A 72,089-nucleotide genomic window follows, 5' to 3' on the forward strand; every position below is an offset into this window, starting at 1 on the left:
TCTCATTGTTGTTATCTTTCTTTAAAGATAAAGACAACCTCAACATGAGCGACAATCTGCAATCAGTTGATTTTGACCTCATCATTGAACTTGTAATTGAAACATCAGTGGATGTTGATCCATTGGATGATTTAAATCCTGAGGATGAAGAAGAGCGTGATGAGGATGCAGATTTGTCTGAATTATATGATATCGGATGGGAAGCTGACTTGCTTCAGCCTTTGGAATTATAAACATTTATTTTTAAAATTTATAATCAATAAAAAGTAAAAAGGTAAACCGTTTAATTTAAAAATAAAAACACCTTCAAAAACAGGTTATGTGTAGTGTTTTCAATAAAATATTAAAATATGCTCATAAAATTAGATCAGATTCACATATAAAATAGCATAGGTAACATAAATATAAATGTCATTTCTTTTCTGGTATTTCTGTATTGTAAAAATGGCAATGACTAAAAAATCTTCAAAATAAAATGTCAAGTAGTGTGTTATATTTTTGATCACTATTAATGATTTACTGTTTGATAATAATGTTTAATAACATTTTTTAGTATCTTTTTCCTCAGATTCAACTGCAGATCATTTCAAGATGCCTTCAAAAATAAGAGAGATGAAGGCTGCAAAACGTCAAAGACAGCAGGAGAAAAAAAAAATGCAGCAGTCCTCTAACAAAAAGATTTCTCAAGCCATGAAGAAAGCACCGGGTAAGAGCTCTAAATATTTCATAAGAAATATTTGTAATAAAAAAAATATTAGTACAGAAAATGTTTCAATCCATAAAATGACAAGTAAATCAAATGGAAAGAAAAGGACAAATGAAAATGTTACTGCTAGAGCAAGAGATAAATCTGTGCATGATAGTAGAAGGAAACAACAGTTTACGGAGATTCGTAAACGAATGTTCCGTAACAGGATAATTGGCAATTTGTTAAAAAATATTAAGAAAGGTCAACAGAAATTAGTTTTTTATAGGAGAAAAAAAAAAGTTGAGAAAGTTATTGATCAGGCTTTTGAAATTAAACGTAAGTTATTTATTTTGATAATCAATAGAATTAGGAAGCTAAACAAGGCAATTTTTGATTTCAAAAGAAATAGTAGATGGAAGAGAATAGTTAATCGTAGTAATTTTTGTGAAGTTTTTTCTGGAGAATGGATACATAGTTCAAGCTGTGAGGCATTTTTTAATGAAGAGAGTTATTTCCAGGATAATGATTTGGTGCATGCAGTTGACATCAGTGGTCGTGCTTATGAAGTGAAAGATGGTTGTCCAGTTGAAAAAGAAAAACTTGTGACAACAGAGGCAGAAGAGTTGTTAGGTAATGAGGTTTTAGGAAGACGTGCTAAGGGTCCTGTGTACACCTGGAAGTGTAGTAGTATTTGCAGTGTGCGACAGGATTCCATCAATTTGCTTTGTGATTTTGTACGGACATTTAACAAGAAAAGTTTGAAGCAGAAAATAAGGTTGTTGCAAGAATTAGATCCTTGCAGAGTGAGAGAAGTGACAGGTTTGCATGGTCATTCACTGGCTTGTCTTTCCAGGAGAGTATGCCAGAGTGTTTTTCATCATTTCAGGATGCTAGCAGTGCATCATAACAAAGTGAGGAAGTTAGTTAGACTGTTGTATTATGCTAAGAGTCCAGCAATTATGCTGAAACAATTATGCGCTGCTCTTTTGCATGGTTCTGAAATAGATGTGAAGAATATATGTGAAGAAATTGAGTTTTGTTACTTTGGAAGTAAAGAGGAGAATGTTGAAATTGAGCAAGAAGTAGAGGGTCATTTGGAAGATAGTGTACAGGTTTCCAGTACAGATAATTTCCAGAGGGAAATTGCGACGTTTGACATGAAATCAAGTGAGAGGCCTAATTTCACTTGTGTGTGTTGTAGACGCACTTATTATAAGAATCAGACTAAGTTAGTGGATTTATATGCAAAAAGTGAAAGGGAAAATAATAGTGAATGGAAGGATTTTGCAACATACTTGATGGTAGAAAATTGTTTTGATTTGGGATTGGATCAACGTGTGTGTACTTATTGTTGTAACAAATTAAAACAAAACCAGATGCCTGCTAGAGCAGTTCATAATAATCTGGAATTGGTTGAGATTCCTTCTGAATTGAAGGATTTAAATACTTATGAATCTATTTTGATTCAAAGTATCCATCCCTTTCAGGCTATTGTAAGAATGGAGCCAAAGACAGGGAAATTGCCTCCATCAGATTTACAGAGAGGATTAAAGGGAAGAGTTGTTTATTTGCCTCTAGATTTGAAGAAAAACATTAACACAATTGGAGTAGAAAAAGTGGAAGAGGAACCTCTGGTTATCTTAGTTAATGGGGTTCCGACAAAGAATAAGAAAATATGGCAAGATTTAGTAGATGTTAGGAAAGTTAAAAAGGCAACATTGTATTTGAAAAAAAATAATAAATACTATAAGAATGTATATGTTGCAGAAGAGGAAGTAAGTGAGGAAGAGGATAGCGATTTGTGTGCTGGTCAAATTGAGAAAGTAGAACCCTCTACTAGTGAGGAAATATATGAACATTATAGTGTTCATCCTTTGCATTCAAAGGAAGTCATGGGGAATGCTATTGAGTTGTTTCAAATGAAACAAGCCAAAGGGAGTCCCATTAGTGTTTGGGAGGAAAGTTTGGAAGCTCGGTGTTTCCCACAGCTTTTTCCAACAGGTCAGGGAGGAAGATATGATGAGCGACCTCATCAAATTCCTGCTTCTGAATACCGGACTTTGCGATTGTATGCAGGAGATGCTAGGTTTCGACAATGCATTCCTTATTTGTTTCATCTCCTGTTTGAAAGTGATCTGTCTGGACTGTCATATGCAGTGAACCACATCTTGAAAAGTGGTATACACATGCAAAACATCTCAGCAAGTGATTTTATGGATAAAGTGAATGTCCAAGATAGTATTTTGGAATCTCACCTGATTAATCTCATGGCGTGTCAGCGTGGTACTAATGAGTACTGGTACCGTCGTCATGGTGATTTAAAATGTATGCTGAGGAACTTAGGTACTCCCACATGGTTCCTCACTCTGAGTTGTGCCGAGTATGGCTGGGAAGACTTACTTCAATTTCTACGAGAGGCAAATGCTAACGTAGAAAACATCGAATTCAAGACACCCGGAGAACTGTGCTCTTTGGATCCAGTCAATGTATGTAGGTACTTCAATCATAGATTTGAAGCTATGATGTCTTTCATCATGAATAAGAAGAATCCACCTCTTGGAGAGGTGTTGGATTTCTTCTGGAGAAAGGAGTACCAAGCAAGAGGAGCTCCTCATATACATATGTTGCTGTGGATCAAGGATGCACCTAAATTTGGAACGGATCCAGAAGACTCAGTGATGAGTTTCATCCAACAGTATTCTACGTGTGCTGTTCCAAACGCAAAGGAGAAGAAAAGCCTAAGAGAAAAAGTTCTGCGTTTCCAAAGCCATCGATGTGGAAAGTACTGCCGTCGTAAATTCCGAAACAAAGACAAGTTCTACACCAAATGTCGTTTCGGCTTCCCACGACCGGTGATTTCTAAAGGAAGAGTAAACAGTTTGATGTCTTCGCTGCGACATAATGTGATGAAGAAATCACCTAAAAACACTTACAATTTGAAGAGGAACGAAGAGTCCAAGTATATCAACGACTACAACCCGGTGATTTTGTCCATGTGGAATGCTAACATGGATATACAGTTTGTGGCTGATAACTGTATGGCTGTGGCTCGGTATGTGACGTCGTATATCACCAAAAAAGAGAAGACAGAATTGAAGGATATGTGGGAGGACATTTCCCATGAAAAGAGCCTCAGCAAGAAGTTGTACAGTTTCAGTCTGAAGATGTTGTCGCATCGAGAAATCGGAGCGTACGAATGTTCTGACCGGTTGTCTTCAGCAAGTCTCTATGCCAAGTCCAGGAGTATCGTTTGGGCGAGTCTTGGTCTTGCTGCAACGCGTAATCGAGTTCTCAAACCTGTGCGGGAAATTGAGTATTTGGCGGAAAAGGAGCCAAACAGTACCGACATTTTGAAGACAAACATGTTGGATACATATTATCCAAATCGAAGCAGTCACCTAGAGAATGTTTGTCTGTATGAGGTTCTGCAAAATTACATGTTCAAGAGGAACATCAAAGAAGATACTGAGAAAGGAGTGTATGCTGTAATAGGAAGTGAGGGATGTCTGGTCAAGCAAAGAAAATGCCACTTGATAAACCATCGAAAATTGAGTGGCGAATCTCCTGAAAAAAAGGAGTTTTTCTATTTAGCACTTTTGCAACTTTTCAAGCCTTGGCGTGCAGAAGAGGAACTGCTTGGAGATTTCCTCTGTTACGAAGACTCTTTCAATGCCGCCAAGGAGACCATAGAATGTCCTGCTTTTCCCAAATATGTAGAAATGTTGAATGCGGAAATTGAGCAGGAAGCAACGATTGCAGCCGAGATTGCCAGAGACAGTTCTCAGGACAGTCAGAGTTCTGCTTCATTGAGTCAGGATCCACTAGGAGGACCTCTTATTGAAAATGAAGCTGCCACTGCTATGAATGAGGTGGAAAGAGCCATGGCACATGCTCAAGAGGATGCGGTTAACTTAGAAGAGTTGGAAAGGCAACTCAACGTTGAGCAGAGGAAAATATATGACGAAGTTACCATGCAAATTGATCATGGATTAAGTCATGATAAGAAAGAGTGCTCATGTACGTCGTTGAAGCCTGTCCGACTGTACGTTAGTGGAGAAGCGGGAACTGGAAAAAGTTTCCTCATTAAAGCAATTTCATGCTATTTGCAGGAAAGGACAGAGTCATCACTGTCTTGTGTTGTCACTGCTCCAACTGGACTGGCAGCACATAATATTAAAGGGATTACTTTACATCGTTTACTGATGCTGCCAGTGGAGCATGACAACAAATTAGAATATCACAAGCTATCTGGAGATGCTTGTTTTGAAGTTTCAAGAATCTTGAGGAAAATGAAACTTCTTATCATTGACGAAGTAAGCATGGTTTCCAATGTCATGCTTGCCTTTGTGCATTTGAGGATGCAAGAAGTTCTCAAAACAGAGTATGATGTGTTATTCGGTGGCAAACACATCATTGTTTTTGGAGATCTTCTGCAGCTGACACCAGTGAAAGGGCAACCTGTGTTCAAAATGCTCACGCATGAAGATACCAGGAAGTGCCTAGGCAGCATTGGCAACGTCAATATATGGTTAAACTTCAATTATGCTGAACTGCATGAAAATATGCGTCAGGCAAAGGATGAAGTTTACAAGACTATTCTACAAGATGTTAGAATTGGAAAAGTGACCGAGCATGGGAAAGAAGCTTTACATGCACGATTACTGACAAATTTATATCCAGAACAAGATGTTGTGCCTGAGAATATTTTTCAGAAAATTACTGATAAGAAATCTGGAATATGTTTGATGCCAACTCTTGCAGAATGTGCAAAATTTAACAACAAAATGTTGCATTTAGAAAAGCAAGAGATTGTGAAAGTGGAAGCTATTGATAGAGTAGAGCATATGGGATCAACAATTATTTTGTCTGAGAATCTGAAAACAAAATTGGATTCATTAGAGAAGAGTATATCTAAAACTGCAGGTTTTGAAAAGACTCTGAATGTGTGCTTGAACTGCCGTATAATTTTAAGAAGGAATTTACATGTTGAAAGAGGTCTGGTAAATGGATCAATGGGTAATGTTGTTGATTTTGTGAAATACAGAAATAGAGATGGAATTGAATTTTTAAAAATTAAATTTGATGGCATTGAGGAAGTACAGCTAATTGCTCGTTGTTCTGCTAGATTTTTGCTTGTAAAAGACTTATATGTTCGCCGTAAGCAGTTCCCTGTTTGCTTGGCATATGCGGTGACAATTCATAAATCGCAAGGTTTAAGTGTAGACACTGCATTGGTGAATATTGGCAGTTCTGTGTTCAAGGAGGGTATGGCATATGTGGCATTGTCACGAGTTAGAACTTTATCGGGATTGTACTTGATTGACTGTGATGTCAGAAACATTTGTGCAGATCTAGATTGTGTTAAGGAATACAATAGGTTAAGAAGAGAGTATGCGCCACATTTGCCTCAGTTTCCTTTGTTTGAGAAACGTCTGGTAGGCCGGAAACGAAGAAATGAGAACAATACTGGAGAGGTTGTAGCAAAAAGACAAAAAGTGAATGAACCTAAAATTACAAGCAGAAACAAAGAGGATTCTGTTGAAGATGTTGTTGGTTTTCAGTTTGAAAACAGTTCTGGTGTCAACTGCTATGCTAATGTAGTAATTAATGTTTTGTTTTCTCTAAAAAATGTAAAAGAAGAGATTGTGGTCAATTCTGATCAAAGATTTTGCAGTTTGTTAAATTCTGTGTTAGAGAAATGTACCACTGATAGAAGAAACATAGAAAGTGTGTCTGAAATTAGAAATCTGTTAGATAGATGTTCAGGCCAAACACAATTCTCTCAAAATATTCAGCAAGATTGTCAGGAGTTTTTAATGTATATGCTTCATGTATTACATGCTGAAGGTGTAGATGTAGATCAGCTGTTTGGGCTTTCTTATCAATGGCAGCATGACTGCGAGAACTGTATGGTATCAAGTACTACTAGTGTAGACTCAGAAAGATTTGTATATTTAACTTTGCCAGACAGTAAATCAGTCTCCTTTAATAAGCTAGTAAAAGGAGCTAATCACAACATGGAGTGTAGCCAATGTAAATCTGAAATGATGTCCACATTATTTATACGAACATATGGCCAGTACATCATTTTAATGTTCCAACGATGTAGGCCTGATGGAACAAAATTGACAACTTTAATAAAAAATTTTGTAGCTTCGCAGTTGTCAATATCAGGAAGGACTTTTGTAACTACAGCAATTATATATCATGACGGCCCTTCAATATCATCAGGACATTACACAGCTTATTTAAAGTCTAGAAATGGCTGGTCATTCTGTAATGATTCTGTTGTAATTTTCAAAAAAAAATTGCCGTATGACCTTAAAAACTCTTACCTGGTGTTTTTAAAACCAAAATTTTAGGAAAATATTCTCGGGATATGATCTGTGGAATTTCAAGAAGTTCTAATGGCTCCTACACAATTTGGCCTTGAGGATAAGTGTAGTTCAGAGACATAACTTCTAATCATAGGATTGGACATCATGGACATGTATGTGCAGTTTAAATGAGTTCAGAAAAACTGTTTCTTTTCATAAGCTAATTAAAGCAGCCAATCAAAACATGGAGTAGAGGGAATGTAAGTCTGCAATGCTGTATACTGTTTTACATTACTTTGTGATTAAAAGTGATGTAGAGAATTAAATAATTGTAGTACTCATAGAGGTAGTGTAAGTCTGCTTCATATTAAGCAGTATCAGTGTCATACGAAATGTAGAACATGACTGAGCAAGAAGGGGAAGATATTACTATTCCAGGATTGTGAAAATGATCTTCAACATTTTAATTCTGAAAGTTGCGGGAATACCAAATGATGGGATTGGCTAACAAGAAATCCAAGAGTTATACATGGCTCTGACAAAATTTGGCCTTGTGGAATCTTGTGGTAGAGAGCAAGAAGTCATTTATTGTATGTAACATGTTTTTAAAAACGATGGAGATTTTCTTTCAGAAACTGGTGGGCTGAAAGTAATAACAGCACAAAAGAGTATAAGCTATTCATAGGACATCCTTGGACGTCATGGAAAGTAAGTTAACTTTAAGGAGTTCTGATTTTTGATTTCTGATCTTGTATGGGTTTTTTAAACACAATCATTTTGATTGTGTTTTTTTTTCCCCGCTGTTACATGATGAATACCTTCAAGTCACTGTTTTTAGTGAATTTTGATACATTCTGAGAACAGCAAAAATAAACCATTTAACATGTATAATTAATTCTGTAATGTTTCCATTTATGATGTATATGTAGAACTGTGTAGAAGGCATGGAGAAGGTGAGGCTTCTGTAAGTGTCAAAGTTGTTGCATGCAGTGCTGCACTTCTGCGTATTCTTTGATATGCTAGACTACATCTGCACAATGAGATACCTAAGCAAAGGAAACAGAAGTGATGTGATTGTGAAATGAGCAAAATAAATTGCATGTATTTCAATTACATCACCTGTGTTTCCTATCATTACGAATCACATTGTGCAGATCAAGTTTAGGTCTGTCCAGGGAAACATAGGAGGTTTGGACTTTGTTGAACATTGCAGTGGACATGACTCACTTCATTGGTAGACCTTCACATGTATTATGTCTTCTATTCTCTTCAACAACTCGAAATTTCATCTGCAACCCTGAGTAGGCCTCACCTGAAACAAAACTCTGGATAGTAGACATCTTATTGGCATCCTGAAGCAATTATTTTAAATTTTAGTGTCTTGCGACACTTTTCTGAGACAACAGCAATGCAAAAGATGCACCATGTTTTAAGATAGGTCTCACTTCATCTCCATCAAGATAGTGTTACTTTAAAATGTATATCTTTAGGACTGTGTAGCTTCTGTAAGTGTCAAAGTTATTGAAAAACTGTTTGTCCTTCAATCTTTGCCCTTGTCTTTTGTAATTTTTCAATACATGTTTTTATATTTTTCAAATGTTTGTTCTCTCTTTCACAGATTGAAAGTATAAAAATAAAAAGTGAGGAATTTAACGACAATTATAAGGTAAGTATTTTGTACTCTTTTCGTTACATTTCTATCACATTGAACTACTATTAGTTCCACTGCTTCATTTCTTTAATCCTCAGTTTCCTGCCTTTGCTACTTCCCTCATTCCTTTCTCTATTACCTACTTACTCAACTCCTTCCACTTTTTTTCTCAGTCCCTCTCTTCTCATAGTTCCTCACTCTTGTTCACTCACTCCGTCTCTATTACTCTTAGTGTCTTAGACTGATCACTGTATCACTATTTGTTCATAATGCTTTCTCTGTGTAGTTGAAGCACACTAAGGGTCATATTATGAATGCAGCCAATAAAATTATTGCTCTTTTTATTGGCAGAAAACTGGTGCAAAAGCGGCTTTAGCGGCAGTTTTCTGCCGCAAAAGCAGCTTTAGCGACACATTTCTGCCTATAAAAGCTGCAAAACTTTTATTGCCTATGTTGATAATATGCCCCTATGTTATTTACATTAGGGCTATATTGTCCAGTATAACAATCAAAATTGCTCTCCAAAGACACCAGGCAAAGCAGACGCTCCCTCAAACAGATCACCAAGCGCAATTTACCCTACTTACAATCTAGCCTGTTCTCTGTCGAGACTTTAGCAATCTTTAGAGCACAAGATAAGATTTTTTTACATGGAAGAGCCATACGTATTGCAATTCTACTTAAGAAACAAGCATTGGCATAGACAATAGGTCTTGCCTTTGGGACCTTATACGTGTTTAGCCATGCAACAGTTGATGTTGCTGCACCAAGGATATTATGCTGCATAACTAAAGACTTAGAAGGTCCAAAAGTCGATACCTATTGGCTATGCCAATGCTTGTTTTTCTTTCAATTCGTTATCTATTTTGTTTTTCACAATTATACCATCTTCTGTCTGTTCTTTGGTAAATAGATCTATTAAATAGTATCTCTTCTTTACTCCCTATAGCTGTCTTTCTTGAAACATCACTCTCTGTTTACTTTCCTTATACTTACTCTTTTTTTTTAAAAAGTTTTTTTTTTGGTTAGCTCCCGGTACGCGTACCGGGAAGCTAAACCGGAAGCGAACCAAAAGAAATAGAGCTTGCCAGAGTGCTAAACATTCTAGCAATTTTTTTGGAAAGGGAAGGTAGTTCTGAAAAGAACTTTTTTTTTTATATTTTTGTTGTTTTATATTTTTTTTGTATTTTTTGAACATTTTTTGGTTTTTTTTGTATTTTTTGAACGATTTTATATTTTTTTTGGGTTTTTTTGGGGGGGGGGAACAACAAAAAACAGGCGTTGAAAAGGGCTCAACAGGAGCAAAAAAAAATTACTGGGGGCGGTTAGGGCAATTATGATTGTCATAAGCCAGGTTGATGGCATTAATACTCATGTTACCACATGATATCAACGCACCACAGTGCATACAAGTATGTTTCATGTGCCCAAAATTCTCTTGGATGTTTGGCACAGTTTCCCGTGCCTCTGCTGGTGTCAATGATATTGACGATGTTGACCTGGCCACAGGAGTTGCTGTTGGGTTTTGTTCCATATCCCGTATTTCCGCCCGGCTGTAATTAAGTGGATGCTTCCTGGTCATGTGCCGATGCATGGTATAGTTCCCATAGCTATACTTTTTATCAGTCCCTCTTGATAATTTCTCTTTGCAGATGAGGCAGGTCACATACCTCGCATTCACTTTCTTTTGCCCTGGAGGGATTGAATAAAACTGCCAGATGAAACTGGCTTTCCTATGGGAAACCCGGGGCACCTCTTCCAAGAACTGTGGTTCTTCTCTCTCCTCTTCCTCTAGGTCTTCCTCTTCCTCCTCTGTGTTGGTGATCACCTGGGGAGGTGGTCCTCTCTTCCCATGAGGAGGTGGAGGTGGTGGTGGGGGTGCACCAGCTGAAGCAAGTACTGAAGTCATTTCTCAAGTATTAATAAAGGTCTTCCTCTCACAATGATGAAAGTCAGAGTGAGGAAAGAAGGAGGGGTTTTCATCATTTGGAAAAAACAATACTTCTCAACCAATGAAAAGTGTTATTTTTAGGTCACCTGACCTAGCCTTCCATAATTATGAAACTAAAAGTGAAATGAACCAATGAAAAGCTTTATTAACAAGTCACATGACTCTAACTTTCATGTTACGCGCTGCGGAACGCTCCCCGGTTAGCTTCCGGTTCGCTGCGCTTCGCGCCTCGGTCCGCGCCCGGGGACACTTCCGGGTGCGCTAACGCAGTACGTCACAAGACGCATTTCGCGGCAACGCGATACGTCGCGCTTTCGCGCCGCGGATCGCTTCCGGGGAGTTGCGTTTCGCGCCTCGGTCCGCGCCCCGGGGCACTTCCGGGTGCGCTAACGCCGTACGTCATAAGACGCATTACGCGGCAACGCGATACCGTAACTATGTTGATTTGTTACCGGTTCGCGGACCGGATCGCGGAATCGAATTGAGCTAACGGGAAGCTTCCCGGTTCGCGGACCGGGAGCGAAACAAAAAAAATATTAAAAAAAAATTATTAATAAACATATAAAATATATTTTTGGATTTAAAGAAGAATACATTTTACAGCTATAGATATTAGCTTTTAAAAAACCAATGAAATTCACTGAAAAAACCATAGGTTATAGACCATATATAGTTAGGAATTAGCATTTACAAAACCTTGAAAATTCACTGAAAAAACCATAGGTTATAGACCATATATAGTTAGGAATTAGCATTTAGAAAACCTTATTTTACTCACACAAAACCATTGAAATTCCATATATAGTTAGTTGCACTAACTATATATCGCGCACCCGCAATCCACTGCTGATGATGTCACATATTACATCATTCATGACATGGTCAGTGACATCACTGATGACATCACTGATGACATCTCAAATGACATCACTGATGACATCACTGATGACATCTCATTTGACATCAATGACCACATCACTGATGATATCATTCATGTGACAATACAATGCATCTCCTCACATTTTAATATAACCTCTGTTTCACCCAGTGTTAAAAAGAGAGTATAATTTTTGAAACCATTGACACACCAATACTAGTTACTACATACGCACTCACTGATTGCTACGTCTACACACACCTTCACTCATTCACCCATACAATCATTCATACATACAATCACTCATCTTTACAACACTATCATATGCACTCATACACCTATACAGACACTCACAGTCTGCCACTCATCCATGGAGTTACTCACACACCTAGTCAGTCCTGTAAAGAATCAATGACACTTCCATTTTCTTGTCTATACAGTTAAACATAGAGCACCTTACATTTTCAAACATATACTAACACATACTTACCTTCTTATACAATCATTGATACAAGTACAGATTGATCTGCACAGAGTCACACACCTCCCAGCTAGCCACACACACACTCAGTCTCCCATATAAATACTTGGGCAATCAATCAATAACCCATATAGTTACTCATATAGCTACTGATCAACACATGCAGCAGTTTACAGAACAACAGACATAATGATGCACAAATTAAGACAGTTTAGTCACTAACCCATGCAGTCAGTGAGACACATTTAATCACTCACTCATACAGTCAGTCATGCACCTACTAAATCCTTCGTCCAGACACTTACACATCCACTCATTCTTCAATATGTAAGACATATTTAAACTTTATAGAAACAAAAAATCACTGGATGTTGTTATCAGTGATGTCATCAGTGATGTCATTTGAGATGTCATCAGTGATGTCATCAGTGATGTCACTGACCATGTCATGAATGATGTAATATGTGACATCATCAGCAGTGGATTGCGGGTGCGCGATATATAGTTAGTGCAACTAACTATATATGGAATTTCAATGGTTTTGTGTGAGTAAAATAAGGTTTTCTAAATGCTAATTCCTAACTATATATGGTCTATAACCTATGGTTTTTTCAGTGAATATATATATACATATATATATATATAAACCATAGGTTTTACTGACGTTATTGTTAGGAATTAGCATTTAAAAATCCTTTGAAATTCACTGAAAAAAACATAGGTTTTAGGCACGTTATAGTTAGGAATTAGCATTTAAAAAACCCTAGAAATTCACTTAAAAAAACATAGGTTTCAGGGACGTTATAGTTTGTTGAACATTTGACTTATATAAAACCAGAGAAATTCGCCTGTTATAGTTAGTTGAGCTAATTATAACTCGCGAGCCCGCAATGCACTGCTGATGATGTCACATATTACATAACTGATGACATGGTCAGTGACATCACAGATGACATCACTGATGACATCTCAAATGACATCACTGATGACATCATCCAGTGACTGTGTGTTTCTATAAAGTTTAAATATGTTTTATATATATATATATATATATATATATATATATATATATATATATGACAATTAGGCGGACTACAGGTGTATGCAGAGAAACGTAAGCAAAGGGGGAGGAGCTACAGTCCGTTTGAGAGAAGGCAGAGTATTTCAACCTTGCTCACGCCCGTTCACTCAAGCACACACACCTGGCGCTGAAGAGGCAGAGAAACGCCGAAATGCATCCGCCATAACAAAGGAGAACATTTTCCCTGATGTGCAGCTAAATAAAGTGCTACCGACTTGTTCCTCAGCTGTGGCCTTACTCTTTTTCGAATTAAAGGAGCGGAGTATCATAAACAGCGCGGTCTCCAGTAACGCGCTTCTAAGGCTCCCGTTTCATCAAGAGGCTCTGGACCTACTGGGACACTGCTTGCAGTATTGGTCTTTTCCGGGGTACAGGATTTCCAGAGTCCACCACGCAGCGAAGTAAGAAGTATGACGGTGTGGAGGCCCCTGTGCACCACGTCGGGCTGGTTGAATGTATGACTTGCCCCCGTCAGAAAGGATTCCTGGATTGCGGTGGTTGAAGCGGTATGGGGACTGAAGGTAACACACGCTGCGCATTTGTGTCTTGGGAACAGTTGAACGTTGCAAACAGACTTTTAAGTACATTTTCCTTCCCCTTCATAAATGCGATACCTACCAGCATAACCATTGCATGCTGGACCTTGTGGGCGCTGACAATTAGGCGGACTACAGGAGGTGTATGCACAGAAACGTAAGCAAAGGGGGAGGAGCTACAGTCCGTTTGAGAGAAGGCAGAGTATTTCAACCTTGCTCACGCCCGTTCACTCAAGCACACACACCTGGCGCTGAAGAGGCAGAGAAACGCCGAAATGCATCCGCCATAACAAAGGAGAACATTTTCCCTGATGTGCAGCTAAATAAAGTGCTACCGACTTGTTCCTCAGCTGTGGCCTTACTCTTTTTCGAATGAAAGGAGCGGAATATCATAAACAGCGCGGTCTCCAGTAACGCGCTTCTAAGGCTCCCGTTTCATCAAGAGGCTCTGAACCTACTGGGACACTGCTTGCAGTATTGGTCTTTTCCGGGGTACCGGATTTCCAGAGTCCACCACGCAGCGAAGTAAGAAGTATGACGGTGTGGAAGCCCCTGTGCACCACGTCGGGCTGGTTGAATGTATGACTTGCCCCCGTCAGAAAGGATTTCTGGATTGCGGTGGTTGAAGCGGTATGGGGACTGAAGGTAACACACGCTGCGCATTTGTGTCTTGGGAACAATTGAACGTTGCAAAGAGACTTTTAAGTACATTTTCCTTCCCCTTCATAAATGCGATACCTACCAGCATAACCATTGCATGCTGGACCTTGTGGGCGCTGACAATTAGGCGGACTACAGGAGGTGTATGCACAGAAACGTAAGCAAAGGGGGAGGAGCTACAGTCCGTTTGAGAGAAGGCAGAGTATTTCAACCTTGCTCACGCCCGTTCACTCAAGCACACACACCTGGCGCTGAAGAGGCAGAGAAACGCCGAAATGCATCCGCCATAACAAAGGAGAACATTTTCCCTGATGTGCAGCTAAATAAAGTGCTACCGACTTGTTCCTCAGCTGTGGCCTTACTCTTTTTCGAATGAAAGGAGCGGAGTATCATAAACAGCGCGGTCTCCAGTAACGCGCTTCTAAGGCTCCCGTTTCATCAAGAGGCTCTGGACCTACTGGGACACTGCTTGCAGTATTGGTCTTTTCCGGGGTACCGGATTTCCAGAGTCCACCACGCAGCGAAGTAAGAAGTATGACGGTGTGGAAGCCCCTGTGCACCACGTCGGGCTGGTTGAATGTATGACTTGCCCCCGTCAGAAAGGATTCCTGGATTGCGGTGGTTGAAGCGGTATGGGGACTGAAGGTAACACACGCTGCGCATTTGTGTCTTGGGAACAATTGAACGTTGCAAACAGACTTTTAAGTACATTTTCCTTCCCCTTCATAAATGCGATACCTACCAGCATAACCATTGCATGCTGAACCTTGTGGGCGCTGACAATTAGGCGGACTACAGGAGGTGTATGCACAGAAACGTAAGCAAGGGGGGAGGAGCTACAGTCCGTTTGAGAGAAGGCAGAGTATTTCAACCTTGCTCACGCCCGTTCACTCAAGCACACACACCTGGCGCTGAAGAGGCAGAGAAACGCCGAAATGCATCCACCATAACAAAGGAGAACATTTTCCCTGATGTGCAGCTAAATAAAGTGCTACCGACTTGTTCCTCAGCTGTGGCCTTACTCTTTTTCGAATGAAAGGAGCGGAGTATCATAAACAGCGCGGTCTCCAGTAACGCGCTTCTAAGGCTCCCGTTTCATCAAGAGGCTCTGAACCTACTGGGACACTGCTTGCAGTATTGGTCTTTTCCGGGGTACCGGATTTCCAGAGTCCACCACGCAGCGAAGTAAGAAGTATGACGGTGTGGAAGCCCCTGTGCACCACGTCGGGCTGGTTGAATGTATGACTTGCCCCCGTCAGAAAGGATTTCTGGATTGCGGTGGTTGAAGCGGTATGGGGACTGAAGGTAACACACGCTGCGCATTTGTGTCTTGGGAACAATTGAACATTGCAAAGAGACTTTTAAGTACATTTTCCTTCCCCTTCATAAATGCGATACCTACCAGCATAACCATTGCATGCTGGACCTTGTGGGCGCTGACAATTAGGCGGACTACAGGAGGTGTATGCACAGAAACGTAAGCAAAGGGGGAGGAGCTACAGTCCGTTTGAGAGAAGGCAGAGTATTTCAACCTTGCTCACGCCCGTTCACTCAAGCACACACACCTGGCGCTGAAGAGGCAGAGAAACGCCGAAATGCATCCGCCATAACAAAGGAGAACATTTTCCCTGATGTGCAGCTAAATAAAGTGCTACCGACTTGTTCCTCAGCTGTGGCCTTACTCTTTTTCGAATGAAAGGAGCGGAGTATCATAAACAGCGCGGTCTCCAGTAACGCGCTTCTAAGGCTCCCGTTTCATCAAGAGGCTCTGGACCTACTGGGACACTGCTTGCAGTATTGGTCTTTTCCGGAGTACCGGATTTCCAGAGTCCACCACGCAGCGAAGTAAGAAGTATGACGGTGTGGAAGCCCCTGTGCACCACGTCGGGCTGGTTGAATGTATGACTTGCCCCCGTCAGAAAGGATTCCTGGATTGCGGTGGTTGAAGCGGTATGGGGACTGAAGGTAACACACGCTGCGCATTTGTGTCTTGGGAACAATTGAACGTTGCAAACAGACTTTTAAGTACATTTTCCTTCCCCTTCATAAATGCGATACCTACCAGCATAACCATTGCATGCTGAACCTTGTGGGCGCTGACAATTAGGCGGACTACAGGAGGTGTATGCACAGAAACGTAAGCAAGGGGGGAGGAGCTACAGTCCGTTTGAGAGAAGGCAGAGTATTTCAACCTTGCTCACGCCCGTTCACTCAAGCACACACACCTGGCGCTGAAGAGGCAGAGAAACGCCGAAATGCATCCACCATAACAAAGGAGAACATTTTCCCTGATGTGCAGCTAAATAAAGTGCTACCGACTTGTTCCTCAGCTGTGGCCTTACTCTTTTTCGAATGAAAGGAGCGGAGTATCATATATATATATATATATATATATATATATATATATATATATATATATATATATATATATATATATATATATATTACCTACTGGCGGTCGCCAGTAGGTATATATAGTTAGGATTTTTTCTCTATGGGATTTTTGAAAATTCTATGTCTAATAACTTTGGCGTTTGTGGACGGAATTGGCTGAAATTTTCTGGAAAATGGAACATGTTGTGTCTGAGCAGCCCCTGAAAATTTGGGGGGGTTTCGTCAAGGGGGGGCCGAGAAAAAAGGGGGGTCCCAAAACGTGTTTTTAACATTGAGTTTTCCATAGGGCGGTTGGCCTCACTTTTAGCCCGAACGGCTGAATGGATTTGCACGAAACTTGGCAAAATTGTAGGGACTGGTAGCCCGATGTGCCTTTGCTAGGTCTCAATATATGTGCTCCAGTGGATTTTGAGAAATTAACGTTCAAAAAAAGATATATATCTGTGACAGCGGACCGGGCAGCGCTCCAGTTCGCGTACTTTTCGCGTTACGGAGCTTTGTGAAGCGAAGCTGATTGGTTCTCCGGCGTCTGTAAACATTCGAAACAGTCCGTAGCGGCCGCCATCTTGTCTCTCGGTAGGATCGAGAGACAAGAGGAGGCCAAAGCGAAGGGGCAAATGACCATAAGGGGGCATAGTAGATCCTCCCTGACCCCCTAGGTTTGATGTGGAGGTTTTAAAAGGGCCCCGCGGGGCAAAAAAAAAAAAGAAAAAGAATAATCGAACGGCTGAATGGATTTGCACGAAACTTGGCAAAATTTTAGGTACTGGTAGCCCGATGTGCCTTTGCTATGTCTCAATATATGTGCTCCAGTGGATTTTGAGAAATTAACGTTCAAAAAAAGATATATATCTGTGACAGCGGACCGGGCAGCGCTCCGCTTCGCGTAACGGAGCTTTGTGAAGCGGAGCTGATTGGTTCTCCGGCGTCTGTAAACATTCCAAAAAGTCCGTAGCGGCCGCCATCTTGTCTCTCGGTAGGATCGAGAGACAAGAGGAGGCCAAAGCGAAGGGGCAAATGACCATAAGGGGGCATAGTAGATCCTCCCTGACCCCCTAGGTTTGATGTACCATTTTGCCAAGTTTGGTGTAATTCCGTTCAGCCATTCAGGCTGTAGACGTATCTAAATGTCCTATGGAAAATTGCATGGGGAAAACACATTTGAAAGTTTTGAAATTTAGAACCAATTAAAATGTTACTTTGGTTTTGTATTTGTGTGTGATGAAAGTTAATTGGTTATGTATATATCTAAAATGAGAGGAAACCACAGCCATTTTGTGATACTACTGTCTGAGGTACATTTGTGAGGAATTTTTGGTGCTCAATTTCTGGTGTTTGATTTACACAGTACTAACGCTTCTCCTACTTTCAAAAAGGTGAGTTGTTAATTTGTAAGGGGAACTATGTTGTACACTTTAAGATAATTTGAAAAAAAAATTCTGTTATTTATTTACAGTCCTTCTGTTATACTAAATACTTGATAAAGTTAGTTTTATATTATGTATTACTAAAAACGATAAATGAAAGTGATTATTTTTTTCTGCAATTTACAGCACGAAATTTCTAAATAAAATGGATCACAATGAAGAGACCGTGGCAATTTCTTTTGAATTATCCACTACATTTATTGAAATTGACAGCACCAATAATGAAATATTCTCACAAGGAGGAGATGACTTGAATAATTTTTTTGATCAATCTCTTGACGGCGAATTTATCGAATGTTTGGAGACCATAGAGTTACAAGAATCATCATTGCAGACTTTTCATGAGGAGATTCCTGATGAGATGATTGAAGAGGAAATTCCTGATGAGGACATGTTACTAGTTCTTTCAAATTATGAAAATTCAGAAGAATAAATTTATATTTAGAAATCAAAAATTGTTTGAGACATTATTCATTTTTATTTTTAATTTATGAGGTTGTAGCGAAGTGATTGTAGTATAAAATGAGACTTATAGTATAGAGTGCAAAAATTGGTTCTTTTTGGAGGGGCAAAAAATTTTTTTTTTAAATCGTTTTTTTGGTGGGGTGCGCCCGGTTAGCGTAACGGGAAGCGGACTGGGGAGCGTCCTACAAGGAAAGAAGAATGATTGACTTTTAACTTATTGTATGTTTATAGACTTTTGTTTTACTTTTTTTTCTGCTGAGTGACGTCTCGGCCTATCTCCACGGGATGCAGTCCCTACCATCTCGGCGTTTAAGCCCAGGGGGACCGGTAGTGTGGGAGAGATAACGGGGCATATTATCAAGGGGGTTTATCTCCGCTTTTTTGGCTTTAAAAGCCAAGAAAGCGGAGATAAAATTATCTCCGTATTACCTAGCTGTCGCTAACACCAGTTAGCGACCGCTAGTAGGAGATAGCGACCATCTTGGGCCCCACTTTGCATGTCAGTGATATTTATCACTAATGACATGCAAAGTGGGCATGCCAAGATGTTAGCGACATCGCTATCTCCTATTACCAACTTTTGGAGATATTCGCGCTAAGCGCGAATATCTCCAAAAAGTAACACCTGCCCTGAGCAGTTCTTAGCCATGTTATCCAATGGGAGGTGGATAACATGGCTAAGAGCATTAGCTCGGTAATGCATGAATATCGCTGACTTTTCAGCGATATTCATGCATTGCGGCCGTTTTTTATCGCATTTGCGATAAACCTTGATAATAGCAAGGTTTATCTGCAATAATTTCTGACGATGCTTAGCGGTAAAAAATTCGTTGCTAAGCATCGTTAGGGATAAATATCGCTTAACTTTGGTAATATGCCCCAACGTCTGTTAACGTTCGATTCGAAGGAAATCAGGAAGTGTTGAAAAACATTGTCTGCGCCATCTTGCCTTTTTTCAAATGCCACACTTTTGTTGTGCACGGCAGCCATTTTAGATGCCTTGACCAGACCCACTCTCTGCACGCTGTCGATCCTTAGCATGGCTCCCCACCCTCACAAGCATCTCCCCCAGGCACTGGTCACCCCCGCTCTCTGTCTTATGCATGGGCAATAAACCTCCCCCATCTGCGCTGCTCTTCCCTGAGAATCACACCCTGTGCCCGCCCGACACCTCCCTTTCGCCCTATTCACTACCGCACCCTCTGACACTCCTCTTCCCCTGTGTCCGATTGTCCAGGCCGGTCCCAGGCTATCAGCTAGCCCTGCAGATGTAGTTTATGGCCCCAGCTGTAAAGAATCACCCCTCTTCAAAGGAGTTATAGTAGATCAAGGCCCACACCCGATGAGATCCGTCACACCACACGCGTTCCTACTATCTGAAAACCATCCTGTATTGTGATTGGGGAGGGGACCGAGCCTGAAGCGGAAGATTCCAGGGATGACTCTTTGTACATCAAAGTTTTTACAATTATGTGTCACATTAAAAATATATAGCACTCCAACAAAGTAGTAGGATTATAAAACTTTAATAACTTATAAATATATACAACAAAACAAAAACAGTAAAAACATTTAAACATTTTTAGGGAAAAAGAAGGAACAATGGTCAGTAGCGGTCGGTTGTGCGAATAGTCCCAAGGCAGCACAACGTCCAGATTTCTGGACGGCACCCAGGTGATGTTGCCTGGGTGCCGCACTGATTTGGGTATCCGGCGTGGGGCGTCCCGGGGGGTGGGTCATCAGTAGCGGTCTGTTGTGCGAATAGTTCCAAGGCAGCAGAACGCGCTGAAATGTGGATGGCACCAAGGTGATGTCCAGTAAGTTGCCGCCCTCCGAATAACGGCGTGGGGCGCCCCGGGGGGGGGAGGCGGCGTGAACGGGCCTCCCCAGGTGGAGCCTCGTCTGCTGTAGTGGGGCGCCCCTTTACCGTTTCAGTTGCCATTCCGTCCGCTTTTGGTCCACTGTGTCAAAATCCGCAATTCAGCTGAGTTGCGCCCACTCTTGCGGTGCAGCGATAGGCGGCTGTCACAGGACTCTCAAAATGGCGGCAGGCTCTTTCCTTTTTGTGCCTGGTCCACTGAAATGGCCCTGGGACACCTTGGAAATCGAACGCTTGTCTGCTAGGTCTTGGACCCCATTCTCGAAAGCGTCCCCTCCGCCTTGAGGATTCTACAAAAGTCTTGGGGGCCCCCGACTCCTGCAGGCTTCTGGTGGGGAGCGGCTGCCATGATTGCTCGCGGAATGACCACGACGGAGCCACGAGATGGTGGTGCTTTCATGCTGACGCCAGCTTCAGTCTGAAACATCCAGAAACAAGGTGGGGCTTTCATCGTTTGGGGAAAAAAAAAGTTTTCATCCAATGAAAAGTGTTATTTTTAGGTCATATGATCAAGCCTTCCATCATTAGGAAACCAAAAGTAAAATGAACCAATGAAAAGTTTTATAAACAAGTCACATGACCTGTTATGCGGCATAGGGTATAAAAAGCGTAGGAAATCCGTTGGCACGTGAGGCGGCGTCAGTAGCGGACCGATGTGCGAATAGGCCGAAGGCAGCACAACGCGCCAAGATCCGGATGGCACCGAGGTGGTGTCCAGCAAGTTGCCGCACTGGTGTGGCCATCCTACAATGCTGAAAGTCGGCGTGGGGCGCCCCGTTGGCCTGTGAGATGGCGGCAGTAGCGGACCGATGTGCGAATGGGGCCAAAGGCAGCGCAACAATATTTTCTGAATAGAAGACACCACAAGGCGCTGAGATGCCAAGATCCGGATGGCACCGAGGTGGTGTCTAGCAAGTTGCCGCACTGGTGTGGCCATCCTACAATGGTGAAAGTCGGCGTGGGGCGCCCCGTTGGCCTGTGAGATGGCGGCAGTAGCGGACCGATGTGCGAATGGGGCCAAAGGCAGCGCAACAATATTTTCTGAATAGAAGACACCACAAGGCGCTGAGATGCCAAGATCCGGATGGCACTGAGGTGGTGTCTAGCAAGTTGCCGCACTGGTGTGGCCATCCTACAATGCTGAAAGTCGGCGTGGGGCGCCCCGTTGGCCTGTGAGATGGCGTCAGTAGCGGACCGATGTGCGAATGGGGCCAAAGGCAGCGCAACAATATTTTCTGAATAGAAGACACCACAAGGCGCTGAGATGCCAAGATCCGGATGGCACCGAGGTGGTGTCTAGCAAGTTGCCGCACTGGTGTGGCCATCCTACAATGGTGAAAGTCGGCGTGGGGCGCCCCGTTGGCCTGTGAGATGGCGGCAGTAGCGGACCGATGTGCGAATGGGGCCAAAGGCAGCGCAACAATATTTTCTGAATAGAAGACACCACAAGGCGCTGAGATGCCAAGATCCGGATGGCACTGAGGTGGTGTCTAGCAAGTTGCCGCACTGGTGTGGCCATCCTACAATCCTGCTCCGAATAACGGCGTGGGGTGCCCGAAGGGGGGGGGAGGCGGCGTGAACGGGCCTTCCTAGGTGGAGGCTCGTCTGCTGTAGTGGGGCGCCCCTTTACCGTTTCAGTTGCCATTCAGCTGAGTTTCGGCCGCTCTTGATGCTACAGCGACAGGCGGCTGCAACAGGACTCTCAAAATGGCGGCCTGTTCTTTGGATTTGGGCCTGGCCCACTAAAATGGCCATGGGACACCTTAGAACTCGGACGCTCGAATTTTTTTTCCTTTCCTCTACATGCAAAAAAAGGTAAATGCCCGGTACGTTACACGCTTCATCTGCCACGATGTACTCTCCAGAGGAACCGAAAAAATATATAGTTATGGTAACTATACCATGCATCGTCATATGGAGAGGTGGCACCGATTAATTATAGTGCTGCATAAAAGAGAGATTTGGAGGAGAACCCCCGACCTGCCAGTACATTCATCAAAGAAGTGGCACTGACAGCATCAGAGGCAAGGGAAACGGTCCCAAATATTTAGAAGAACTTTGGAAAGATTAAAATGACATGTTTAGATTGTGGCAAATTCATTTCATGTGGACAGATGAGTGTTACTCTAATAAATACAGCATATGAACATCATCATAGTCGATGGTTGGTAGAGACATTTTGACTATATCCTGGACCTGCCCGTCCTCGCCCAAAATGGCGCCGGAATAAATGGGACTCGTAACTCCTTGTTGTGTACTGGTTGCACAACCTTGATATCACGAGATACGTATGCAGTTTTGAAGCACATGGCGGGCGGGGACGAGAATAGATTGAATATTTCGATATCCCTATTGATATTAAGTTCTGATGTGTTATTGATTACTGTACTATTGAAAGTTCGAATTAACGTCACCCATGGTACTTGCCCGCAAATGTATATCTAGATAATTTTATTGTAACTGGCCCTGTCGTATTTTAATTATAAAATGTACGTCCACCGATTCCGCAACTGTTAGACACCTTAGTTCTTGCAACCTAATGGCCCACCCGTTACGTTCCTCTACAGTGTAAATGTCTACTCATCATATACGATTACAGTTTGCTCCGTGGCCGGCCCACGTGGTTATAGGCCCGTATTTGTATAATGACATTTTCACAATAAAGGTTTTTAAAAGAAAACATGGTAGTAGTATATACATTGGTAAAGTTTTTAATAATAGTCACTGTTTTAGAATCAGTAAAAGGCAAGTGAAATAAAGCAGACCAATTACATGAAGGGTAAAAGGTATAATACGCAGGAACGCAGTAAAGATAAATGGTCAAGGGCTGTTGTGTTTTCTACTCCTGCAACATAAAGTGATCGATAAGAATCTCATATTCAGGCGTATCGGCGACTAAGACAGCAGGCCGACCCTCTTTTGCTCAACGGCTCCGTCATGGGACGAAGAAACGCCCTTTTTCTCGAAAAAGGAATATATTTTACTTGCAGGACAGTTGTAAATTTTCCGGTAAAGTACATTAGCCTGGAACATTATAACATATATTTAAGAAAAAATAATGTTCGAAAGTAATAAAAAGCGTAATTTTTAGGTCATATGACCAAGCCTTTCATCATTAGAATAAGAAAAGTAAAATGAACCAATGAAAAGTTTTATTAACAAGTCACATGACCTGTTATGCTTACGTTACGCGCTGCGCGTCGCGCCCCGGATCACTTCCGGATGCGCTAACGCGGCTCGTCATATGACGCATTACGCGACAACGCAGGTCCAGAATATAGTCAAAATGTCTCCACCAACCAGCGGTCGGAACACAACCCCTTTCAGCAGGCTAAAAAGTTCTGTTAAATGACAACAGAAGGGACAGGCAACAAGAACCATCAGTCAAAGAGGGGAGGGCTAGTTCTTCTCTACCGGGTCACGTTGGGGCGCTACCGGAACTGATCGAATTGGTAGTCTACAGTGTTTCTGGATGTTTCAGACTGAAGCTGGCGTTAGCATGAGAGCACCACCATTTCGTAGCTCCGTCGTGGCCATTCCACGAGCAATAATGCTAGCCGCTCCCCACCAGAAGCCTGCGGGAGTCGGGGGCCCCCAAGACTTTTGTAGAATCTTCAAGGCTGAGGGGACGCTTTCGATAATGGAGCCCAATCTCTAGCAGACAAGCGTCCGAGTTCCAAGGTGTCGCAGGGCAATTTTAGTGGACCACGCCCAAATCTGAAGAGCCGGCCGCCATTTTGAAAGTCCTGTGGCAGCCGCCTATCGCTGCACCGCAAGAGCGGGAGCAACTCAACTACATGGTGAGCGAGACGCTGTAGTCGAAAGAGCGGGCGGTAAACAGCTGAATAGCGGAAGAGGCACAGTGTAGCAAAAGCGGGCGGAATGGCAACTGAAATGGTAAAGGGGCGCCCCACTACAGCGTGTCTTTAGGTGAAACGGATTGTGGGACAAGGTCAAGAATGGAAGAGTTACCAAAAGGCAAAAAGTTCCGCTTGATCCCGGGAGCCGGCCACCTATGTCGGGGGCGATCTCAGGCTACACCAGGAGAACACGACTTGGGGAGGGAGCCGGAGCCAAGCGCCCCCTCCGAGTCCGCGCCATCACACCGTCCCTCGGGGGCCTCCGTCAAGCGGTTCAGGGTGGCACCGCATCACATTGTTCACAAATGCAGTCACGTCCTCAAACAGCCCCCACTTTACTTTGAGAATAGTGAAGCTGAAGCAAGGGCAAATAGGCTTCAGACAGTGTTACAAGCACTCCTCAAAACTTTGAACCATCAGAGTGCATGAGTTTCATGCTCGATCGATTGAGCTAGCCGGATCGGGCAACAAAAAGTATAAAATAGTTATGTAAATAGTTGTTTAATAAAATGTTTTACCCTGTTACTTTGCTGGTGTGTTGTATATATTTGTAATATTTGCATAGAGTTTATCGTTATTTTGGGCGGGGTGGGTGGCGGAGCCGAGCTGTATTGCAGCCATCATGGTGTGGAGTTCAGTTCATCTCACTAGTTTCGTATTTGTCATGAGGGGTTGTTCCTAATGTTTCTATTTTAGCGAGGTCAAAAAGAGATCCCATTAGTGGCCTACTGATTTTGCTCGATTCCTTTTGTTTTTTTACACGATTTTTCGCTATCTGCAAAGACTAAACAGAGTATTGCGACTCTGTGCTTGTTTGTAAATAGAGAATGAACCAAAGAGAACCAATTCTAAAACAGTAAATGCTTGGATAGCAATCAATCAAATGGAGAGAGAAGCAGGCACGACGGATTACAACGGGGGCAAAGGCCTGCGTTAACTACCTTTCACTATCTGCAAAGAGAGAGTACTCCTAATAGAAATGAGGGGGGGGGGCAGCATTCAAAGCAGATCAGTGTGCATAAACACGAAAATGTTTTTTCTTACCACGTACTTGACATTCGACAGCTTATGATATTTGCTATTAAAAAACCATTGAAATTCACTGAAAAAACCATAGGTTATAGACCATATATAGTTAGGAATTAGCATTTACAAAACCTTGAAAATTCACTGAAAAAACCATAGGTTATAGACCATATATAGTTAGGAATTAGCATTTAAAAAACCTTATTTTACTCACACAAAACCATTGAAATTCCATATATAGTTAGTTGTACTAACTATATATCGCGCACCCGCAATCCACTGCTGATCATGTCACATATGACATCATTCATGACATGGTCAGTGACATCACTGATGACATCACTGATGACATCTCAAATGACATCACTGATGACATCTCAAATGACATCACTGATGACATCACTGATGACATCTCAAATGACATTACTGAGCACATCACTGATGACATCATTCATGTGATAATACGATGAACCTCTTCAGACTCTAATATAACCTTAGATACACTCAGTGTAAACACAGACTCACAGATTGTCACTCATCCATGAAGTTACACACACCTAGTCAGTCATGCAAACAATCAATCACACCTCCATTTCCTCAACTATACAGTTATACACACCTTACTTATTCAAACATATACTAACACATATTTACTCTCTTTTACAATCCCTAATACAAGTTCACTATCATCCATACAGCCACTCACACATTCACTGGCTCTTATGCACAGTTATTTATATATGCCAACTCTCACATGTACTATGTTTTACATATGTACTTACTTTGACATGTAGCACTGAGATATCCATTCACTCACCAATACACTCATGCACACAGTCAACCGCCCATACAGCTGTTTCCACGTGCACTTTTGAACCCATACATCTAGTGAATCAACTGCTCACACATCTATGCACAGAGTCATACACCTCCCAGCCACCCACACACACACTCAGTCTCCCATACAAATACTTGGGCAACCAATCAATAACCCATATAGTTACTCATATAGCTACTGAACAACACATGCAGCAGTTTTCAGAACAACAGACATAATGATGCACAAATTAAGACAGTTTAGTCACTAACCCATGCACTCAGTGAGACACATTTAATCACTCACTCATACAGTCAGTCATGCACCTACTAAATCCTTCATCCAGACACTTATACATCCACTCAAGACATATTTTAACTTTACAGAAAAATACAGTCACTGGATGTTGTCATCAGTGATGTCATCAGTGATGTCATTTGAGATGTCATCAGTGATGTCATCAGTGATGTCACTGACCATGTCATGAATGATGTAATATGTGACATGATTAGCAGTGGATTGCGGGTGCGCGATATATAGTTAGTACAACTAACTATATATGGAATTTCAATGGTTTTGTGAGAGTAAAATAAGGTTTTTTAAATGCTAATTCCTAACTATATATGGTCTATAACCTATGGTTTTTTCAGTGAATTTTCAAGGTTTTGTAAATGCTAATTCCTAACTATATATGGTCTATAACCTATGGTTTTTTCAGTGAATATATATATATATATATATTACCTACTGGCGATAGCCAGTAGGTATATATAGTTAGGATTGTTTTCCATAGGGAAATCGCAACATTCTATTGGGAATAACTTTGGCGCCGGTTGAGGGATCTGCCTGTAATTTTTCTTAACTTTGCCTCGCTGCTCTCCGCTCCTTCCCCGAAAGTTTCGGGGGGATTCGTCAAGCGGGGGCCGAGATAAAAGGGGGGTCCCAAAACGTGTTTTCCCCATGTTAATTTCCATAGGGCAGTTGGACTCACTTTTAGCCCGAACGGCTGAATGGTTTTCCACCAAACTTGGCAACATTGTAGGGACTGGTAGCCCGATGTGCCTTTGCTATGTCTTAAGATATGTGCTCCAGTGGATTTTGAGTAATTTAGGTTAAAAAAATATATATATATCTATAGCAGCTTACCCGTGAGCTTACCCGTACGCTTACGGTACGCTTACCGTACGCGTACCGTACGCGCACCTACGCGTACCGTACGCGTACCTCTAGTGCGCGAGCTGCATTCTGATTGGCTGCCAATGTCTGTCAACACTCCAAAACAGAAACTGTTGGCAGCCATCTTGTGCCTCGGTAGACTGAGGCACAGGAAAGCAGAAAAACAAATGTGTAGAACTCAAAAAGGGGGCAGGGTAGAAGCATCCTGACCCCCTAGGCCTGCTCAGGGGGTTCCACAAGGACCCCCAAGGACCAAAAAAAAAAAATCGGGAAGTCGAGGGGTACGTTTACGGTGCGCGTACCGTACGCACACGGTACGCGTACCCCTACACTTACGGTGCACGTACCTCATTTATTTTAAAGAAAAAAAGATATGGGGGCCTTGTAGAAACACCCTGACCCCCCTAGGGCTGTTCAGGTGGTCCCACAAGGATATTAACATATATAAACGTTATCCGCTAATAGAATTAGCATTCAAAAAACCTTGCGAGTTCACTGAAAAAACCAAAGGTTTCAGGCCTTATATAGTTAGCAATTAGCATTTAAAAAACCTTTGAAATTCACTGAAAAAACCATAGGTTTCACACCAGTTATAGTTAGGAATTAGCATTTAAAAAACCTATGAAATTCACTGAAAAAACCATAGGTTTCACACCAGTTATAGTTAGGAATTAGCATTTAAAAAACCTATTAAATTCACTGAAAAAACCATAGGTTTGACACCAGTTATAGTTAGCTGAACATTTTACTCATACACACACCCCACACCCACACCCCCCACACACACCCCCCACACATACCTCACACACCCACACCTCCACCCACACTCAAACTCCCCATACACCCACACACACACCTTACACACCCACACCCCCACCTACACCCACACACCCCACACATCCCCACCCACACACACCTCACTCCCTCCCCACACACACACACACACCTCACAGACACACCCCACACATCCCCCACACACACCTCACCCCCCCACACACACACACCTCTGACACCCCCCCACACACACACACACCACACACACGCCTCACACACACACACACCCACACACACACTCCTCACCCCCACACACCCACACACACCCCCACACACACACACCCACACACACACCCCACACACACACCCACACATCCTACACACACACACCCCACACACATCCCCCCCACACACACACCCCACACCCACCACCCCCCCACACACACACACCACAAACACACACACTCATTATTTATTTATTTTTTTTGAGGGGGTGCGCGCCCTGGTACACGAATCGGTACATGTACCGGTACGCGTACCCTGGAGAAAAAAAGAAAGACAGAGTTTTTTTTAAATGTAGCATTTTTATATAAATTGGAGGTACCCCGCGACTTTTTTTTAAAAAAACATTTTTTTTTTGCCTTGGGGGTCCTTGTGGGACCCCCTGAGCAGTCCTAGGGGGTCAGGGTGCTTCTACTCTGGCCCCTTTGCGAGTTTCACACCTTTGTTTCACTGCTTTCTTGTGCCTTGGTTCTAACAAGGCACAAGATGGCTGCCAACACTTACTGGTTTTGAGTGTTGACAGACAGTGGCAGCCAATCAGCATGCCTTCCCGAGAAAGCTGCATGCTCATTGGCTGTCAACACTTCTAACAAGGAAGTGTTGGCATCCATCTTGGGTCTTAGTAGACTGAGGCACAAGAAAGCAGAAAAACAAACGTGTAGAACACAAAAAGGGGGCAGGGTAGAAACACCCTGACCCCTTAGGGCTGCTCAGGTGGTCCCACTAGGATATTAATATATTTAAACTTTATCCGCTAATAGAATTAGCATTAAAAAAAACTTTGAAATTCACTGAAAAAACCATAGGTTTCAGGCCTTATATAGTTAGGAATTAGCATTTAAAAAACCTTTGAAATTCACTGAAAAAACCATAGGTTTCAGGCCTTATATAGTTAGGAATTAGCATTAAAAAAACCTTGCGAATTCACTGAAAAAAACATAGGTTTCAGGCCTTATATAGTTAGGAATTAGCATTTAAAAAACCTTTGAAATTCACTGAAAAAACATAGGTTTCAGGCCTTATATAGTTAGGAATTAGCATTTAAAAAAAACTTGCAAATTTACTGAAAAAACCATAGGTTTCAGGCCTTATATAGTTAGGAATTGGCATTTAAAAAACCTTGCAAATTCACTGAAAAAACCATAGGTTTCAGGCCTTATATAGTTAGGAATTAGCATTTAAAAAACCTTTGAAATTCACTGAAAAAACCATAGGTTTCAGGAGTTATACAGTTAGGAATTAGCTTTTACAAAACCTTTGAAATTCACTCAAAAAACTATAAGTTTTAGTGGTGTTATAGTTAGATGGACATTTTACTCATACAAAACCATTGAAATTGCTCCTATATAGTTAGTTGTAATAACTATATTTCGCGCACCCGCAATCCACTGCTGATGATGTCACATATTGTGATGTATTTCTATAGGTACTGTATCGATCCCCCTATTCCTGACCCTGGTTTGGTTAATAATTAACTAGCAGCCATCCAACGGTGCAAAAACCGTTATCTGATTAAGCCACACCACGGCACAGAAGCGCGTTATCTGATTAGGTCATAACGCATGCCATCTAATTAGGCAAGCGATATTCCTCCAGCCCCTGATAAGGCATACTGAGTTCTCAAAACAAATCAAACCTACAGCGACCTGGGAAATTCCCGTAGCCATTGTTTTGATTTCACCGAGAACTTCAGTAAAAGAATGTGCGAACTAACCCGTTCGTATGACATCCTTATTGACGTATATATGTCCATCCTTACGTCAATCTCGGCACCTTTCAGGTATAAATATTACCGACATTGCCTTAAGCAAACACACGCGGTGGTGACGAGATTGGAGCAGCGAGACTTGCCGAGGAGCCCAGCAGAGAGCGAAGCCCACAGGCGCTGCCCCGCCTTCCTGACGCGCTGAGAACGAGACGCTGCCTTTCTCCTGCCGAGAAATCCAGCTCCGGCGCTTCCAAGCAGCCCTCGCAGGCAGCTGGAATATCAAGACCTGGGATAAGAGATACCAGCCCTCCACCATTCTAGATCTCAGGTACAGAACTGAATAACCCCTTGCAGAGAATTCTTGAGTCAGTCCCTTGGCAAAACAAACTTAACTTAAACTGCTACTTATCTACTCCCGCCCACGTATTAGGCTTAGGTCAGGTACACTGGGGTAGGTGTGGTTAGAAGCACCAGTTGAGTACGATTAGTCAATGTATATATGTATGTATCTATTTTATCCATTTTAAAGTATCATATGGCTCAGAAACCATATCAATGCTTTTTCAGTATTATTTTATAATTCTGTCTTTACTGTATGCACTTTACTTAACTATAAGTATTGCAATAATAGCGATTCATTTCTCTTGTACGAGAAAAGAGACTGATCAATAAATACCATCTTTTATTGAACACGCCCGTCTCTTCCTTTTCTCTACAATCTGGTGAAACTAAGAATGCACTGAACTGACTGAGTAAAATAAGTTGTCTTTTGTTTTCACACGACTCTAGAGATACACTCTTGATTAGGGGAGAGCAAAGTTGTCATGTTCTATGGTTGTCAGAAACTAAATCCCTTCTTGTCTATCCAGGGAGGTTAAAATCCTCCTTGCCTATTCGAGAAAGTTTCTAGTGAACTCTGAGCTAGCTGGCAAACACAAAACTTTAAGTCTAATATCGTCAGTAGAAGACCTAGTTAACCTCCGTCCTAGGTCTATACTATTGAAGATATTATTCCAATGCGCAGAGCCTATTGGGATAATAGGAACTACACTACATGGCGCCCAACGGTTTGGATAGGCGATAAAACTAACGCAAGACATTAGAGTAACTCAGTCGTGCTTTTTCACACAGAGCCCCTTTTTTCCCATAATACTCCAAAGACGTCTGGAGTGGGTGAAAGGTCATATCCGCCAAACTTCGCAGGAGGAGACTCCTATGTATGGTTCTTGGTTTATTCAACGTTGAAGGATGCACTGTTCCAAAATATTGTGCATCTAATCTTTGTTTCCGTAGAAACCTGATCTGTAAACAAACAGAAGAACCTTCCTGTCGGTAAAATGACAGACAGTGAAGAAGAAAGAGAGACAGTTAGAATAGCAGCTGAACTCGTAGCAGCTGATACTACTATGCAGGAAAATGACCCGGATATAATACTCATCCCGGTCAACATAAGAAAATCTATAACTTTAAAACTTATAGAAAATGGACTGACATTGAGAGGTGGTACAGTCATATTCGTAATTGAGGCACACGAATATCGGCAGACAGAGGTATTCTATTCATGGATAAATTTTCCAGCAGCAAACGCTGTAACAAAGGTCTTCCACTATTACAAAACAGAGGAACCTCCTAATGAGTACATTCCTTTTGAGGAGGTGGAAATACCACTCAAATTCCAAGAGCACCTGCTCTTGTTTCATGGCGCCCTAAAACATAATAATCACATCACCAGGCTCGGTCCACTAGGTAGACCAGGAGCAACGTGGCCGATCCTAGCCGGATACACACCACATCCAGACATTGAAGAAATGCCTGCAGCAGACCTTTTAGCACAGCTAAAACAATTAATAAAAATACATAGACAATTAGTCCAATATGTAATGCGGACTTCAACAGTCCAACCAGCAATTAAAATTCCACAGCTGACCCCTCATCAGGGGAACGCAAATAAAATTACACCACAGAACATACAGTCCTGTCTAGGTAAAGTACCCGCAAAACGGGAACAAATACCTTTCTGGCTAGCACAAAAAATCACTCAAATAGAGGCTGTGTTCCCAGATACCACCTCTGTTGAGAAACACAGGATTCTGACTATCTGTCTTCCAATGGGAATCGCACCACATGTGGAGGACTGTGACACTTGGGGAACAGTCTTTGCTTCCATTTACACAAAAACACATGGTGTACCATCCATGTCAGTAATACCAGATGTGCTAAAACAAATTCAAGATGAATACGGTCCAGAACCCGCTTTAACTCTCGGTATGAAATTACTGAAAGACTTCAAGCAGGTCTCGGCAATATTACTAGCCAACATAAAGGGAGAAGCAGCAAATGTGGCGATCCGCCAGAGGTTAAAAGAGACAAATATAGCAGACCAACCATCTGAAATTGCCAGAATCATAGAAAAATCCTATGAAGAACTAGGAAGAGATAGTTTGGGTGGAATACCAGTGAAACCCCAACTAGTTGAAAGTCCTGAAAAGGTATTTATTAAAAATAATTTAAACACTCAAAAAAAGAACGGGGATGGAAATAAACAATCCAATCCTAAAGAAAAAAGATTCCAGTCCAGAGGAAGGTCTCCTCGGCGGAGAGAAAGATCTCCTGACCAAGGACGCAAGTCTCCCCAAAGGGAGCCCTCTGTGAAAAAATACAACCTTAGAAATAGGGATAATATAAAAAAACCTGATAGATATCAAGATATTGATACACGTCCCTCTCAATCTTTTCAGACTTCCTCGCAGAAATCGGAAAGAAGAGGACGATCAGAACACAGGGAAGAGCACGTCAAGTCCAAAGACAAGGAACCTGCTCATCTGAATAAAAAATTAAAATTTCCAAAAAAGAAGGTAGCCAGTATTAAAGTAATCAACAATGCAGAGAATACTGAGGACACAGCTGAAAAACGGAGAATGGGCTCAGACAATGCTAGACAGCGCAGCAGAAGTGAGCATAGCTCGCAAAGTCCTTATGAATCATCTGGAGACAGTGGACACGAATGAATACATTCAGGTGGAAACTGCCGATACCAGAGTTAGCAAACCTCATAAAATATATGAAATAACATTACGTATAGAGGGGGATAAGACTAGAAAAATAAGGGGTCTATTTTGGGATAATCTCTCCGAGGGCTATGACATCCTTCTAGCTGAACGACACTGGCTACCCGAGTTTGTCAGGGAGTGCCCACATGGCGAAGAAATAATTATGCCTGCCTTCTCAAATCATATTCCAATTCATAAAAAATATACACTTGCAAGAAAGTGGGCAGTAGCTCAAGCTCCTGCTTTATATAAAAATCATGTGGGATGGGATGAGGACTCTCCTCCTCACAAAATCCAGTTAAAATCACAACCTCCTGCACAGAGGCAGTACCCGATTAAGCAAGAAGCTAAAAAACAGGTAAAAGAGATCCTAGATCAACTTGAATACCAGGGGGTGATTGAAACTTGCACCTCACAAATGAACAACCCTTTGTTTCCTGTCTCCAAACCAGACAATTCATATCGTCTTGTTTTGGACTACAGACACCTGAACTCATGTTGCAAAACCTTTGCAGTACAAAACTCGCATAGTGCTGCACTAATGAATAAAATAGTGCGTAAAAAATACAAAACAACATTAGACATCTCTAATGGATTCTTTTGTCAGAATATAGCACCAGAAAGCAGATATTTGACCGCGTTCTCAATAAATGACGCGCAAAAAAAATTCTGTCGTTTGCCCCAGGGGTTCAAGAACAGCCCAGGATTATTCTCAGCGAGAGTAACAGAATTACTACAAACATATGATGACGAGGCATTATCTTATGTCGACGACATCTATCTAACAGACGATGACTTGGATACTCACTTGAAGAGAGTGAACACCATAATACTTGGGTTCGCAGCAGAGGGTTACAAACTCAACTTTAAAAAATCAAGAATTGCCCATCTAACAGTCCTGTTTTTAGGATATGAACTATCAAGTGAAGGCAAAAGCCTGGCTGAAAATTTCCTAGAGAAATGTGCTGTAATCCAAGCACCTAGAACACTAAAAAACCTACAATCAATTCTAGGCTTCCTAAATTTCGGAAGAACTTACATTATAAATTACGCAGAAAGGGTCAAACCCCTTTATGATCTAATAAAACCAGATTTTAAAAGAATCAATTGGACTCAAAAACACACAGAAATTTTGAGATCTTTACAAACAGACATGTTAATTAAAACAAAATTACAAACACGTGATAACACACGCAACCTTGTGATTCGAGTCATCTCAGGAAGATGCGGATTCACATACCTGACCTCTAATGAGGGAGAAAAGGTACCAATTGCATACAAATCACACTTGTACACAGAAGCTGAAAAAACGTTCAGCATAAAAGAAAACATTGTTCATGCGGTTCAAACGGCTGTAGCAAGAGAAAAAGACAAAGCTGATGGTAGACGTATTACAGTCAGAACAGCAGAATCAGCCTTTGAGGCATTAACAACCGCATGTAATTTACCGACTACAGCATTGAACCCAGAATGGATACAATGGGTAAATTCAATTTCTACGGACAAAATAAAATACTATTTTGATCCAGAACTGAAAGAATTAAAATATCTAGAATATGAGAGACAATACCCTCTGCCAATCAACATTCTGCCCTTACAACAGTACGCCTGTGTAATTTATACAGACGGCCATGCTCAACCACCTGGGTGGGGAGAACAAGCGTACAACCCCACATGTGAAATTACAAAAGAAGTATGGCGTGGAGGAAAACTGAGACCTCTATTAATAAAAACACACTCAGTAGAAACTAATTCAGAACAACAGACTGAAATAATAGCATTGAAAATGGCGCTAGATAATGCCGATCGCGAATTCCCGACACTTATAGTGTCCGATTCGCATTACTGCGTCAAATCATACAATAACGATTTGCAGAAATGGATTCAGAATGGTTACAAAGATGACACAGGTGCCACAATAAAGCAGAAAGCGCTTTGGGAACAAGTAGTTCTTTTAAAGAAAGAACTACCGAAAACTCACGTGATACATTCAGTGAGTCATCAGCGTGATGGCGTTCACGTTGCAGGGAATTCATTGGCTGAGACAGCCACAGCGGTAGCAACTAAACCGGCTTCCGTAGCTACAAAAAAGCGTACAGTAAAAAACATTGACGGTGAAACAGTGCTGGCGGTGAAAACGTCATCAAAGGGCGACTGCTCAGCGCTACCGATCAATTACCCACTCAACTATACATACATAATCAATGCAAACTCCGTTCCTTTTGCTCGAATCCCTGGAGTGGGGGATAGAGTAATTCCAAACACGGACAGGAGAAGCTTGTTAATAGCGGACGCACACATGGGTGAGGGTCTTAGTCACCTCAAGCTTAAAGATTCTCTGGAAGAATTACAATCAGTGTACTGGTGGCCAGGCATGAGCCTGCATCACCACATTTTTGTAAAAAACTGCCCAGACTGCAACAGAGATCGCAGCGGCGAGAGAAACGGTGTATTACCATGGCGTTTCACTCCAGAAGGGCAAAACAATAATCTATAAAACCAACAAATAGAATATATAAGAAAAAAAAAAGCGTCAGAATAACACAAAAAGACTAACTTTCACTTATAATGTAGACCCCAGCGCTCGGCTGACGTCTGAACTGTTATAAAAAGATTTGCGAGTCTATAATGGCATATACGCTAGGAGCATGCTACGTTTGGACCAATATTTTCCCCTTTAACACTCAAGCTTATGGGGAGGTATGGCAAAATGAGCATTGCATAGCGGGACTCTTCTCACTTCCTTCCTGAGGGATACGGGATGGTGTAAAGAAAAAACCAAGGCATAGAGCAATCGATAACAGCAAAGGTATTAGGTTCGGGAGCTGGGTGGGTCAAACATCTAATAAGTGTCCAACGTAGTCTAAATAACCTGCCAAGAGATTCTCTGAGGGGATTCAGTCCGTACGAACTATTGTTCGGGACTAGAATGATGATCCAAGATCTTGACAGTCAGACTTCAGTGGTTAAAGACAAAAGCTTTGATATCAAAGATCGTTTGGCTATTTTGCAGGACTTAAATGAAGCAAGAAAAGACCTGAGCAACATAAAGTTGAAACAACAGCCAACAACCACTGAAGAGAAACCACCTGTCCCAGCAAGACCTGTCTGGATTCCAAAAGTCGGGGATCTAGTCAGAGAGAAGATCGCGGTAAAGAAGGAATTTGGGCCTTCTTACAGGAAAGCAGTTCCTGTCTTGTCTATCAACGGGACAAGATCAGTAGTACTACCACCCCTTGCTGGTAAAAAGGAGAACAGAGTTGTATCCATCGACTTTGTAAAATCACAATCATGTGGCAGATAACAAACAGTAGGCCAAGTGGACTCCCAAGAAGTAGTAGAACACCGATGTTTGCTACAAATCCAGAGGTTCAAACTAAGAGGCTAATCACATTCGAAATGCCCACAGAACATCAACAAGGAATATGCAACAAAGCAATGGAACTTGAACCTCTAAAAACCCAAATAAAAACATTTAGTCGAGACACACCAACCTACAATGAAGTAACATATGAGTATGCTGATAAAACAAAGGAAACTTCTAGAACAAAAAGTAATCCAGAAGCAATTGGAACAATTGACAGAACAGCATCCGGCTACTTCATCAACTTCGATGATTCATCTGAAGATCTGAGTGAATCTAAGAAACAGCCATCAGCAAAAACTTTTTTAACAGCTGAAAGAAACCTATCTGATTTCTCCATGGATTGAATTTTGGGTGGCCTTAGGTGCATTTATCCTCATACTTTGGCTCATCATGGTACTATGCTTGGGACATTTCATTGAAGGAAAATATGCTAAAATGGACACAGCAAGCCAGAAAATCAACTTGGTCCTTAAACCACACACATCTTCACACGTCGAGAAAAGAGAACTTTCTTCAGTGAACTTCACAGCCAATCCTATACCAGGCGGTGTAGCATGGGACAAAACTGATTATGAAATCTATGGTCCGGTTGAAATCCTGAAGTATCCACACCAATTCAAGATCTCATTGAGTGACTTTGTAAAACCAAGCACATTTGCTGATGATTGGGACTTTGAAAGTATTAATGATATGATGTCTGATCTTGTGATGTCTGCTAAATTTACAGAACATGATTATTTGCAGGGTTCGTCTAATTATGATCAAATGTTCTGCTACAACCACTATGGTAACCATTATCTACACAAATCTGCACAACCTAGAAATGTTTTAAATTATAACCAATGGGAACATTGTGCTACTCCTCCAAAAGGTAGCTCGAAAACATTTTATGATAAATATTCATACTTTTCAGGGTTTAACACAAGTAATGCAGAAACATTTTATTTCAAATTGTCAAATAAGACAGTTATGAAGACCATGCTTACAAACACAAAATTGATATATTCAGATTCATTTTTTGAGCAAATGAATACATTTGGTTTTGATTTCTGGAACAATAATATTGAAGCAAAAACTGTTTGGGGTACAAGAGATTGGCAAGTACAAGGTATAGAATGATTGTTTAGAGCCTGTATGATCCCAGAACAAATTATATTTTTGAATGACACTATTCAACAAACTACCTGTCTTGGCTTAGCCAAAATCAAAGATTTAAACAAACCGTCTATTCCAAAGCCAACAGTGAACGATAATAGCTCTATAGATGTTGAGATAGACGTTAACCATATACTAAACCAAAACAGAACACATCCTGAATGGAAACAATGGTTGATCTGGCCCACAGATACAAATAACTGTCAAGACAGATTCCTGAACAAAATACAGGGGTTCACATTGACCAGGCCAGACCCTAGATATTCCCAAAGACAACATCCAGGGATAGTAACCACCTACAGCGTGGGCAAGCTCTGCCTTCAATGGCTACAAACGTCCACACTGGCAGAAATTAAGCAACACCTAACTTTACTTACAGAAGGTGCTGACTTGCGTGATTTCATTATGGGACCACGCAAACAGCGTCAAAAACGTTTCATAGCGGCCTCTATATATGCAGCTTATAACGAAGCCTGGAAAGAAACTCAAATTGAGACAGCAGAGAAAATACGGGAAATTGACCGTATTAATTTGGAAAAATCACTTTCTGTGGTGGACAATGGGTTAATGACTCTGTCCTCCAGAATATATTCTCTAGACAGCATTGTGTCTTCAGCAATCGATATAATATCGCAAGACTTACTGTTGTTACAACACGGTCAGTCTCAATTGCGTTCTATTGTACAGCTTGGCTGGACGTTACAAAATCTGCGTTCAGGCTATGTGCCTTGGCGTTTAATCAACACAACGTCATTATTTAATATCTTTAACCTTACTGATAAACAAATCAGTTTGGCACAGAAGGGTGCTGACTATACAATTCTGAGCATTGAAAAACTTGAGAGATTACCATTAACAATGTCAGGACGACCTGTCATTGAATGGATAATACATGGGATAATAAATATTCCGATAACTACTTTCCAGTTTCAATACTGCCAAAAATATATACAGGCAGGCCAGTATGAAAGGTTGGGTAAAGGGTACATTAAGTCAACATGGAACTTGCCCTATACACACGAATGTGTCAGTAATAAAGGCCAGAAAGTGTTTCTTAATGGCGATAATTGTGCAAGATCACTAAGCGGTACACTTCTGTGTCAGGGTATTAGCTTGCATGGAGCATGTGAAGGGACTTCAAATAACCTTTCATGTTACCAGCTAGGCACACCTGCAACACAAATAGAACCATTCTTTAGGAGACTCTCGAACGGGACTTACATTCTAATAGTAGATCGCAGATGTTGTAGTTTGCTGCCCGGAAAACCTTATCTCATAACCGTGACTAGGAAGGTCATGTGCTGTGGACGGGTATTGTTCCCGAACGATTCCCCAGACAGGGAGGCAAGGTGATGGTCCGATTTGAAAATTGCTTCTATTCGAATCGATACTTTAAGCAGAATGAAGACAGTGCTCCTACAGATGCCGACCAGGCTAACGTCATCAAAAGAAACGTATGATCTCCAAGTTGCAAGGACAACGGCAGAGATTCATTTATTGTTATCAACAAATTCCCCCATACATTTCGCAGAAATACTGAACGAAATCTTAAATATTTCTGATACCAGTGGTGTCTCAAGTGTATTTAAGACAGTGTTTTCAGGAATTTTTACACCATTCAAAGCCATCCTGGGTATTTTTCCAGACTTTGTCCATTCCATCTTTGGCGGACTTCCTCTCCTTTTGGGACTAGTGGCAGGCATCCTATTTTTGATCCTGTTATTTCGCTATGGCAAACCATGTCACAGACAAAACACCTGCGACAAGGGAAGAAACGATCCTAGCCATTGGCTACCGGGACCGCATAACTAGAGTCCTTGGACTAGCACGGCTACGGGACTTGAACATGACTTGGTTTCTTTCATTTAGACCAATGTGGCAACGTTGTGTCATGCCTGTATTAAGGTGCTTGCTATGCGGCGAAGAATGCGTGTTGGACACCTGTTTGACACTACAATCGGATGTGCCATTGGACGCAGAAACCTTGTTGGGTCCGGTAACGGCTCATGCATTGTGCTGCCCCCAGCGGCTACCTATCCTGATGACGGCATTCGTGGAGACTTCACCACTACGATTGAGGGGTAGTGAAGTACGAGATGAAAGCAGCATCGATCAGGTACGACCTTCAGTCAGCTATGCTGATCAAAACATCAATGAAGGCAATCATGCTCATGAATGCATGGTAACAACTTTTTCAGACTTAGTGGAACTTTCGCAAGAAGCTGTTGACAGTTTTTTCAACAGTCTAAATTATATGATGTTTTCACCAGAGCAGAAGGAATGACTTTGAGCGAGCTAGCACACGGAGTTCCCTGCAAACTTGAATTTGGCCTTCAACTTTAAAAGTAGAGCAATGAAATGGAACAATATTTTTTTTTCTCCTCTCACCTCCCTCAATTCCAAAATATTTACAATTTTTTGGGACACTTATCTTCTGCTTAAAGTAGACATTATTCTTAGAGAACTGAATTTCTATTTTAGGTAGTCAAGAGACATTAGCTACCCTCTAGCATTTTCATACAAAACTTTATGATTGTGATGAAATGGTCTCGCACTTTTCTTCTGTATAAAAGAGCCATTTCATGTGTAGTTTTCACATTTTATTCATGCTGAGTTTGAAATATGCATTATATGTTTAGCATTATTATACTGCTTATGCATACAGTACATGTGATTGTGTTTCATATATTTCATAATTCCAAATTTTCAGAATGCATATGAATGTATTTTGGGGTGATACGGTATACACAAACGCTACTAGTTTCACTATGCCTAGATTTGTAAATATGGACATAGTCTACGTGGAGTGGGTGTGATGTATTTCTATAGGTACTGTATCGATCCCCCTATTCCTGACCCTGGTTTGGTTAATAATTAACTAGCAGCCATCCAACGGTGCAAAAACCGTTATCTGATTAAGCCACACCACGGCACAGAAGCGCGTTATCTGATTAGGTCATAACGCATGCCATCTAATTAGGCAAGCGATATTCCTCCAGCCCCTGATAAGGCATACGGAGTTCTCAAAACAAATCAAACCTACAGCGACCTGGGAAATTCCCGTAGCCATTGTTTTGATTTCATCGAGAACTTCAGTAAAAGAATGTGCGAACGAACCCGTTCGTATGACATCCTTATTGACGTATATATGTCCATCCTTACGTCAATCTCGGCACCTTTCAGGTATAAATATTACCGACATTGCCTTAAGCAAACACACGCGGTGGTGACGAGATTGGAGCAGTGAGACTTGCCGAGGAGCCCAGCAGAGAGCGAAACCCACAGGCGCTGCCCCGCCTTCCTGACGCGCTGAGAACGAGACGCTGCCTTTCTCCTGCCGAGAAATCCAGCTCCGGCGCTTCCAAGCAGCCCTCGCAGGCAGCTGGAATATCAAGACCTGGGATAAGAGATACCAGCCCTCCACCATTCTAGATCTCAGGTACAGAACTGAATAACCCCTTGCAGAGAATTCTTGAGTCAGTCCCTTGGCAAAACAAACTTAACTTAAACTGCTACTTATCTACTCCCGCCCACGTATTAGGCTTAGGTCAGGTACACTGGGGTAGGCGTGGTTAGAAGCACCAGTTGAGTACGATTAGTCAATGTATATATGTATGTATCTATTTTATCCATTTTAAAGTATCATATGGCTCAGAAACCATATCAATGCTTTTTCAGTATTATTTTATAATTCTGTCTTTACTGTATGCACTTTACTTAACTATAAGTATTGCAATAATAGCGATTCATTTCTCTTGTACGAGAAAAGAGACTGATCAATAAATACCATCTTTTATTGAACACGCCCGTCTCTTCCTTTTCTCTACAATCTGGTGAAACTAAGAATGCACTGAACTGACTGAGTAAAATAAGTTGTCTTTTGTTTTCACACGACTCTAGAGATACACTCTTGATTAGGGGAGAGCAAAGTTGTCATGTTCTATGGTTGTCAGAAACTAAATCCCTTCTTGTCTATCCAGGGAGGTTAAAATCCTCCTTGCCTATTCGAGAAAGTTTCTAGTGAACTCTGAGCTAGCTGGCAAACACAAAACTTTAAGTCTAATATCGTCAGTAGAAGACCTAGTTAACCTCCGTCCTAGGTCTATACTATTGAAGATATTATTCCAATGCGCAGAGCCTATTGAGATAATAGGAACTACACTACAATATTAGATCATTCATGACATGGTCAGTGACATCACTGATGACATCTCAAATGACATCACTGATGACATCACTGATGACATCATCCACGTGACAATCACATACACCTTTTCATACACTATTACAATTTTTCATCACTCTTTGTAAAATACAGAGTATCATATTTAAATTCTTTGTCACAGCAATACAAGTATCTAAAAATCCACTCAGTGATTCATAGATGTATACACACATCTAATCACTTACCTATGGATTCACTCATACATGCTGTCAATGAACAATAGAACACTGTCAAAAATACATATACATCTATATCGACATTAAACAACAGCATGCATTCTATTCACATATGAAGTCATCCTACTCACTTATGCAAACAATAGATCATACTTACATATTTACTTAGCAAAACACTTATACAAACACCACTTCTTCTATTTATTTAGATAGTAAGTCATACTTAGTGAATTATAAAATCATTATTACAAGTATACAGTTATCCATACAGTCACTCACACAATCATTGTGTCTTATGTATACTTATTTATATACAACAACTGACACATACACTGCCTTTTATTTTTCTAGTTTGTTGGACCTGTACCTTTGAGAAATATATTTGCTCATCACCACACCCATAAAGAGATTCCCTCACCCAAACTGTTAGAACATGTAGTTTTAACTTCATATATCTACTGAAATCAACTATTCACACATCTTTGGACAGTCACACACCCCCCACCGAACCACACACACTTTCACACTCCCATACAAATACTCAGTTAACTAATCAATAACTAAGATAGACTTTCACATAGCTAGTAACCAACTGTAGAATCAGTTTACACAACAACTGACAAAGTGATACAGATATTCACACAGTTTATTCACTATCCACTATATTTAGTGAGACATTATAAATTGGTCAAGTAAACAGTCAATTACACTGCTACTAAATCCTCCATCCAAATATTTATTTATATATATCCACTCATTCTTCAATGCAAATTGCTATATATATAATGCATATTTAAATAACAAAGCAAACCACATTCACTGGATGATGTCATCAGTGATGTCATCAGTGATGTCATTTGAGATGTCATCAGTGATGTCACTGACCATGTCATGAATGATCTAATATGTGACATCATCAGCAGTGGATTGCGGGTGCGCGAAATATAGTTAGTACAACTAACTAACTATATATATATATATATATATATATATATATATATATATATATATATATATATATATATATATATATATATATTACCTACTGGCGGTCGCCAGTAGGTATATATAGTTGGGATTTTTTTCCTATGGGATTTTTGAAAATTCTATGTTGAATAACGTTGGCGTTTGAGGACGGAATTGGCTGAAAATTTCAGGAAAATGGAACATTTTGTTTCTGAGCAGCCCCCGAAAATTTGGGGGGGTTTCGTCAAGGGGGGGCCGAGAAAAAAGGGGGGTCCCAAAACGCGTTTTTCCCATGCAATTTTCCATAGGGCGGTTGGACTCACTTTTAGCTCGAACGGCTGAATGGATTTCCACGAAACTTGGCAAAATTGTAGATATTGTTTGCCCGATGTGCCTTTGCTAGGTCTCAATATATGTGCTCCAGTGGATTTTGATAAATTAACGTTCAAAAAAATATATATATCTGTAAGCGCGCCCCGGTTAGCGCCCCGGTTCGCGTACTTGACGCGTAACGGAACTTCGCGAAGCGAAGCTGATTGGCTCTCCGGTGTCTGTCAACATTCTAAACAGTCCGGAGCGGCCGCCATCTTGTCTCTCGGTAGGATCGAGAGACAAGAGGAGGCCAAAACAAAGGGGGATATGACCATAAGGGGGCATAGTAGATCCTCCCTGACCCCCTAGGTTTGATGTGGAGGCTTTAAAAGGGCCCCGCGGGGCAAAAAAAAAAAATTATTTTCGTTTTTTTTGCGTGGGGAGCGCCCGGTACGCGCACCGGGAAGCGGTCCGGGGAGCATACTATGAGGAAAAAAGAATTATAGACTTTTCAAATATTGTATGTTTATTGATTGTTCGTTTTGTTGGTTTTTTTTGTGTTTTTTTATTTTTGTGATTGTTTTTCAAAATTTAATAGAACGTCTAACATTTGTCTGTCCGAAATGTCGTCATTTTCAGTGAACATAACTTCCAACATTTGAGTGTCCGAAATGTCCTTATTTTGAGTGAACATAACTTGCAACATGTCCTCATTTTGAAGGAGGAAATCTACAGATTGTACACATTGTAGTAGTTCATGGTCCTGTGATTCATCCATGAATTCAATGTCATTTGGTTCAATGTTTTCTTGATTGGTCTCTTCAAGGACAATTTCAAATGACACTTTTTGTTCTCCTTCCATTTTGCCTGAAATTTGCATAAAAAAATATATATATCAGTAGAGATAGGGCACTGTTGGGATTAATTTAACAGTGAATTTATCTTTGGGCAGTGTATAGTATCAGACTGGTAGTAGAAATATAAAAATGTGTATGTGATGAAACCTTAGTAAATTCATAATTATACAAGACAAGCCTAAATCCATCCATAACTATAACAGAAAAGTCCATCCAAATCTATAACTATTACAGAGGGATAGTATATAACTATCAGAAAAAGTTCTCCATATTAACTTAAAGTGCACAATATACTTTAGTTTTCAAAATAACATCTTACCTTTTGAAAACAAGTTTAAGTTGTCAGTGAAAATGCTCTTGCAATGTACTTCAGGAAGTAGTAGTCAAAATGGCTGTGTTTCTCTCTCTTTCTTTATATATATTCAGGTACATAACCAATCAAATGTCAGGTAAAAAAAGTAGAAAATGAAAGTAACATTTTAATTGGTTGTCAATTCCAACACTTCAGATGTGTTTTGTGAAGTAATTTACCTTAGGGTATTTAGAGAGGTCTACAGGCTAAATGGTTAAATGGAATTCCAATCAAATTTGTGAAAATGGTAGGGATTGGTATGTAGTATGAGCTAATCTATATTTGGTGAAAGTGTCTCCCGTGGTTTTTCTGTGAATTACTTTCCCACCTTTTTTCAGCGAGTGCTTCCCGGTGCGCGCCCCGGTACGCGAACCGGCAGCGTTACGGGAGTCCTCCATTTTGTGTTTTGGTAGAATTGAGATACAAGATGGAGGGCAAATAATTTTCAGAATGGGTAGAAGGGGGCACGGTAGATGTATCCTGACCCCCTAGGTTTTCTGAGGGTGGCTGAGGAGGCCCATATGTGCGAAAAAAAAACATTATTTTTAAAATTTTCGCGCGGTTAGCGTACGGTGCGCGTACCGGGTAGCGCTCCGGAAAGCGTAAATTGTGAAAATTAGTAAAAAAAAGTTACATTTAAAATTTGTTTATAGTGATCATAGTAAGGGTAGCTCTGAGAAGAGCTTTTGGGTCTGTGGTATATTTAGGTACTTATAAGTAGGTACCAATACATAGTCTTAAATTCAGGATGAAAAGTCTGTTCCCCTCATCTGAGAAGTGAACTCCATCTTCTCTGTAGATATCTTGCATGTAGTAACGCAAGTTATTGTTGTAGATGGAGCCCATTCCATGGTCTCTCATGTAAGCTGAAACAGACTTATTTACATGCTTCCTCGATTTCTCAATTTGTGGAGAAAATTGCTTGGACCACCTCCATTTCTGTCTTTGGCATATATTTGAATATACCAAGGCAGTTTGAGGAAAAAGTGCGATCAATTGTTCAAAGGTGTCCTTTAAAAGCATTTCCAGACCTACCCCAGTCAAAGTGCCCAAATCATTTCCTCCACAGTGCACAATTAACAGGTCAGGTTTTGGCAAATGCAAAAAGGTTTTCACCAATGGTATCAATTGGTGACATCTTAATCCTCTGTGGCCAATCCAGTTGATTTCCACATTTTGTAAATTGAGGTTGTGTAAATTTCTGTTATCAGCATACCTTTGAGCCCAATGGATGTAACTATGTCCAACAATCCAGACAGAAAACATAGTGAGAGGAGGTTCTGCTGCAGTCAGATGAAGTGTGGTAATGAAATGGCAGTTGAAACAGTAGGAGTATGTAATGAAAAAAACTGTGGAGTTTCTGTGCTAATGAATCAGTAGCAGTGATTGGTGGATTTTGATTGCTGGAAACAGAAAGTTAGGGTGCATGGATGAGTTCTTTGAAAGATGTAATTTGAATGGTCAAGAAAAAATCATTTTATGAAAGATTGCACTGGATACGCAGGTGTACTGAGAGTTCAGAGTTCAATTGAAACATTGTTGTGTGAAGTTGCAAACATGAGAGGTCTTTCAGGAGGTGGTTGCTATGCAAAAAAGGCAGAAAGGGCAGAGGGGGGAAGGGTGTTGATTTGAAAAAAGTGAGGGAAGAGTTTTGATTGGGTGACATGAGAGATATGTGTGATGAATTACAGCATTTCTGTGCCATTGTTGGTTGCAGCCTCTGGAGTGCATACCCTTTGTTCTGCTGAAGACAAATTGGTGTGTGTCTGAGACTGTTTTGAAACTCAAAAAGTATTTGCTAAGGTGAGAAAAGATTCATTTAATTTACATAGAGATTAGTATGCTTTAAGGAGAAAATTATGAAGAAAGTTGTGTATTTAAAATGTTGCTTTGTGTCAAGTGTTTTACAAATAGATTTGGTTTCTTTGAGTTACATAGCCATGTTAAAAGTGACTTCCCCATGAATGTAGGTATATAATTGCTTAACATGATGTGTTTAAAAACGTTTTTTGAAATCAATTAGGTTTCTTGATATGTACTGCTAGAGTTTCTTAGGTTGCTTGGGGCATATTTACAAGGCCTTTGAGTTCCTTTGATGTTATTTTTCCCATTTTAATTTAAGACATTTCCCCGTGGTGCAAGATCCTTGTAAATACGCCCCCATGTGTGCTTGGCAAATTTAGATTTTGATTCTTTGAGTTACATAGCCATGTTAAAAGTGACGCTAAAATGGTGCAAGGGCCTTAAAAAAACGCTTTCATGTGTCTTAGGGCATTTTAAGTCACTTCCCCATGAATGTAGGTATATAATTGCTTAACATGATGTGTTTAAAAACGTTTTTTGAAATCAATTAGGTTTCTTGATATGTACTGCTAGAGTTTCATAGGTTGCTGGGGGCATATTTACAAGGCCTTTGAGTCCCTTTGATGTTATTTTTCGCCATTTTAATTTAAGACATTCCCCCGTGGTGCAAGGTCCTTGTAAATACGCCCCCATGTGTGCTTAGCTAATTTAAGTACTGATAGGGTGTGCTTCTACATAGGACCTGTGTTGTGTTTTCAAATTATGACCAGAAAATCGTTTTTTTTAAAAAAACACTTTTCACATTTATGAGAAGGTCATATTGGTGTCTGCTTCTTTAAATAAATATTGAACTGAGAAATATTAAACTGAGGCTTCTGTAAGTGTCAAGGGAGGTGAGTAATGTACATTGCTCTGTTGTATACAGTCCTCATCTTCTGTGTACTCTTGGATATGCTAGACTACATCTGCACAATGAGATAACTAAGCTGAGGAAACACAGGTGATGTGATTGTGAAATGAGCAAAAGAAATTCCACATTTTTCAATTACATCACCTGTGTTTCCTAACATTACGAATCACATTGTGCAGATGAGGTTTAGGCCTGTCCAGGGACACAGAAGAGGTCTGGCTTTTGTTCAAGAGTGCAGTGGACATGACTCACTTTATTGTTAGGCCTGCACATGTATTATCTTGTCTGTACTCTTCAATAAGCCTAAATTTCTTTTGCAACCCTGAGTAGGCCTCACCTCAAATAAACCTCTGGATAGGCCACACCTTATCGTCATCTTGAATCAATCATTTAAAATGTTAGGGGCACATTTTTGATGGCCGTGCGCCTCTTTTGTGCCGCTGTTGCGTCACTTTTGTGATGCAGCAGTGATGCAAAAGATGCACCATGTTGCAAGATAGGCCTCACTTCATCTCCAACAAGATATCGTCAGTTTAAACTGTAAACATTTAGGACTGTGTAGGGGGCATGGAGAAGCTGAATCTTCTGTAAATGTCAAAATTGTTCCATACAGTGCTCACCTTCTGCGTAGTCTTTGATATGCTAGACTCCATCTGCACAATGAGATATCTAAGCAAAGGAAACACAGGTGATGTGATTGTGAAATGAGCACAAGAAATTCCACATTTTTCAATTACATCACCTGTGTTTCCTAACATTATGAATCACATTGTGCAGATGAGGTTTAGGCCTGTCCAGGGACACAGAAGAGGTCTGGCCTTTGTTCAAGAGTGCAGTGGACATGACTCACTTCATTGGTAGGCCTGCACATGTATTATCTCCTCTGTACTCTTCAACAAGCCTAAATTTCATCTGCAACCCTGAGTAGGCCTCACCTCAAACAAACCTCTGGATAATCCACACCTTATCGTCATCCTGAATCAATCATTTAAAATGTTAGGGGCAGATTTATGATGGCCGTGCGCCTCTTTTGTGCCGCTGTTGCGTCACTTTTGTGATGCAGCAGTGATGCAAAAGATGCACCATGTTGCAAGATAGGCCTCACTTCATCTCCAACAAGATACCGTCAGTTTAAACTGTAAACATTTAGGACTGTGTAGGGGGCATGGAGAAGCTGAATCTTCTGTAAATGTCAAAATTGTTCCATACAGTGCTCACCTTCCGCGTAGTCTTTGATATGCTAGACTCCATCTGCACAATGAGATACCTAAGCAAAGGAAACACAGGTGATGTGATTGTGAAATGAGGAAAAGAATTCCACATTTTTCAATTACATCACCTGTGTTTCCTAACATTATGAATCACATTGTGCAGATGAGGTTTAGGCCTGTCCAGGGACACAGAAGAGGTCTGGCCTTTGTTCAAGAGTGCAGTGGACATGACTCACTTCCTTGGTAGGCCTGCACATTTATTATCTCCTCTGTACTCTTCAACAAACGTAAATTTCATCTGCAACCCTGAGTAGGCCTCACCTCAAACAAACCTCTGGATAGTCCACACCTTATCGTCATCCTGAATCAATCATTTAAAATGTTAGGGACAGATTTATGATAGCCGTGTGTCTCTTTTGCGCCGCTGTGCGTCACTTTTGTGATGCAGCGGTGGTGCAAAAGATGTGCTATGTTGCGACATATTTACAACTTGATGCATCTAGGCAGATGTGTCATGCTGTAAAGTCCTGTGCCACATGAAACCTGCGTCAGGTTTCATGTGAGTGTTTTGTTGTAGGGTGGGCAGTCATTTGCATGAAAGCCCTGTAAAACTAATACAGTAAAATTAAGAAGATTTCACTGAGTCACCTTTATGGCATTGCTGAATCAAATCCTTACGCCTGTTTGAAACAGGCATAAGGAGTGATGCACAATGCAATGTGTGGCTTGCCCCTGTGCATTGCAGTAGATATGTCGCGCTTATGACGTGATTCCTGCAATGCGCCGTTTTTGTGGAACAGATGCATGACGCATCTGTGCTGTTTTTGCTCAATGGTGCTCTGCATTGTAAATGCGGCACATCATGGGTGGCAGAGCAGTGGCGCACGTTAACTGGTGGATGCGCCAGTTAACATAAATCTGCTCCTTTATATTTAAGTATTAGCAGGGGACACAGTGTTGGTGAGGCTTATCCAAGGTTAAGAAGAGATGAGTCCTGTTCACTGAAAACTTGGACATAGGCCTCACCTCCTCAGCATCGCTGGACATGGTTAAATAATATCTGCAAAATGTTACTCTTGTTAAACAATTTTACTATTATAGTCTCTGAGATTTGTCTCTTACTCTGCAACATCTCATTGTTGTTCTCTTTTTTTAAAGATCACGACAACATCAAGCATGAGTGATAATGAGCAATCTGTTGATCTCGATCTTATCATTGAACTTGTTATTGAAACGTCAGTGGAAGTAGATCCCTTGGATGATTTATATCCTGTGGATGAGGAAGAATATGATGAGGATGCTGATTTGTCAGAATTGCATGACATAGGGTGGGCAGCTGACCTGCTCGAGCCTATTAACCTATAAAGACTTTTAAAAATAAATTTAAGTTACTCGAAATGAAAAGTAACCATGTAAACCGTTTTATTTAAAATTAAATACAACTTCAAAAACAGATTGTGTGAAGTGTCTTTATTAAAATAGTGAAATATGCTAATAAAATTAGTTCAGATTCACATATAAAAGAGCACAGGTCAAATGTAGAAGCATTCCATTTCTTTGCTACTATTTGTGAGTTTTAAATTTGCTAATGCACTAAAAATTATTGTATGTAGAATTGACAACTAGTCTGTTAATTTTTTGACGACTGTTATTGATTTACTGTTTGGTAATAGTGGTTAATAACATTTTTATTATATTTTACCACAGATTCAACTGCAGATCATTAAAAAATTATACGATGCCTTCGAAGGACAGGAGGAAAAAGGCTACAAAACGTCAAACACAGCAGCTTACTAAATGCTTGCAGCAGTCCTCTACAATAAAAACTTGTCAAGTCACCAATAAAGCTCCGGGTAAGACAACGAAATCTTTTTTAAGAAACATTTGCAGACGAAAAAGTATCAGTACAGAACATGTTTTAGTCCAGAAAAAGAGAGCCAATTTAAATGGGAAGGAAAGGCCACTCAAAAATGTTACTGCTAGAGCAGGAGATAACTCTGTGCATGGTAGTAGAAGGAAAAATCAGTTTAGGTACATTCGTAGACGAATGTTCCGCAATAGGATAATTGGCAATTTGTTAAAAAATATTAAGAAAAGTCAACAGAAAGTGTCTTTTTATAAGAGAAAGAAAGATGTAGAGAAAATTATTGATCAGGCTTTCGAAATTAAGCGAAAGTTATTTATTTTGATAATCAATAGAATTAGGAAACTAAACAAGGCAATTTATGATTTCAAATCAAATAGTAGATGGAAGAGAACAGTTAATCGTAGTAATTTTTGTGAAGTTTTTTCAGGAGAATGGATGCATAGTTCAAGTTGTGAGGCATTTTTTAATGAGGAGAGTTATTTCCAGGATAATGATTTGGTGCATGCAGTTGACACCAGTGGTCGAGCACATGAGGTGAAAGATGGATGTGTGGTTGAAAAAGAAAAACTTGTGACAACAGAGGCAGAAGAGGTGTTAGGTGATGAAGTTTTAGGGAGACGTCCTAAGGGTCCAGTGTACACCTGGAAGTGTAGTAGTATTTGCAGTGTGCGACAGGAATCAATTGATTTGTTTTGTAATTTCCTTCGTACATATAGTAAGAAAAGTCTGAAACAAAAAATTAAGTTGTTGCAAGACTTAGATCCTTGCAGATTGAGAGAACTGACAGGTTTGCATGGTCATTCATTGGCTTGTCTTTCCAGGAGAGTATGCCAGAGTGTTTTTCATCATTTCAGGATGCTAGTAGTGCATCATAATAAAGTGAGGAAATTGGTTAGAATGTTGTATTATGCTAAGAGTCCAGCAATTATGCTTAAACAATTATGCACTGCTCTTTTGCATGGTTCAGAAGGAGATGTGAAGAATATTTGTGCAGAAATTGAGTTTTGTTACTTTGCAAGTAAAGAGGAGAATGTTGAAATTGACCCAGAAGAAGAAGGTAATGTGGAAGAGAGTGTACAGATTTCCAGTACAGATAATTTTCAGAAGGAAATTGCCACGTTTCAGGTGAAATCAATTGAGAGGCCTAATTTCACTTGTGTGTGTTGTCGACGCACTTATTATAAGAATCAGACTAAGTTAGTGGATTTATATGCACAAAGTGAAAGAGAAAATAATAGTGAATGGAAGGATTTCGCAACATACTTGATGGTAGAAAATTGTTTTGATTTGGGATTGGATCAACGTGTGTGTACTTATTGTTGTAACAAATTAAATCAAAACCGGATGCCTGCTAGAGCGGTTTATATTAATCTGGAATTGGGTGAGATTCCTTCTGAATTGAAGGATTTAAATACTTATGAATCTATTTTGATTCAAAGTGTCCATCCCTTTCAGGCTATTGTACGAATTGAGCCAAAACAGGGAAATTGCCTCCATCAGATTTACAGAGAGGATTAAAGGGAAGAGTTGTTTATTTGCCTCTAGATTTGAAGAAAAACATTAATACAATTGGAGTAGAGAAAGTGGAAGAGGAACCTCTGGTTATCTTAGTTAATGGGGTTCCGACAAAGAGTAAGAAAATATGGCAAGATTTAGTGGATGTTAGGAAAGCCAAAAAGGCAACATTGTATTTGAAGAAAAAAAATAAGTACTATAAGAATGTATATGTTGCAGAAGAGGAAGTAAGTGAAAAAGAGGATAGCGATTTGTGTGCTGGTCAAATTGAGAAAGTAGAAGCCTCTAAAAATGAAGGAATATATAAACATTATAGTGTTCATCCTTTGCATTCCAAGGAAGTCATGGGGAATGCTATTGAGTTGTTTCAAATGAAACAAGCCAAAGGGAGTCCCATTAGTATTTGGGAGGAAAGTTTGGAAGCTCGGTGTTTCCCACAGCTATTTCCAACAGGTGAAGGAGGAAGATATGATGAGCGACCTGATCAAATTCCTGCTTCTGAATACCGTACTTTACGATTGTATGCAGAAGATCCTAGGTTTCGTCATTGCATTCCCTATTTGTTTCATCTCCTGTTTGAAAGCGATCTGTCTGGACTGTCATATGCAGTGAACCACATCTTGAAAAGTGGTGTACAGATGCAAAATATCTCGGCAAGGGACTTTATGGATAAAGTCAATGTGCAAGACAGTATTTTGGATTCTCACCTGATTAATCTCATGGCGTGTCAGCGTGGTACTAATGAGTACTGGTACCGTCGTCACGGTGATTTAAAATGTATGCTGAGGAACTTAGGAACTCCCACATGGTTCCTCACTCTCAGCTGTGCCGAGTATGGCTGGGAAGACTTACTTGAATTTCTACGGGAGGCAAATGGAAACATAGAAAATATCGAATTCAAGACACCCAGAGAACTGTGCTCTTTGGATCCAGTGAATGTATGCAGGTACTTCAATCATAGGTTTGAAGCTATGATGGCTTTCATCATGAACAAGAAAAATCCACCTCTTGGAGAGGTGTTGGATTTCTTCTGGAGAAAGGAGTACCAAGCAAGAGGTGCTCCTCATATACATATGCTGCTATGGATCAAAGATGCACCCACATTTGGAACAGATCCGGATGACTTAGTGATGAGTTTCATAGAACAGTATTCTACATGTGCTGTTCCAAAGACAAAGGAAGACAAAAGCATAAGAGAACAAGTTTTACGCTTCCAAAGCCATCGTTGCGGAAAGTACTGTCGTCGTAAATTCAGAAACAAGGACAAGTTCTACACAAAATGTCGTTTCAGCTTTCCACGACCGGTGATTTCTAAAGGAAGAGTGAACAGTTTGATGTCTTTGCTGCGACATAATGTGACGAGGAAATCACCCAAAAACACATACAATTTGAAAAGGAACGAAGAGTCCAAGTACATCAACGACTACAACCCAGTGATTTTGTCCATTTGGAATGCTAACATGGATATACAGTTTGTGGCTGATAACTGTATGGCTGTGGCTCGGTATGTCACATCTTACATCACTAAAAAAGAAAAGACAGAATTGAAGGATATGTGGGAGGACATTTCCCATGAAAAAAGCCTCAGTAAGAAGTTGTACAGTTTCAGTCTGAAGATGTTGTCGCATCGAGAAATCAAAGCTTACGAATGTTCTGACCGGTTATCTTCAGCAAGTCTCTATGCCAAATCTAGGAGTATCATTTGGGCGAGTCTTGGTCTTGCTGCAACGTGTAATCGAGTTCTGAAACCTGTGCGAGAAATTGAGTATTTGGCGGAAAAGGAGCCAAACAGTACCGATATTTTGAAGACTAACATGTTGGATACATATTATCCAAATAGAAGCAGTCACCTCGAGAATGTTTGCTGTATGAGGTTCTACAAAATTACATATTCAAGAGGAACATCAAAGAAGATATTGATAAAGGAGTGTATGCTGTAATTGGAAGTGAGGGATGTCTGGTCAAGCAAAGAAAATGCCAATTGGTAAACCATCGAAAATTGAGTGGCGAATCTCCTGAAAGAAAAGAGTTTTTCTATTTAGCTCTTTTGCAACTTTTCAAGCCTTGGCGTGCAGAAGAGGAACTGCTTGGAGATTTCCTCTGTTACGAAGACTCTTTCAATGCCGCCAAGGAGACCATAGAATGTCCTGTTTTTCCCAAATATCTAGAAATGTTGAATGCGGAAATCGAGCAGGAAGCAATGATTGCAGCCGAGATTGCTAGAGACAGTTCTCAGGACAGTCAGAGTTCTGTTTCATTGAGTCAGGATCCACTAGGAGGACCAGTTATCGAAAATGAAGCTGCCACTGCCATGATTGAAGTGGAAAGAGCCATGGCACATGCTCAGGAGGATGCGGTTAACTTAGAAGACTTGGAAAGACAACTCAACGTTGAGCAGAGGAAAATATATGATGAAGTTACCAACCAAATTGATCATGGATTAAGTCATGAGAAGAAAGAGTGCTCATGTACGTCGTTGAAGCCTGTCCGACTGTACGTGAGTGGAGAAGCGGGAACTGGAAAAAGTTTCCTCATTAAAGCAATTTCATGTTATTTGCAGAAAAGGACTGAGTCATCGCTGTCTTGTGTTGTCACCGCTCCAACTGGACTGGCAGCACATAACATTAAAGGTATTACTTTGCATCGTCTACTGATGCTGCCAGTGGAGCATGATAACAAATTACAATACCACAAGTTATCTGGAGATGCTTGTTGTGAAGTTTCAAGAGTCTTGAGGAAAATGAAACTTCTTATCATTGACGAAGTAAGCATGGTTTCCAATTTCATGCTTGCCTTTGTGCATTTGAGAATGCAAGAAGTTCTCAAAACAGAGTATGATGTGTTATTTGGTGGCAAACACATCATTGTTTTCGGTGATCTTCTGCAGCTGACACCAGTGAAAGGACAACCTGTGTTCAAAATGCTCACGCATGCAGATACCAGGAAGTGCCTAGGGAGCATTGGCAACGTCAATATATGGTTAAACTTCAATTATGCTGAACTGCGTGGAAATATGCGTCAAGCGAAGGATGAAGATTATAAGAATATTCTACAAGATGTTAGAATCGGAAAAGTGACCTAGCATGGGAAAGAAGCTTTACATGCACGATTACTGTCAAATTTATATCCAGAAGAAGACGTTGTGCCTGAGAATATTTTTCGGAAAATTACTGAGAAGAAATCTGGAATATGTTTGATGTCAACTCTTGCAGAATGTGCCATCTTCAACAACAAAATGTTGCATTTAGAAAACCAAGAGATTGTGAAACTGGAAGCTATTGACAGAGTAGAGCATATGGGATCAACAATTATTTTGTCTGAGAATTTGAAATCAAAATTGGATTCATTAGAGAAGACTATATCTAAAACTGCAGGTTTTGAAAAGACTCTGAATGTGTGCTTAAATTGCCGTATAATTTTAAGAAGGAATTTACATGTTGAAAGAGGTCTGGTAAATGGATCAATGGGTAATGTTGTTGATTTTGAGAAATACAGAAATAGAGATGGAATTGATTTTTAAAAATTAAATTTGATGGCATTGAGGAAGTACAGCTAATTGGTCGTTGCTCTGCTAGGTTTTTGCTTGTAAAAGACTTATATGTTCGCCGTAAGCAGTTTCCTGTTTGCTTGGCATATTCGGTGACAATCCATAAATCACAAGGTTTAAGTGTAGACAGTGCATTGGTGAATATTGGCAGTTCTGTGTTCAAGGAGGGTATGGCATATGTGGCATTGTCACGAGTCAGAAGTTTATCGGGATTGTACTTGATTGAGTGTGATGTCACAAACATTTGTGCGGATCTAGATTGTGTTAACGAATACAATAGGTTAAGAAGAGAGTATGCGCCACATTTGCCTCAATATCCTTTGTTTGAGAAACGTGTGGTAGGCCAGAAACGAAGAAATGTGACCAATAGTAGGGAGGTTGTAGCAAAAAGACGAAAAGTCGATGAACCTGAAATTATAAGCAGAAAAAAAATGGATTCTGTTGAAGATGTTGTTGGTTTTCAATTTGAAAATAGTTCTGGTGTCAACTGCTATGCTAATGTAGTGGTTAATGTTGTCTTTTCTCTAGAACCTTTAAAAGAAGAGATTGTGGTCAATTCGGATCAAAGATTTTGTAGTTTGTTGAATTCTGTGTTAGAGAAATGTAGCACTGATAGAACAAAAATAGAAAGTGTGTCTGAAATTCGAAATCTGTTAGACAAATGTTCAGGTCAAATGCAATTCTCTCAAAATATTCAGCAAGATTGTCAGGAGTTTTTAATGTACATGCTTGATGTATTGCAAGATGAAGGTGTAGATGTAGATCATCTGTTTGGCCTTTCTTATCAATGGCAGTATGACTGCGAGAACTGTAGGGTACTAGTGTAGAGTGTGAAAGATTTATATATTTAACTTTGCCAGACAGTAAATCAGTGTCCTTTAGTAAGCTAGTAAAAGCAGCTCATCACAACATGGAGTGTAGCCAATGTAAGTCTGCAATGTTCTCCACATTATTTATACGAACATATGGCCAGTATGTCACTTTAATGTTCCAACGATGTAGGCCTGATGGAACAAAATTGACAACTTTAATTAAAAATTTTGTGGCTTCGCAGTTGTCAATATCAGGAAGGACTTTTGTAACTGCAGCAATTATATATCATGACGGTCCTTCAACAACATCAGGACATTACACAGCTTATTTGAAGTCTAGACACGGCTGGTCATTCTGCAATGATTCTGTTTTAACTTTTAAAAAAAAATTGCCTTTTGACCTTAAAAATTCTTACCTGGTGTTTTTACAACCAAAATTTTAGGGTAGGAATCTCGGGATTTGCTCTGAGGAATTTCAAGAGGTTCTCATGGCTCCTACACTATTTGGCCTTGAGGATAAGTGTAGTACAGAGTGAAAAGTTAATGTGGAACATGAGTGAGCAAGAAGGGTGAGATATTACTAGTACAGGATTGTGAAAGTGATCTTGGACGTTTTCTTTCTGAAAGTTGCGGAAAAAGAAAATAACGGTATTTGCTTACAAGAATTCCAAGAGTTATAAATGGCTCTTACACGATTTGGCCTTGAGGAGAAGTGCGGTAGAGAGCGAGAAGTCATTTATTGTATGTAACATATTTGTCAATACGATGGAGCTTTTCTTTCAGAAAGTGGCGGGCAGAAAATAATAACAGCACAACAGAGTATAAGCTGTTCATAGGACATCCTTCGACGTCATGGAAAGTAAGTTACTTTTCAGGAGTTCTGATTTCTGATTGGTTATGTTATATGGGTTTTTTAAACACAATCATTTTGATTGTGTTTTTTTTTCCCCGCTGTTATATGATGAATACCTTCAACTCACTGTTTTTAGTGAAATTTGATATATTCTGAGAGCAGCAAAAATAAACCATTTAACATGTATAATTATTTCTGTACCTTTTTGTATTTATGATATACATTTAGAACTGTGTAGGAGGCATGGAGAAACTGAGGCTTCTGTAAGTGTCAAGGGAGGTGAGTAATGTACATTGCTCTGTTGCATACAGTCCTCATCTTCTGCGTACTCTTGGATATGCTAGGCTAAATCTGCCCAATGAGATACCTAAGCTGAGGAAATACAGGTGATGTGATTGTGAAATGAGCAAAAATATTTGCACGTTTTTCAATTATATCACCTGTGTTTCCTAACATTACGAATCACATTGTGCAGATGAGGTTTAGGCCTGTCCACGGACACAGAGGAGGTGTGGCCTTTGTTCAAGAGTGCAGTGGACATGACTCACTTCATTGGTAGGCCTGCACATGTATTATCTCCTCTGTACTCTTCAATAAGCCTAAATTTCATCTGCAACCCTGAGTAGGCCTCACCTCAAACAAATCTCTAGATAGGCCACACCTTATCGGCATCCTGAAACAATCATTTAAAATGTTAGGGGCAGATTTATGATGGCAGTGCGCCTCTTTTGCGCCGCCATTGCGTCACTTTTGTGACGCAGCAGCAGTGCAAAAGATGCACCATGTTGCAAGATTGGCCTCACTTCATCTGCAACAAGATACCGTCAGTTTAAAATGTATATATTTAGGACTGTGTAGGGGGCATGGAGAAGCTGAGGCTTCTGTAAGTGTCAAAGTTGTTGCATACAGTGCTCACCTTCTGCGTACTCATTCATATGCTAGACTACTTCTGCACAATGAGATACCTAAGCAAAGGAAACACAAGTGATGTGATTGTGGATTGAGCAAAACAAATTGCACGTTTTTCAAATACATTACCTGTGTTTCCTAACATTACGAATCACATTGTGTAGATGCCTCACTCAGTCTGTATCTGACACTCTTTCCTTCACTTCCTCTGTCTCCTCTCTCTCTCACTCTATTTTCCTTATTCACCCTTTCCTTATATAGTTTACCTTACTCACTTTCTTTTAGTAGCTTACACAACTTCAATTTAGTTTACTCTTCTATCCTTCTTTTCTGTCACTGAAAGTATCTTCTTTTTTTCTCTCTAAGTAATTTACTCTATTTAAATTTCTTTTTGTCTCTGACTCTCTATCACCGTTTCTTTCTCTTTTTTTTCTGCATGTTTATCTCTAACTTTATTTCTTTGTAAAATTGGATGATTGTCAATCTTTTCCCTTGTCTTTTCTAATTTTTAAATACATGTTTTAATATTTTTCAAATTTTTGTTGTTTTTTTCACAGATTGAAAGTATAAAAATAACAAGTGACTAAGTTAACGACAATTATAAGGTAAGTGTTTTGTACTCTTTTCGTTACATTTCTATCACATTTAACTTCTATTAGTTCCACTGCTTCATTTCTTTAACCCTCAGTTTCCTGCCTTTGCTACTTCCCTCATTCCTTTCTCTATTACTTACTTACTCTACTCCTTCCACTCCTTTTCTCAGTCCCTCTGTTCTCATAGTTCCTCACTCTTGTTCACTCACTCCGTCTCTATTACTCTCACTGTCTCTGACTGATCACTCTTTCACTACTTGTTCATTATGCTTTCTCCCTGTATTTCAAGCACACTAAGGGGCATATTATCAACACAGGCAATAAAATTATCGCTGCTTTTATCGGCAGAAAACTGCCGCAAAAGCGGCTTTAGCGGCAGATTTCTGCCGATAAAAGCAGCGATAATTTTATCGCCTATGTTGATAATATGCCCCTATGTTATTTACATTTCTTTGCTGTTTCAATCATTCCTTTTCTGTTACTTCTTCTTTTCTGCTTTCTGTTTTTTCTCTCTGTTATTCCACATGTTTTAATCTTATTTTGAACATTCACTCACATTCTCTAAGAAACTCTTGTTTATTATTCTTCTACTCTCCTTTTTTTCTTTCACTTCCTTATCTATTTTGTTTTTCACAATTATACCCTCTTCCATCTTTTCTTCGGTAAATAGATCTATTAAACAGTATCTCTGGTTTACTCCCTATAGCTGTCTTTCTTTTAACATTACTCTCTGTTTCCTTCCCTTATACTTACTCTTCTTTTTTTAAAAAAAAAAAATGTTTGGTTCGCTTCCGGTTCGCGTACCGGCGAGCGAACCGGGAAGCGAACCAAAAAAAATAGAGGTTGCCAGAGTGCTAAACATTCTAGCAATTTTTTTATAAAGGGGAGGTAGTTCTGAAAAGAACTTTTTTAAATATTATTTTTGTTGTTTTATATTTTTTTATTATTTTTCTGAACATTTTTTTACTTTTTTTGTATTTTTTGAACAGTTTTATATTTTTTTTGTTTTTTTTGGGGGGGGGACGAAAACGATTCATTCTAAAGGGCTCAACAGGAGCAACAAAAAAAAAAAGATAATTTATTTTCTGGGCCGGTTTGGACAATCATGATTGTCAATTGCTAAGTTGATTAAATTGATGCTACTTTCTCTGTAGCAAATCAACTGACCGCAACGCACGCACACTTGTTTGATTGTCCCGAACCTCATCTGTATATTTGGGACCGTCTCCCTCGCCTCTGGTCCCGTCACTTCCTCTACATTTGATCTTCTGGCCACTGGACGGAGGTCACGTACCTGCGTAGCACGGTAGTTGTTATGGTGCCACCTCTCCATATGGCGATGCATCGTATAATTGCCATAACTATATTTTTTATCTGTCCCTCTGGACAGATCTTTTTTGCAAATAAGGCAAGTTACATACCGAGCATTCACTTTTTTTTGGCCCTGGGGATATTTGAAAAATTGCCAAATAAAATTCACTTTGACACGGGACCTCCTAGGCTCTTCTCGCAAAAAATGCCTCTCTTCTTCCTCTTCCTCTTCTTCCTCTTCTTCCTCCTCTTGCTCAACCATAACCTGAGGAGGTGGTCCTCTCTTCCTAAAATGTGGTGGTGGTGGTGGGGGTGCACCAGCTGAAGCTACAACACTTGCCATTGCTAAGTGATGAAAAAAGGTCTTCCTCTCACAAAGATGAAAGTCAGAGTGAGGAAACAAGGAGGGGTTTTCATCATTTGGGAAAAAAATAGTTCTAAACCAATGAAAAGTGTTATTTTTAGGTCACATGACCTAGCCTTACATCATTAGGAAACCAAAAGTGAAATGAACCAATGAAAAGTGTGATTAACAAGTCACATGACCTGTTATGCTTACGTTACGCGCTCCGCGCCGCGCCCCGGATCGCTTCCGGGAAGCTGCGCTTCGCGCCTTGCTTCGCGCACCGGAGCACTTCCGGGTGCGCTAACGCGGCGCGTCATAAGACGCATTACGCGACACGCGATACGACACGGTTACGCGACGCGTTACGATGTTGTTTTCTAACACGGCAGTTGCGCAAACGGAACGTTTACCGGTTCGCGGACCGGGTCGCGGCAGCAAATTGAGCTAACGGGAAGCTACCCGGTTCGCGGACCGGAAGCGAAACAAAAAAATTTTTAAAAAAATATATAAAAAAATTGTATTAAAAACATATAAAATATATTTTTCGATTTCAAGAAGAATACATTTTAAAGCTTTTGATATTTGCTATTAGAAAACCATTGAAATTCACTGAAAAAAACATAGGTTATAGACCATATATAGTTAGGAATTTGCATTTACAAAACCTTATTTTACTCACACAAAACCATTGAAATTCCATATATAGTTAGTTGCACTAACTATATATCGCGCACCCGCAATCCACTGCTGATGATGTCACATATTACATCATTCATGACATGGTCAGTGACATCACTGATGACATCACTGATGACATCTCAAATGACATCACTGATGACATCACTGAAAACAACATCCAGTAATTGTATGTTTCTGTAAAGTTTAAATATGTCTTACATATTGAAGAATGAGTGGATGTATAAGTGTCTGGATGAAGGATTTAGTAGGTGCATGACTGACTGTATGAGTGAGTGAATAAATATGTCTCACTGAGTGCATGGGTTAGTGACTAAACTGTCTTAATTTGTGCATCATTATGTCTGTTGTTCTGTAAACTGCTGCATGTGTTGATCAGTAGCTATATGAGTAACTATATGGGTTATTGATTGATTGCCCAAGTATTTGTATGGGAGACTGAGTGTGTGTGTGGCTGGCTGGGAGGTGTGTGACTCTGTGCAGATCAATGTGTACTTGTATCAGTGATTGTATAAGAGAGTAAGTATGTGTGTAGTATATGTTTGAAAATGTAAGGTGTTCTATGTTTAACTGTATAGATGAGAAAATGGAAGTGTGATTGATTCTTTACAGGACTGACTAGGTGTGTGAGTAACTCCATGGATGAGTGGCAGAGTGTGAGTGTCTGTATAGGTGTATGAGTGCATATGATAGTGTTGTAAAGATGAGTGATTGTGTGTATGAATGATTGTATGGGTGAATGAGTGAATGTGTGTGTAGACGTAGGAATCAGTGAGTGCGTATGTAGTAACTAGTATTGGTGTGTCAAAGATTTCAAAAATTATACTCTGTATTTAACACTGGGTGTAACAGAGGTTATATTAAAGGGTGAGGAGATGCATTGTATTGTCACATGAATGATATCATCAGTGATGTGATCATTGATGTCAAATGAGATGTCATCAGTGATGTCATCAGTGATGTCATTTGAGATGTCATCAGTGATGTCATGAGTGATGTCACTGACCATGTCATGAATGATGTAATATGTGACATCATCAGCAGTGGATTGCGGGTGCGCGATATATAGTTAGTGCAACTAACTATATATGGAATTTCAATGGTTTTGTGTGAGTAAAATAAGGTTTTGTAAATGTTAATTCCTAACTATATATGGTCTATAACCTATGGTTTTTTCAGTGAATTTTCAAGGTTTTGTAAATGCTAATTCCTAACTATATATGGTCTATAACCTATGGTTTTTTCAGTGAATATATATATATATATGCCAAGGTGTTTTGAAGAATGAATGCATTTACAAATGCATAAAGGGATTATTTAGTAGGTGTCTGACTGACTGTATAGGTGAGTGATTGAACATGTCTTACTAAATGCATGAGTTAGTTACTAAACTGTGTAAAAGTCTCAGTTGGTGTGTAAGAAACTGCATGGGTTGCTTATTAGCTACATGAGTGTCTATATAGGTTATTGATTTGTTGTCTGATTATCTGTATGAGTTCCTGAGTGTCTGTGTGGGTGGGTGCGTGGGGGGTGTATGAGTCTGTGCATAGATGTCTGAGTGGGTGATTCAGTGGTTGTATGGATTAAAAAGTGCATCGGGGGAGGACTATATGGGTGACTTAGTGTGTGTAAGGGTGTGTTGGTGAGTGAATGAATGTCTCAGTGGTATATCTGTGAATAACTACATATGTTTTAAGGCGCTATATATGAGTGTTGGAGTATATGAATAAGTATAAGTGAGACTAAGTTATTTGAAGAGTGCGTGGATAAATAAGTGCCTGTTTCTATCAGTGATTGTATAAGACAGTAAATATGTGTTAGTATCTGTATAAATAAGTGATGTGGTATGTCTAAAAATAACAAAATGGGTGTGTGTAACTGTATACATGAGTAAATGGTTATATGATTGATTCTTTGCTTTACTGACTAGGTGTGTGAGTAACTCTATGGATGAGTGGCAGAGTGTGACTGCATGTATAGATATATGAGTGCATATTATAGTCCTGTACTGATGAGTAACTACAAGTATAATGACTGGATGTGTGTGCAGACCTAGGAAATAGTGAGTGGTATGTAGTATATGGTATTCTTGTGTGTACGGTTTCAAAAATAGTAGTCTGCATTTTAGAATGGGTGTATCAAGGTTTATATTAGAGCATCAATATGTGCGTCAGATTATCACATGGATGGTGTCATGGGTGATGTCATCAGTGATGTCATTTGAGAAGTTATCAGTGATGTCATCAGTGATGTCACTGACCATGTCATGCGTGATGTAATATGTGACATAATCAGCAGTGCACTGCGGGCGCGCAAGTTATAGCTAGCTCAACTAAGTATAACAGGCGAATTTCTCTGGTTTTATATGAGTCAAATGTTCAACTAACTATAACGTCCCTGAAACCTATGGGTTTTTTAGTGAATTTCTAAGCTTTTTTAAAATGCTAATTCCTAACTATAGTGTGCCTGAAACCTATGGATTTTTCAGTGAATATCTAAGGATTTTTAAATGCTAATTCCTAACTATAATGTCTGTAAAACCTATGGTTTTTCAGTGAATTTCAAAGGTTTTCTAAATGTTAATTTCACATTTTAATGTTTATAAAACTTATATTTTTTGTATTATTTTTTAAATATTTTGGAACTCTATTATACTTCTTTTAAGTTTAAAAATTATGTAATATTTTATAGCTTCCCCAAAAAATATGTATATAGTTTTTTGGGGAGAAAACTGCACTCCCATACAGGTAGCGTACCACGCTCCATCACCACGTAAATCCGATCTACCATATTGCTAAAAGATGTGCATTTCGTATCCGACAAGTTCGTGGCACCGCTTCCTGTGTAACATCATATACGCATGAAATCACCCCAGCTGCTACTTTGGTATCCAACGGGTACGCAGTACCAAGCCATGCGTTACGTCATGTACGTATAGGGTCGTGCTCGCTGCGCGTTGCATATGCGTCGAGTACATGCTGCCAGGCCCTGTGTTACCTCACAGACGTATATTGTCGCGCAGGGTACGCCATTCCCTCGTTTTTTTGTCTCAAAAGTATATCTAAATAGCTTCAAACAGTATATGAGAGCAAGCGATAATCTAAAATATTTTAAACATTTATATATATCTAACTGTGATAAACATATTATGATAAATATATTTTGTCAAAATTGCGTCGGGTGTGGCCTCCTTGCGTGCTCAGCGTGCGATTGCCATGTGACCTTACAAAAAACCTTTGATTGCTTCATAACATTTCCCATTGTAACAGTTGGATGACCCCACCCATTTTTGTCATTCGCTCTACAGCATTTGATGAGAGACACCTCTTCTGCTTAGAGAGCTTTTTCGAAAAAAAAATTCCTGTATTCACATATCTTCTAATACACACAACATGCAACGATAATCTTGATCAATATTCATGGTCGGTACATTAGCCTTCCACTTGTGATGGCCATGCATCTCAAACGTTCCATCAAAAAAAAACAAATGTGTGTTACACGATGCTCCTGGTGTGTCTGTGTGCACATTATTGTGCTCCCTTTCGGTCTGGGTATTGGTGGCTCTAAGAAGTATCAGGAGCCACGGGCAGAGTGCACATCATAGATCACATGTGACAAACAGTAAACACTGCAGCAATGTGTAGATTTCTTTTCCTGTACGCTCTGTTGTCAGGCTTTACCAATATAGTACTGTGTTATATGTGAGACTTTCAGATTCACATTTGACATGCATTGCTTGACTGTAATGAGCGTTATCACTGTGTATGACGTAGCCTCACTGCTGATCATCCCTCAATCCAAGCACATTCACATGTGTGCGCTTCACGATAGCAACACTTTCAATAATACCGCACACCATTGACATTTGTGTCTGCACATATCCACAACCTTGACAACGACATGTGAGGTTGCCCATTCAATGTTTTCGAACAACATCTCATTAGCGATAGTTGCTGCCCTCCCGACACATGCTACATTAATGTAAAATGCGCATTCTGCGACGTCAAAACTACAAAAGAAACACACATAAGTACACTTCCTGGCCAGGCAGGAACTGAACAATGCCCAGGTCCCTGGAATAATTATTCACACCCCTAAGCTGGCCTGGCGTATGCAAGCCCAGCCACTTTGCGTATGTATAAATAACGCAAACGATGACACCACATGTCCCACTTCTTCCACACTGCTTCAGGTGATATGACCGCATCCACCTCGCATATCACAATGCGCACTAAAAAAAAGGGATCCATAAGGTGTACACCATCCTGCAATCAACACAGCATCTTAATTGTGAAACCTACTGCCCGTCATATTCCCAAAGGGATCCATGAGGTGTACACCATCCTGCAATCAACACTCCATCTGAATTGTGAGCACTTCTGCCCGTAGTGTTTGCTCACACAACAATTACAGCTGGTGAGCAGAGTTTCAATTGAGCGCAGTGCAGAGGGAGGGGTGGGGTGCATCACCCTGGCTGCGCAGGTGCAAACAAGCGATGTTGCCGTGCGTAATGATGTGATCTCTGACCTGATTTAGTCTCATCTCTGTTCCATTTTAAAGACCTGCTGGACCATACTATAGGCCTGAGCCAGCGGGCAGCACTGCCCTACAGACATGTGTTGAGCACGGTGCTGCAGGAGGGGTGGAGTGCATCAGCCTGAGTGCGCACGTGCGAATAACCAATATTGACGTGCGTAATGATGTGATTTCTGACCTGATTCAGTCTCATCTCTGTCTCATTTTAAAGACCTGCTGGACCGTACTGTAGGCCTGAGCCAGTGGACAGTGCTGCCCTACAGCGCAGTGCTGCTAGAGAGGTGGGGTGGGGTGGGGTGCAACAGCCTGGGTCTGCAAGTGCGAATACGCAGTGTTGCCGTGCGTAATGATGTGATCTCTGACCTGATTCAGTCACATGTCTGTCTCATTTTAAGGACCTGCTGCACTGTACTGTAGGCCTCAACCAGATAAGTGTTGAGCGTAGTGCTGCGGGAGGGGTGGGGTGCATCCGCCTGAGTGCGCAGGTGCAAACAAGTGATGTTGCTGTGCGTAATGATGTGATCTCTGACCTGATTCAGTCTCATCTCTGTCTCATTTTAAAGACCTGCTGGATTGCACTGTAGGCCGGAGCCAGTGGACAGCGCTGCCCTACAGACACGTGTTGAGCGCAGTGCTGCGGGAGGGGTTCATCAGCCTGGGTCCGCAGGTGCAAACATCGATGTTCCTGTGCGTAATAATGTGCTCTCTGACCTGATTCAGTCACATGTCTGTCTCATTTTAAGGGCCTGCTGCACCATACTGTAGGCCTCAACCAGCGGGCAACGCTGCCCTACAGACACGTGTTGAGCGCAGTGCTGCGGGAGGGGTGGGTTGAGGTGCATCAGCCTGAGTGCGCAGGTGCGAACAAGCCGTGTTGCCGTGCGTAATTATGTGATCTCTTACCTGATTCAGTCTCATCTCTGTCTCATTTTAAAGACTTTCTGGACCGTACTGTAGGCCAGAGCCAGCGGGCAGCACTGCCCTATAGACACGTGGCTTTGGCTTTTAAGACACAGTAGTGAGCTCATTACTAAGCGTCCATGCACACAGCCTACCGCCAATACATTACACGCGCACATTATACTTCTACCATGCACTCTGTTCCTTTCTATGTGAACCTTCATATTACATATTATTATTTAACCTTGTGTATTCTCGTGCACTCCAACTCTTCTTTGAACCACGATTACCAATAACAGTTGGTAGATTGTACTTCAAAAACGAAGGATGCACACAACTGCTGTTTTCTATTAGGCTTGAAATAAATCTTCATTTACCTCCTGACGTTTCCGCCATTAAATTATTTCTCCCTTTTCAGACACTGAATTGATGGACCCAAAATAGGTGGAGCGAGAGCTCACCCCACTATGATAACCCGGGCATTCTGACACCTTCCATCGTGGTATCAAGACACCGGCCCGACCGGAGACCTGTTCTCCTACCCTACAAATGTACCCAGACTCGGAGCTTGCACCAACACGTCTTGGACACACCGATGGGGGCAGTTGAGCAGTGAAGCCTCGGTGCGCAGGACCTACAATTGAGCACAGTGCAGGGGAAGGGGCTGGTGTGAAGCACCCTGGGTGCACAGGTGCAGGCAAGCAATTTTTCCGTAGCAAATAATATAATCACTGGCCTCATTCATATGTTTAATTTTAAGGACTTGCTGGACCACACTCTTTCTCGTGGACCCCAGCATCCTAGACAAACTGGTGATGGGAAGGTAAACACTGAAGCCTGGGTGCAGTAGGCCAACGCTCTGCCTCCTCCTCCTTCTTTTGACTCTCCCTCACCTTCTCCCTTCCACCCACTCTCTCTCCCTCCCATTCTCACTATCGTCCTTTCATTCAGACTACCTTTCTTTACCTCTTCCACAGGGCACGCATACTTATGTTTCATTTTTGTCTTGCAGGTTTTCTACGCTGCTCCACAGGAGTCCAACCCACGTTTTTTATGCTATACTGTTGTTTGTTCTAATAAATTTACGTTTATTTGTGTTTTAATAAAGGTTATTTTTTTCCAATAAATAACTGAGTGTATATGTCTTTTTCTGACAACACTATATTTTATTCTGAAAATCGTCTGTTTATAGGAGATTGTGAGGGAAAACCTTTGTGATTTTGCGGTGCACCTACCAAACATAATCCAACTGACTATTACACAAATGAAGACTGGGTAATTCTACAACTGCAAGGGTTCTATGAGAGTATCACTTTATAACACCATTAGTACTGCCCATTTGATTACAGAACCAATAAGGCACTGCCTAGGACCACCAAGGCTTCAGGGACTGCCGAGGCCCACCCTGAATATTTAAATAAAGCCCCGGAGGGTCATGATCCCCGGATTTCAGTTGGCCTCGAACCCCCCGAACAATTAGTAAACAATGCCCGGGAAGGTGACGTCCCATAGGCTGCGAATCGTCTCTGTGCCCTCCCGTGCCTAATTTACATGTGATATTAAGATCCCCAGTCCTACAGAGACCCCGCAATATAATAATAGGATTGGCCACGGAACATTGCCCACCAGGGGCCTCATTTAAATGAACGGGTGAGACCATCCTTTTTTTTCTCTCTCCCTTTTTACCATCGGAATCCGCTCTATTACAGTGATTTGAGGTTTTGCTCCTCTCGCTTCAACTAGTCAAACAAGGATTTGCTATCACAGGGTGGAAGCCAGGCACCCGCCCTCTAATAGCAAACACAAATGTCCCGCAGATTTACACCCTTGGACATTGTATGAGCTGCCCCTGGGAGATCCCGCTCCCTAGGATCATGATGCATTGGTTAGTATAAACGCATACTAACACTACTTACACACTTGTAGTACAGCGACCAGAGTGTAGTGAAGAGGCAGAGGAAGCGCAAAATCTAAAAATATAAATCCTACCAGAAGTCGGATGACATAGTTCAATGAGCCGACGACCCTGGGATGAGTAGAACTACCTACACGAAGAAAACGGGTCTTCAGCACAACGCAAGCATTTTCAAAATATTGGTAAGTGCTACATTCTTTTTACCTTCTCCCACTCGTCGCCAAATTTATGTAGTGAAGAGGCAGACAGCAGTGGATCCGATAAGTAGATTTATTACAGGAAAACAAGACACCTTAAACAGCCACCAACAGGAGCAGACTACACAGCAAGGCAACCGTCTTCTCCAGCACCGTGTACAAACTCCCCAAGGTTCTCCTCATGACAGCTCTACATTCTAACATTAATACTTACATTTTAGTAGATTTACATACTTACATTCTACCTTGACATACATTAGAATACCACACAGAGCACATGACTTTACAGCAATGAGCTCATGGTTTCATCCACGAGTCTTGAGACCGGTAGGGGTGAGTAGTTTGCTTCCCACTGATGGAGCAAGGTTTTGCACATAAAAGAGCCTTGCTTGGACTCAGCCTTCTCGATATAAACTGTAATATACTAATAAACATGTTTCGTCTTATTAACAATGCAAAACACGACATTTCTAGTATCTAGGGGAAGCTTTCCTATGTGATTTTACTAACCGTAACTTGATTAACCTAAAATGGCCGCCGCAATTCGGGAACTTTTCTGCGCATGCGACTGTCATACTCACGTGACATGATGTACTTACTGCTTGGTGGGAAATTCTTGCTTCTGCGCACTAGAACTAAAGATGGCTGCTCTGTGTTTTCACATGCTAACGCTTGCATTGCTGCTTTTACTAAGTTGTTTGTCCTGCTTAATTCCTAACGCTGAAGTTAAAATAAAGTAATGGGAATAGAGAATAGATAAGTGGTATACAGTGCATTCATTTTATTTCTTGTTCTAAAACTGTTTCTTTTCTACTTTTGTATGTATCGTACTTTGGGCCTGACCTGTACATCTAAACTCCATCTTTGGAGGAACTGCGCCTGTGCAGAGAAGCTCAAATTCCTGAAGCACTGACATTGAAACTCTGCCAATTCCAGACTTGCTAGAAGATGTTCCTGGGAACCTTACCTCTTGACCCTTGGAGAGGAAGCTGAATCAAATTGTTATATTACATTGTAGTTCTTATTGATACATTCACTGCCGGGTGGAATAAAAGTGCATGGGAAAATAAAGTATTGGGCTGGAACATAAATCTGAATATTGAAGAGCATGAGCTCATAACTGGTATGGTGTGATGACCTCCTCTCGTCTTTTGACCAATCAAATTGAGGGAATTCACACATATGCAACATTGGGGAGTGGTACACTGCCCTGGAAAATGGTATAACTAAGGTAGGCTTAGCTAGTTAGTTTGTCCGACTTGTCCGAATAGCTGACCTGTCATTGAACCAACACACTCAATAGGCGATCGAGAGCAGAGGTGCTGGCGGAGCACTCTGTCAGAAGATTCGATAACCCAATCGGGGTTCTGGGAAGGAGTTCGATAACCCAATCGGGGTTCCTGGGGGAGAAGATTTGCTAACCCAATCAGGGTCCGACTGTTAGCTGCAGAGAGGGGTGTGACTCAGGCATTGCACTTTAGCTGTGGATGCCGGTCCTGACCTGCGTTGATCCTGTCTTGATCCAATTTGGTCCGTATTTATCCTGATTCTGGTCTGCACCTGTTCTATCCTGCTGGCACCTGCATTATCGGAGGTCCTATCCTTTATTCCAGCCCGTGACCAGGGCTGGTCTTCACACCATTCTAGGTAAATATAAAAGTCGTAAGGGTATGTCATTGTGCTGTTTCCCTTTTCTTACCCTTCCTATATTTCAATGCTTAAAGAGCTCTCACATCATTTTGCTTTGATATTATTCTTGATTGACCAAGCCCTGATTAATTTAGTATGGACATTGACATTTAAAACATTATTTAGATAAAGCTTTTAAATCTTACCAGAGTCTGTGGTTATTTTATGAGTGCAAATGATTACATACTGCCTATTGTTCTAACTCCCTTGATCCCTTATGACTCTAGGTACTGGTGACAAGGATTGGTAAGACAAGGTATAGGTCCTAAAAAAGTAATATTACTGGTTTACGGCATAGGTTTACCTGTTCAAAGTGTGTAAGTGTTTATGGGCCCAGGTGAGTATGGTAAAAATTCTGGGCAGGTGAACCCGCGCTCTATCACCACTCCCTGTATTGTATAAACGCAAACTAACACTACTTCCACAGGTATGCTACAGCGCCTAGAGCACATCACTTTACAGCAATGAGCTCACAATTTAGGCTCACGGTTTAATCCCTGAGTCTTCAAACCAGTAGGGGTGATTCATTTGCTTCCCACTCGCTATATACTATAAACACATACTAACACTACATACACAGTTATACTACAGCGGCTAGTATCCTACAGCGCCCAGAGCCCATCACTTTACAGCAATCAGCTCAGTTTGATCTCTGACTCTTCACACCGGTAGGCGTGAGTACTTCGCTTCCCGCTTCCGGTATACTATAAATACATGGTAGCGGTCAGCAGGTCCCTTCCCACTCCCTGTATGATATAAACGCCTACTAACACTACTTGCACATGTATACTACAGTGCCCAGAGCCCATCCCTTTACAGCAATCACCTCGGTTTCATCCCCAAGTCTTCACACTGGTACGCGTGAGTACTTCGCTTTCCGCTTCCGGTATACTATAAACGCACGATAGCGGTCAGTAGTTCGCTTACCACTCCCTGAATGGTATAAACGCCTCCTAACACTACTTGCACACGTATGCTACAAAGACCAGACCACATCACTTTACAGCAATGAGCTCACGGTTTAGGCTCTCAGTTTCATACCATATCACCATATCATATCAGCACCATGTCATTCTGAGCAACACCGCACTTTCAGACCGGTAAGAGTGACTACTTCGCTTTGCACTCCCCGACAGAGGTTACAGTGCTCCTACCTTCCTTTCCAACTTTTTTCGCCCTTTTTTCCCCTTACTCGCTTCAATGGAATCACAAAATGGCGGACAACACTTCCTAGTTGCAACCGCTAGCAGTGCTCGCAGCCAATGAGCAGCAAGCTTGTGTTTGTAACGCCTCAGCCAATCAGATGGCAGAATTCTCAAATATCGATATCTGTAAATTTCAATATTTCTCAAAAACTACTGAACGGATTTACAGCAAATAAACAATAGTGTGCTTTCTAGACCAAGACCCTTCTCCCTGCCAAATTTGGGGTAATTCCGTTCACCCATTGGTCCTGTAGTCTTGTCTAAAGTTTCCTATGGAAATGAACAAAGAGAAAACACGTTTTAGAACCCCCCCTTTTTTTCTCGCCCCCCCCTTGATGAATCACGCCCAAACTTTTAACATAGGAGCTGATAGAACAAAGATTCATCAAACGACGCCAAAGTTATAAGCAAAACAAAACATGCTCTTCCTATGGAAACTAGGTCCTAACTCCTAATTATAACTATACTATATAACTATATACTGGCGACCGCCAGTAGGCATATCTATATGTATACATATGTATACATATATATATATATATATTGACTGAAAAAACCATGGGTTATAGACCATATATAGTTAGGAATTAGCATTTAAAAAACCTTATTTTACTCACACAAAACCATTGAAATTCCATATATAGTTAGTTGCACTAACTATATATCGCGCACCCGCAATCCACTGCTGATGATGTCACATATTACATCATTCATGACATGGTCAGTGACATCACTGATGACATCACTGATGACATCTCAAATGA

The sequence above is a fragment of the Lissotriton helveticus genome, chromosome 6, assembly GCF_964261635.1.
Source record: "Lissotriton helveticus chromosome 6, aLisHel1.1, whole genome shotgun sequence".
NCBI lineage: Eukaryota > Metazoa > Chordata > Amphibia > Caudata > Salamandridae > Lissotriton > Lissotriton helveticus.